This window comes from Rhopalosiphum padi, chromosome 3 (genome assembly GCF_020882245.1).
Source record: "Rhopalosiphum padi isolate XX-2018 chromosome 3, ASM2088224v1, whole genome shotgun sequence".
NCBI classification, from domain to species: Eukaryota; Metazoa; Arthropoda; class Insecta; order Hemiptera; family Aphididae; genus Rhopalosiphum; species Rhopalosiphum padi.
The window spans coordinates 40768268-40840356 of NC_083599.1; the positions used below are offsets into that span (position 1 = coordinate 40768268).

General features: G+C 27.0%; 5 protein-coding genes and 1 long non-coding RNA gene across 10 annotated transcripts; 1 reads left to right on the plus strand and 5 right to left on the minus strand.

The window, feature by feature from the left end:
* Window positions 1-3080: 3080 nt before the first annotated feature.
* LOC132927370 (uncharacterized) lies at window positions 3081-4821 on the minus strand. Its single transcript, XR_009661711.1, has 3 exons — window positions 4694-4821; window positions 4331-4614; window positions 3081-3222 (listed from the first exon to the last, which is right to left on the minus strand). It is a non-coding gene; the product is annotated as an uncharacterized LOC132927370 (long non-coding RNA).
* An 8749-nt stretch (window positions 4822-13570) lies between these two features.
* LOC132927757 (uncharacterized) lies at window positions 13571-28146 on the minus strand. 3 transcript variants are annotated; one of them, XM_060992349.1, is made up of 7 exons: window positions 27969-28146; window positions 17971-18131; window positions 17125-17235; window positions 16515-16592; window positions 16311-16428; window positions 15975-16102; window positions 13571-15901 (listed from the first exon to the last, which is right to left on the minus strand). In XM_060992349.1, exons 1-7 carry the CDS (start codon window positions 27969-27971, stop codon window positions 15799-15801), a joined length of 702 nt encoding a protein of 233 aa, XP_060848332.1. In that variant the 5' UTR covers window positions 27972-28146; the 3' UTR covers window positions 13571-15798. The 3 variants fall into 3 exon arrangements, with proteins under 3 accessions (XP_060848332.1, XP_060848330.1, XP_060848331.1); XM_060992347.1 differs by lacking the exon at window positions 27969-28146 and adding an exon at window positions 19653-20761; XM_060992348.1 differs by lacking the exon at window positions 27969-28146 and adding an exon at window positions 18496-18745.
* Window positions 20714-22043, plus strand: LOC132927758 (uncharacterized). The gene is made up of 2 exons (XM_060992350.1): window positions 20714-21492; window positions 21627-22043. The coding sequence occupies exon 1, from the start codon at window positions 20901-20903 to the stop codon at window positions 21471-21473; it is 573 nt and encodes a 190-aa protein (XP_060848333.1). The 5' UTR covers window positions 20714-20900; the 3' UTR covers window positions 21474-21492; window positions 21627-22043.
* A 1483-nt stretch (window positions 28147-29629) lies between the features above and the next one.
* LOC132927236 (farnesyl pyrophosphate synthase-like) lies at window positions 29630-34409 on the minus strand. The gene is made up of 8 exons (XM_060991731.1): window positions 34132-34409; window positions 33800-33974; window positions 33564-33704; window positions 30986-31189; window positions 30605-30769; window positions 30449-30526; window positions 30253-30387; window positions 29630-30165 (listed from the first exon to the last, which is right to left on the minus strand). The coding sequence occupies exons 1-8, from the start codon at window positions 34227-34229 to the stop codon at window positions 29965-29967; spliced, it is 1197 nt and encodes a 398-aa protein (XP_060847714.1). The 5' UTR covers window positions 34230-34409; the 3' UTR covers window positions 29630-29964.
* A 3198-nt stretch (window positions 34410-37607) lies between these two features.
* On the minus strand, window positions 37608-42128 carry LOC132927235 (hydroxymethylglutaryl-CoA synthase 1-like). 3 transcript variants are annotated; one of them, XM_060991728.1, is made up of 2 exons: window positions 41996-42128; window positions 37608-40076 (listed from the first exon to the last, which is right to left on the minus strand). In XM_060991728.1, the coding sequence occupies exon 2, from the start codon at window positions 40033-40035 to the stop codon at window positions 38677-38679; it is 1359 nt and encodes a 452-aa protein (XP_060847711.1). In that variant the 5' UTR covers window positions 40036-40076; window positions 41996-42128; the 3' UTR covers window positions 37608-38676. The 3 variants fall into 3 exon arrangements, with proteins under 3 accessions (XP_060847711.1, XP_060847713.1, XP_060847712.1); XM_060991730.1 differs by having other exon boundaries at window positions 42051-42095; XM_060991729.1 differs by having other exon boundaries at window positions 41992-42095.
* Window positions 42129-44162: 2034 nt separating this feature from the next.
* On the minus strand, window positions 44163-46338 carry LOC132925054 (uncharacterized). The gene is made up of 4 exons (XM_060989482.1): window positions 46303-46338; window positions 45922-46150; window positions 45739-45860; window positions 44163-44219 (listed from the first exon to the last, which is right to left on the minus strand). Exons 1-4 carry the CDS (start codon window positions 46336-46338, stop codon window positions 44163-44165), a joined length of 444 nt encoding a protein of 147 aa, XP_060845465.1.
* Window positions 46339-72089: the final 25751 nt, after the last annotated feature.

Below are 72089 nucleotides of genomic sequence, written 5' to 3' on the forward strand. Positions count from 1 at the left end.
TATTTTGTAGAAAATTTACTAGATGAACAAAAAAATCAAGATTCTCTACGCGAAACAAAAGAATTTTTACCATATGGTAAGAATATATTTAATTTTGTTTAGTTATTCACTATTTTATTATTTTTTTTCTATTACTAGGTGTTGGGCCAGTTATCGACTGTGAAATTGATGATGATAATGATGAACCTGATTATTCAAGTAAGAACAAAAACTGTAAAATTAGAAATATTTAATGTAGGTACCTAAACTAATTACTATTAATATAATTTTTTTTTTTTTTGTATAACATAGGTACTATAATAATTTAATTTAATTTTTAAAAATAAATTTAAAATCTTATTTTTCACTGAAACAATGTATTATTAAAAGGTCATTAAAATACCTAATTTATAAATTTAAAATTTAAAATTATTAACTATTATATTGGTAATCTATAATAATCCAATTATGCAATTTATGTCTATCTTTTCAATATTCAATCAATAGAAAAGTTATTTTATTTTTATTAAGATTTGCAACTAATGATGGATAGTAAAAAAATAAAATGTGAATTTTTAATTTTGTTATTTTTGTATGAATAAGTACTGAAATAAAAATATGATTATTTATAATTAATTTGTAATTGATACTTAAAACATAGGTAATAAGATATTTAGAATGTATCATACAAATTAAGTTAATATACATGTTGCAGATGACATTTTTGATTAATATTTTTTATTTTATTTTGTAGCATATGCACGCAGACCAAAAAATCTAAAACTTCGCCGACAAAAAAAAAAAAAAAAGAAGGTTTTTACCATATGGTAAGATTACATTTATAATTAATTTTTTTTTAATTTTTACTTTTATTATTATATTTTCTTTTTTTAGGTGTTGGTCCAGTTATTGATTGTGAAATTGATGATGATAGTGACGAACCCGATTATTTAAGTAAGAATAAAAATTGTAAAAAATATAAATATTTTATGTGAACAAATTAAGTTACTAATAAATTCTTTTTTCTTTTTATAATTTAAAGGTTATTCTGTAGTACCAAAGTCGAATCTTTTTGGAAATAGCTCTACATCAAAAGATGCAGTACCATAAAAACAATTTGTAAAACTATAACTTATTAATCAAACTTTATATTAATTAACCTATATAATTTTATTTTGTGAAATATGTGTAATAAGTTTTAAATACCATATATATTGTATGATAATTGTTAAGATAATTTTTATTTGTATTACTTATTATGTTAAAATTAAGTTGGGGTTAAGTAATTGTTTCAATATAATATAAATTATATAAACATTTAGTTTTAAGTTTTATTCTGCTTTCTATCAATTCTATCATAATAAATGAGCCATATGGTTTCCACCTTGAGCGATTGACAGGTACTTATTACTATACAGGCACGTATACAAAAAAAATTTTGGTGTGGGGGTGGGGTTACAAAATTTAGCAATACAAATTGTGCCGCAACATAATAAAACAATTTTTACCTTGTTACTCGAAAATATTTTGGGAGGAGGGGTTGAACCACAACCCCCCTGTATACGTGCCTGTTACAATATATTATATAGCCTTTATATCGCCTCGTATAAATGTATTCTCTGGTTTACCTTAATGATTAAAAAAAAAAAGCTAGTAGAATGGGCATCACTTGCCTGGTAAGCCGTTTAGGTATTAGTGGAACATCATGAAGTATAATAAATTGTTTTGATTGAATTTAACTATATATGTATCTTTACAGCCAAGTATAAAAACTTTTTTATGTATTATCATTTATAAAAAAGAAATACATCACTCACTAAGAGTTTAAAAATGTTCAAATATTCAAGTTTTTCTTGTTTATTGTTATCACTATTCACCGCATACTATTATTATTAATTGTACAGTTCGTCACAGTCGGTTTGGGCTGCAACACAATAGCGCTTGATTTACTTTTTTGCTTGCAAAAAATAACATGATTACACTCCATGAAATAGGTGTTGTTTTTAAAATAATTTTACAGGCTTGACAAGAAAAGTTAATAGTTAGTTTTGTTAATAATTATTTCATAATATGTCATTAATACTACCAAAGTTCTATGACACTATTTAAAAATATCAATTTATAAAAATCTACATCCTAAATATGTACTATAATATCAAATAACCGGTTATTAAATTATAGTTTATAGTGTTTATACGATATTGGTCTTGAAAATTGAATGTCTTTTATTATTATTAATATTATCTTTATTGACAGAAAAACTTAATTTACATAACAATATATATATAAAATTATGTAGTGACATAGATACAATAAAATTAGGTACAAATTATATAAAAATTCACAATCAATTTTATAACAAAGAACATAATTTGAGGTATATAATTGTACAGTCATAATAATTATTAACTAAAATTAATATCCATAGTGTTTCTATAGTCAACAGTATATTTGTAGGTGATGATTTCGAGTATGTTTTAGAAAACATTATTGATTAAAAAACTTTCTTGATTTCTAATGAATTTGGTATTAATTCAAATATGTAATTGTTTTAGTAAATAAGTATATTTATATTAATTAAATTTATATTATTAAATAGTATAATATAATTTATTGAGTTATTTAATAGTTTTAATACAAATGAATAATCATGTTGTGGACGATCAGTTTTAAATTTAAGTGCTAAAAAACGAAGAAAACGATTCTGAACAGCATCAAGATTATGAGTTACCCCTATGTTATTAGAAGATCAATTAAGGGATGCATATTCTAATTGAGATCTGACAAATGCAAAATAAATACTTTTAAGGGCAATTATTTTTTTAAATTTGTAAGTTTGTATAATGAAACCAAGATTTTGGAACGCTTTATTAGTTATTTTAACAATGTGTTTATTAAAACGTAGTTTAGAATCAAACATAGTTCCTAAGTCAGTAAAAGATTCCACTAATTCAATAGAAACATTGCTAAATGTATAATCAAAATAAACATAATATTTTGCATTTATTGATATTGAGGTTCAGACCATTTAAATAACACAAATCATTTAAATTATTAAATCATCTTGTAATTTAATACAATCATGAATAGAATCTATTTTTTTTTAAATATTTTAGCGTCATCAGCGAATAATAAAATATTTGAATGTTTTTATAATCGTATTTATATAATTTATAAATAATAGAAATAATGTGGGTGAAAGATGCTCACTTTGAGGAACGCCTGAGAGATCATGAATTGGTTCTGAAACAAATTGATTTAATTTAACTAGTTGGATTCAATTAGTTAAAAAAGAGGTAAGCCAGGTTAGTAATGGGTCATAGAATCCAATTTTTTTAAATTTCATAGTAAGAAGAGAATGATCTAAACTATCAAATGCTTTTTTGAAATCTGTGAAAACTGTATCCCTTTAGGATTTAGCTGAGAAAGAATCGATTATATTGTGTTTGAATATGGCTAAATTGGTAGTACATAGTAGAATGTCCCTAACAAAAACCATGTTGAGTGTCATACGAAAAACTATTTAATATAAGAATAATTTTTTATTTATTATTTTTGAAAATATTTTTGGAAGTAGGTATAGAGATTATTGAAATTAGACGGTATTTATCAACAAAAGAGGCCTTTGTCAAAAATAGGGGAAATAAAACCAGTTTTCCAAATTGTAGGAAATATACTACATAATTAAGTGATTGCTTAAAAAGAAAATGAATATGAGGTGCAAGGACAAAATGGTATTCATATCAAAATGTAACCGACAAATTGTCGGGGCCTATTGACAAATTTAATTTTAGATTATCTAATTCATAAAAAAACTTCAAGTGATATATCAAAGTTGTTAATACAGAAAGGTGTTTCAATAGTATGAATATTTGGTATATTTAACAAAGGTTTTCTGTAAACGTTTGAGAAAAATTTTCCAAAAAGATTAACTATATCTTACCATTGTCGGCAATAACTTTATTATAATATTAACATTGTTTGGAATTAAATTATGAGATTTTTTTTTTGCCTTTAAAGAATTTCCAAAAATATTTAGGATTATTTTTATTGAATTTTGAACTATGTTAATATAATTATTATAGGCTCTTAACCTAATTATTTTAGATTTGCTTCTTAAATTGGAAAATTATTAGAATTCTTAAAAGCTAAATGGTATAATTTTTTTCTTTAATGATACAATATTTTAATCCATGACTAAACCATGTGTTATAGGTACATATTATGAAAATAAAAATATTTGTTGTGTTAATATATTAATATTTTTAAATATATATATTATAAACATATAGTGTAGATATTTGAAAAATAACTTTATTATAAAATATACAAAGATCGTCAAAATACTCACACCTTATTTGTCTCTTCTAAACAGGATACGACATCAAAACGACTAAGTAGTAGTACTTGTTGGTGTTTTTCTTTTTCCTTGTGTAAACATCATGAATAAAATATATTTATGTTTTCCTATATCATATATCAGGTCTTAAGATGTCTACTACTTTGTGTACTACTTTAATCCCTCTGTATTTGGAGCACGATTATTATTTATTAGTTCTTTATAATCGTGATTTGGAGTAGTCTTATCAGTAGCACCACTAGTCGTCGATGCCATTATCATTTTGAACGCATTTCCTGAATAATGACGAAATAACAAATATATACATACCAACCAATTGTTGACCCTAGATTTGTACTTAGAAGTAGAACTTACTTGGACTTCTTTCCAGTCTTTCCACCTTTTTTCTTTCTACATTGATAGGGGGCAGGATGTACTCTGATACTCCTATTTTATATCTGATTTTTATTGACCTGACACAAAATTCACACACACACACACACACACACACCGGTGACGTGCTGATTATATATACACACAATCACTAAATACTATATCGTATCATTTACAATCAGTGCAATTGTAATTATTTAGTTGATAATTGTAATTATTAGTGCGATTGTATATCCTAATGAATAATAACGGCTTAGGGCCAGTTGTATCGTCTCCGATTAAACTCTGATTAGGCTTAATCACCGATAACAGATATTTTAACCGGGCTAATTTGGCCGATTAAACTGTGATTAACTTTAATCGGAGACGGTACCTTACTATGGTGTAAGTATAGGTGTCTTACCTTGAAAAATGTTTGTGGACGCGCTTATGTAGGCGAGCAAAGAACGAACTGCCCGCGCGTGTGTTAGTATTACATTCTTTTCTTCTAGAATATAAACCCCCAGACTACCAGGAGCGTATGGACTACTCGTTCGTTAGTGTTTCGATCTGTATAGTCGCCGTCGTAGGCGGCAATTCAGGTAGTTTATTCGTTTATCGGGCGTCACGATCATTGCATAGACTCCTGTTACATATGTTATATTATTTCGACTTTTACTCAACGCTTATGTTTTTGAAAAAATCGAAAAATCGATAAATGAATAAAAAAATACAAAATATTATTATCAAATTCAAATAATTAAATGAAAATGAAAATAATCATTTTATTTTTGTTATTTTTGACTCAAACAAAATCTAAGATAATAAGATTACCTTTTATCAGTGATAACTTATTAACGATATCTTAATTTTGTGGCATGGGCAGAGCCCAACTTAGAGAGGGGCTGCAGCCCCGGGCCCCGATATTATTTGGAGCCCCGGGCTCCTTTCGTATATAATTATTAAAGTGGCACCGTGAAATTGTATGATATTATTGCTTACGTAGGTAGTTTACATACATTTTGTTGGTCAGTTTCGCTTCATTAGTACAATCAGTACATTAGTTGTTGTAGACTGTCGTAGTGACGTTAAATTATTAAACTAGTTTTTAGTCGAGTTTGTGTTTTTTATTCGTTACTAGTGTAGCAGTGTGTGCTAAAAACCATTGATATTAGAAAATTTCTGAGAAAAAAGGATTCATCTCAGTGGTTTGTGGTTATATAAAACGAAAATTAAAGAAGGAGGCCGTAGACGCAGTAAGCAAGTTATCTAAATTAACTACTTTTTTAAAAACTATCAACAGTGCGAACGAAGTAACTAACATACTTGATTTTTCGGATCTAATTGAAAAGTTTAGTGAACTAAAATCTGGAAAAAACTGTTGTCTTCAATTCTAAATCATGCAAATTTTTTTATTATTTATATTGACTAGGTATGTTGAAAAACGCATTACCACTTTGACTTAATGTAAAATGTACATAATGTATATTAGTTAACATTTCTTTAAATTAAAAATTGTATCTACACGACTACACTTCTTTTATTTATATTTATAATTTAATTTTATCGTTTTATTTATATTAATCCGTAATAGTCATTAAATAATTACTTATAGACTTATGGTATAATTTATTTATAATCTAATAAAATAAATTATAAAAAATCCATTTACCAAAAAGACTGCACTTATAATTTAAGTTGATAATTTAGAATTTAGATAATAATTAATTTTGGGGCCCCAAAATTCCTAAGTTGGGCTCTGGGCATGGGCAAAGGGAATTCAATACCGTCCTCGAGTTTAAACAATTCTCTAAGTTCATGAATGTTTTTCATTTAAATGTATATAAAGTACTCGTTCATTATTTGTGTGACATAACTTTTTAACCTTATCAATTTTAAAGAGTGCTTTACCGCGCATGCAAGTAAACATTGGCGCCCAAACAGGTTAGCAAGTGGTGCAACTGCATGTGCACCCGTGGTGAGTTAGTGTGTGGGTGGGTATATGGGTGGGTGTGTGGGTGGGTGTATGGGTGGGTTGGTGCCTGGTGGGCATGCAGTTGGATAACTTGAATAAGTACCAAACATTATAGTCTAATATGGACTATGGTAAGACATCTTAATTATTATTTCTAGTTATTTTAAGAGTATAATTACAGTTACAGACAACAGTTCAAAAGAACGATTTTTTTAAATAAAAAAAATAGGTGGGTGAGTGTGTAACAACTAATTTTTATTAGTTGCGTCTAACTGCACGTAAAATAAATTAATTGTTTGTTTTTTGCACATCACCCGAGCCTCTAATCAATGGATTAGGATAAATATGTCCAATTTAATTTATGAAAACATTTGAATTTGTTCTAAAATGTATTTGAAATCGACTTACATTTGCAAAGGGTGATTGAAGGGCGATTGTAAACTCTCCCGGGTTTACTCCAGTACTACCTGACGGAAACACGTAAACCCCCGGGTCTACTCCTGTATTACCTGACGGAAACATGTACTCTCCCAAGTCTTTAGTACTAGGTACTTATTTAATTTAATAAAAATCATAAAATAAATTATGCCTTTAGCTGCTATGAGCTATAATATTATTATAGTGAAAATACAATAAAAAATAAAAATTCATAAAATAAATCAGCTAAGATACAAAATTGAAAATATATAATAAAATAAAAATGTTTAAATTTATTTATTTTTTTTTTAATAATAATAGAAGCACATAGATTTAAAAAACTTATGATATCTATTTCTAATCTACTATTTTTTGAGATATAGTTTTTTTCATTTTTGTTTGTGTTACAGTTTTTATTTATTTTGTTTAATTTATTGCAACTTTGAATTTTAATGTATATTTCAGTCTGGAAATGTTGACCCGGGAGAGCTTACATATTTCCTACAGGTAAAAATAATGTTGATCCAGGAGAATTTAAGAATTTACTTCGGGTAAACCCGAGGAGATGTTGGCCCGGGGAGACCCATTTACTAGTTTTAAAAATCGGGAGAGTTTACCACCGCCCTTTTTTAAATTATATTTTTTTTTTTTATATTACTTCAATATTATTATTTGTTAACATAAAACGAATTTGAAAAAAAATTAAAAAATTTGGACTCTATACAAACTTCTCTATTTAAACCATTAGCTTTTAAAATTTATATAATGGATACAAACAGATAATTAAGAAAAAATAAAAAGTAAATAGCTTATTGATTTATAAGGATCTTTGTAAAGCAGAATTTTTTTTTGATTGATGTAAAATATTATGTACATACTCATTAGGTATATGGTATAAGAAAAAACAATGATAAAAAGTTATGAAAAACGCACAAGATTGTTGACGAGTTATTCTTGTAGTAATTTAAAGCTATCAAAAATAATACATATATATTACGCTACAATATTTTTAAAAGCATTTGTAGTTAATATTTTGACAAAATTTAGCAATTTCATAAGAGTGCAAATTTTGTATCTAACAATTTAAAAAATGTTAAATTTTAAGAACTTTAATTTTTCATTTTTTAATACAAGGATTCCAATAAGTTGTTTCTATAGAAACAAAATCACAACAATACATAAAATACACAATATTTTTTTATAGTTATTTCAAGATCAAATTTTGCAAAATTGCATTATTAAACCAAAAATAACGATTATATAGTTGTTTTTCAAATTAAAAAAAAAAATATTATTCACAAGGACTAAAAAAAGCTTAACCACTTGGTATTTATGTTATTACTTATTAGCAGGGCTCGGGACTTATAGCATTTGCTTATTTTATGGATTGACTAAAAATGTAGCAGAGTGCTATAGAAGTGTATGTCATGTTAAAACACGTTCAACTATGAAATTTGAGTGCTTTTTTGCTTTTTTCAACAGTTTTTTTAAAATATGCTTATTTTCAGTTTTTCTACTTTTTATGTTTTTTCAGAAAATCTATAAATAATAACGGAAAATATCTTGAAAGTGAAGTTTGATTTTTTTTTATAATATAAAGATTTATTTTTTTTTTATTTTTTAGTTAGAAACTTTTCCTAGTCTTTAATTATATTATTTTTAGCACAGTTACAAATTATGTCTATAGTACTTTAGTACCTACTTTATCATGTAAAAAGTAAGTCTTTTTTTTATTAAATATTTTTGCTCAAATTTAAGTTTTTTAAATGCTTATTTGAGTGCTTATAATGATGTTTTAAAATGCTTTATTAAGTGCTTATTTTAAAGATTTTAAATGCTAAAAGTCCCGAATCCTGCTTATTAGTTATTGATATTTTCAATAGCATTTAAAAAACTATTATTTATACCACGAATCTCTTTCCATACCGTTTTCCAGCTAGTACGCAGCTAATATTTCGTATGAAACAATATCTTAATAATTATATTATAACAATGTATGCAGCAGTATTTTTTTTTTCAAAAAATAATTCACACTACCGTATTTAACCGTATTTCCTGATAGGGAATACTATTTTGTTTTTTTCATTAAAAGTATATAATAAAATATATTAAAACGACCCTAAAATATCCCAAAATACACATGAACGTTGCTCAAAATAATTAATATATAATTATTATATCTGCGTATGACGCTGCAACCTATACTGGCCGGGTGCTGTTGGCGGACACCGGTGTGTCCTATCGCACTCATACGTTAACAATTTTTTACGGCTAACGTAAAAAGGTGCCGGTCGACAACGAACGACTATACGAATTGCCTAACCGTTACTCCTTACTGACACGAGCAAGGCCCTTAGAAGGGAAACACCGTCTTATATTATATTACTCATGGAGTGCAATCGAGTGGCGTTTCTTTTTCGGGTAAAATGATAAAAGGGACGTAAATAGTCGTCGGGTTTTATTTTTTACTTTTGTAACAGTATGGGGTTAACAGGGTCCCATACGGTGGTTGTCGTCGTGGCGGCGGTGGCACGTCCACGCCGCCGCCGTGAACGAGAACAGCATCATTGCCGCCGAAAAATGAGCCTGCGCTCGTTTCGTTTTACGTGGAATCGTATCGATACTGTCTGCTAGGGCCCTGATACTATACGGACAGCTGTACTGTGGTATTTAACAAACTCGGTCGTCTGGAGGAAAAAATATATTATATATATTAAGGTGAGTAAGTGGAGAGGTACTGTTGCACTATAGTACAGTAAGTGTCGAATGGGCCACTGTGATGATAATCATTGTCATTATCAGATAATGTATTAAATTCGAATTCGATGATAATATATCATTGTATCTGTTATACGGGCGTATATCGATTCCGTCGGACACTGTTATTAGTGTTTATCCCTCTCCACTGTACGCGTATTTTAAAATACATAATATTATACAAGCGGCCAAGGGGATAAACGCTAAACAGTGTCTGGCGGAATCGATGTGTAGATATTATATAAACAGTAGCCGGCGGATTCAATACAAACCTTTTTCTCCTAAACAGGTAGTTTCGGCGGAATCAATAATTTCCCTTGTATACGACAAAACATTTTGAGTGAAGACAGTTTATCGACCTATGAAATCGTTATAAGTATATAATTCCGAGTTGGTCAAAGTAAAAATGTTGACAAGCCACATGAATAAATGCAATGATATTACGAATCAAAACGTTTACAAATACATTTCATATAATTTGATACATTCTTAAAAATGTATACAAAAGTAAAAAATAAATAATTCATAATAATAAGTACATTTTAATTTTATAAATAACACACGAGCCACAAGTTAACCACCCCTGCCCCCTGGTATATAACGTATGTCTCCAAATAATGTTTTGAATTATAACAAAATAATGAATATTGCTATTAATAGTTTAAATATGTAATTTCGTTAAAAATTTAACTGAATATGTCAATATCCTTCAAGTTATTGTTACTTGACATTATATTGTTTGTTCAAAGTGAAGATATGAATTATCTATTTAATGAATTGTTGAGCAGGTTTGCCGTGAATGTATACATATTAAACAATCTCAATTATCACTTATCAGTGATCTAACTTGCTGATCGCTGTAGCTTTTATTGTGTACTTGTATAGTTGTATAATTGAGAATTTTAGAGTCTAGAAATCGATGTTCGAGTTGTCTACAAATGTGTTATTGTGTTAAGTAATTTTCAATAATAAACAATTTCTAAGTAGTATATAAAAAAATAATAATAACTGTTTTGTTTACGACACTCGGTATTAATAATTTCAGGCGTTGGTCGTATATGTATATTTTTTTTTTAACTTCATTGCCCATTGATCACGTTTGATGGTAAGGAATACTCATAATCGTTTTAAAACCTATTAATCTAATACCTGTTTACAATAATTAATTATTAAAAATTAAGTACAAACATACTTTTTATGCGATTTGTGTACTTGTAATTTGTATTTATGATAACTTTTAAAATTCACAAACCTGGATATTTATCTTTTAGTAATGAAATATACATAATGCATATTATTATTTATTAGTTTATTACATTTAAAAATAAAATTATGATTATACAGTGGCGTTGCCAGGGGAAGGGCTGAAGGGGCTGTAGCTCCCCCTGAAATATCAAGAAAATTAAAAATATATTTTAATTTTTAATGGTTTATGAAAATAATCGCTACAAAAATCTTAAATTTTACTTTACAAAAATTGATCAGCCCTCCCCGAAATAAAATCCTGGCTACGCCACTGTGATTATAATTGTTAATTGTTATGTATAGCAAATTTATTTTTTATTAACTTGTGGTACGAGTGGGTGACAGTGGTTCAAATGGTTCAATTACTAAATTTCAATAATATTACAATAAGTGATTGTATAAGGTTTTACGGGAATTTGAGGGGAGGGGTTGAAAATATACCATTTAAAACTTCCTCCCCCTAAAAAACAACATTTAATTAATACCTATAGGTCATATACCAATAACTAATACCTAATACCTATACTTAACGACTATCTAACTGTTTAATTGCAATTTATAATAGGTAATTAAGTTTTAAGTATTTGTTTAAATTTACTACAATACCATAGGCGCAAATAGCGTTTGAGATTTGGGGGGGGGGCTGAAGCCCTAGCTACTGAATGAAGCATTTATGCAAGTAATCAACACCTAAAAAATGTTTTAATACAACATATAGGTATACCATAACTGCGTACTTAATTACAATAATAGACAGAAAATAAAACTTACTAAACATTTTTTCAAATGTAATATTTAATCTACTTATAATAGTTGTCAAATTATATTTATAATTTATAAATACTTAAAATACATACTTATATACATTATACACCATATAAATTTTAGGAAAACAATAGGAATTATTAAGACTGTAAGTATGACTTTAGACTTTAGAGCAACAACTTGTTGCCAGCAAGTAATAAATATAGTATATCAATATTCAATATGAGCTGCAAGGGGGGGGCTATGAAATGTTTGGGGGCTTATCCCCTAAAGCCTCCCTCTCTATTTGCGCCTATGTAATAATGTATTCCGACTTTGTTCATCGTTTCCACTAGATCGAGAACCAGATGGCTAGCACATTATTATATATAGGTATAAAATACTTATTAATTATTATATTAACCTAGACAAGTAAAACAACTTTTTTCTCTCCACTTATCAAGAGTCAAAAGTGAGCTTACCCATAGGCACAAATAGGGTGGGGCTTAGCCCCCCCAAAAAATAATGATTTAATTACGTTATACATTCGAAATCCAGTACAGATCTGAGATACAGCCCCCCCTACCAAATTTCAAACACTATTTGCGCCTATGGGCCTACCCGCCCTACCCCTACCTACTCATCAGCAATGGTAGAAGGGTACCCTAACAAGTGCAAGAACCTTGATTGTTAGCATAATATTAAATATGTAGGTTAGTGGTAATTTTTACAGATATCTATCATTATTTTAAGTAGATATTTGCTCACAGAATTAAATTAATTCCCAGTTTTCTACTCAATGATAGGAGAATATTTAATACCTGGTAATAGGATATTTTAAAATAAAATTGAACATAAGTATTAAGTATATTAAAAATATCTTTGTACAGTAGAGGTTTTGATATAAGATACACTAAGAAGTTTAGTATGTGTAGTTGTTAATAATAAATTATATGTGCAATGCGCACTCAACAATTTTTTATAATTTGTCTTTACTTAAAATTTGAATTAGGTCATTATGATTAATGTGTTTATTCATAAGTACTTATATACAAGGACACCCATAAGAAAGTTTTCAAGGGGAGGGGGGACAAATTTTTAATTTATGAATCCATTTATAAATAGGAATGGCTATGAGATAAGAAGTGGTTTACAATTTAACATTATACATATCGAACTGGAAAATTATGAAATAAAAATTATTTAACCAATTAACCAGGAAAGTAATTTTTTGAATTTGTATTTAATTAATAACATTAATTGGCCACTTAAAACAATGTTAATAATGTTAATATTTATTAGTATTTATGCTAGTTTTTGATGTTAACACCTAATCAAACACATTTATTTAGGATGGATCATCAAAAGTGATATTATTCAAATCAATTTTATTTTAATGATCTTATTCAATTTTTAATATTATTAATGTAAGTAAATGGGTAACAACCAAATGGGTTTGTAAAGGTATTTTTACAATTTTGAAAAATCTTAAATTCAATAAATATTCAATGATATTATTTACTTACGAATATATTATTCTTAGCAATATCAGATTTTTATTTACTAAAATTTCTTTCTTTATTTATTTTTTTCACATATACATTGATAAAAATAATTTAAACAAAAACAATCATACATATACTATATATTTATATAACCATTTAGGTTCATATAATAAATAATACAAAAAACAAAATTAAAATAAACATTTCTAATAAAGAAAAAAAAATTGCATTTATACTTGCAAAACACAAATATTTATTTTGTTATTATTAATATTAAGCGGAAACTAAATACACAATTTTAAAATACTTAAAAATTACAAAAGCAAAATAATTAAAATATAAATATAATATTTTTTCAAAATATACTTTTATTTTATTATATTATTTATGCAAAATTAACTTTTTATGAGCATTTTAAATAAAAAATATTGTTAACATTTCTTATCCCTATCAACTGCCAACAAACAAACTCAACAAGCCTTTTTTTTTAACAAATCTCATGATAGAGCACAGATTTCTATGTAATTGCATATTTTTTCCTTATCATATTTTTGTTTTTTTGTCATTTATCTTTAAGAATCACTCCTACAATAATTATATACTCCAGTCACTTTAGTGTAGTTTAATAAATCAATGATAGTAATATGATGCTACACCGTATCATCTATTCATTGAATAGGGAACTAGACATAAAAACAGAACGGCAAAAGTTGACTGTTTAGGCCATCAAGGTCTAGGTTTTCAGTATTTAATAAGATTTACACATTAATATGGTAAGTAATTTGAAATAAAAAAAATATGTATATACTCGAAATTACTCTAAATGTCACTACTCTACTTTAATTTTAAACCATTAAATCACTATTAATTATAACACAAAAACTAATAACATGTTACATTTATATTGTATACATACAATATACATTGCATATAATGGTTAAATAATATATTTTATAAACAGATTTTTAGAAATTCATGACTAGGGCTTGAAAATTAAAATAGACAAAATCAGCACAGAAAACATTTCAAATATATGAGAAAAAACTATTCACTATGCAATTTATATAATTTCAAAGCCCTATTTATGACTAACACGACAGCACATTTTAAATATGATCTTGAAACTTGAAAGCATTTAAAAATTATAATTTAGCGCAATCAAAAAATGTTAATACTTTGGGGATTTAAACCCCTCTGATTTCTACAAAATAGACCAATCATAATGGTACAGTGCACAGACTATTCTAGTCATTGGATACAACTTCTAAAAATATATTTGAACTCATCATGAAGTTTATTTGAAAAAATACTTTTCAAAGTTAGATTTTTAAATATTAAGATTTTTAAAATTTTAATAATATTGAATACTTTATACTTTTTTCGTGAAAAATTCAAATGTTTTCAGAAATTATACATGATAAATAAGTTAATAAGTTAGTTATTACAATTGGCAAAAGATTGATACTTTTAACAAAAAAATTAATATTCGTGTTGTGCGTTATTAACATATGCATGCATTTCCATATACAGGAGTGCTTTGCTATTTGTTTTAAATACACTAATAGTAAATTACTACACACAAATTTACATGTCTAGCATACATAAACTTTAAAAATTACCTGTAATTAGAAAAGGTTAGTATCAAAACTCCTTAATACTAAACAGAAAAAAATATGACATATATAAATATATAATTATACTATAATAGAGGTTCCCCATATTTATACATAAAATATATCTTTTTGCTTATTTTTTAAAATCCATAATTTTTGTACTGATAGCTTAAACTTGTTATAAGTAAGGAAAATATAAATAAGTACATATTAAGATAATATTATTACAGTGTTTCCCAAACTCTTGTTTGAGCTGGCCCGATAATTAGTATTTTTTCCCTTAGTAACCCACCAATATATTTTACATTTATCATTGTGTAAAAAAGGCAAAGTATAACACATTTGAATATCTACAAAGAATTTTATAATAAAATTTAATATAAGAATTTTATTAAATTCTGTAACCCGGTATTATATTTTCATGGTTTGATAGTGGGACCCACTATTTGGGAAACGCCAATTTATTATATTATTTGATTTGACAGGACAAATTGTAGTACCATTTATAATCGCATAGTAGTATTCTATTTTTCCTACAAAAAAAGTGATTTGTTCCACAGGATTTTAGCATGACATTATGATTTTCCCATTACTTTGCATATTTCAACGGTTTTTATTTACATGAACTCCAATTAAAATGATAATTATACCTTATTAATTACCAAATTACCAAATTGTATTAAAAATAATAATTATGGAGCATTTTTGGCTATTTTTAAAAGCATTATAATGTCATTAGTATATTGAGTTGTCAAAATTTAAAAATTTTTCAAAATGGGTTGTACCATGAAAAGATTGGGAACCTCTGATATGTTATATTATATTTGTATATTTTGTTACTAAATGGTTTAATTAGGAACTGCTGTCTGTAGATGACCCATAATAATTCCGTGCTCTGCTTAATCTGAATTTGTATGCTTTTTTATTGAGATTTTTCTTTTTTACATTACTTAAACTAAAATATAAATTAATAAAAATATTTTAATAAATTAAAATATGTTAATATGTATAATATAAGTAAGCAATACCCTTGCAATAATGTTTGCAATTTTTTTGGAGTGAGAAATGGAAAACTATGTTTTTTTGAAGTTAAATCGTTCTTAATATATTTTATGTACCTCTGTCTCATTGATTGCCATGAACGATATTTACATACCTGAAATATAGAAAGATATGACTTTTTACAAATTTTGTAGAATCGTCATTTTTGTTAGTGCGATTGTCACTATACTATTACAATTAAAAAAATTAATGGAATTAAATTAAATTAAGATTCACAAATGGAAAATTTGTGGAGTTGATTAAATAGTTTTTTGAATATATAACACTAAAGTAATAACTTTAAATACATTTTATCAACCTACGTTATCATATTCCATACGTCGCCACATTGATACCGCATTGACATTGAAAGCATATTTGTTTTTGATAATGTATTTAACAATACTAACATCTTCTTTATGAGAATAGGGTATTTTTGTGCTGCATAAAAATGAATTAACCATTATTAAAACATTTTTATAACGTAAATAGTTATGTTTGATGACAAATATATTATGCATATTTACACTCTTGAAGATGAATCACTTATTGAAGTAGTAGCCATATGGAAATTGATAGCAGACATATCAGAATCCTCATCAGAGCTAAAATAAAAAAAAATTTTAGTCAATAATTACAAGTAAAGATTAAAAAATAAAATAAAATGTATATTTTTGACAAATGTATTTAAATATATTTATATTTCAGTAAGTTTCATTTTATTGAGAAGTAATTTTATATGTACCTATCACAATAAAAATAGTGATAAAATGACAGTATTTGTCTGTCACAAGGTAAAAAAAAATTGTATTACTTCACTAAGTGTAATTTACATACTATTTAGTTTATAAAGTTTGCTTTTTGGCTTTTGTTATATAGATATCAAAATTAAAATCCATATTTTGTGAATTGTTATCAATATTGTATAATTAAGTAAAATTCAGAAAATATGGTTCCATTTCCCAAAATGGATAATAATTAATAATTCAACAGATGTATGATTTAGAATAAAACATAAATTATAATTATCATGTACTATTGTACTAACAATACAGTTTAAATACAAAAACAACAATTAATATCTCATAACTTAAGAATAAAGATTATTATAAAATTTAGTTTTAGTTTTATAATTACTTTTTTTGATTTTCTGGAACTGAGTTTAAATCATACCATGATTTATTTTGATGCAGCCAACAATCAAATATTTGATCTTTAGTATAATTTTCATTACTTGTGTTTTTAATTCTGTAACATAAAAATAAATATTAATATTTGATGATAATCATACATAGTATTGTACTAATCTATTTACAAAAATTATTATTTATCATTTTAATTATGTGCACATTCTACTATGAAGTCGTATATTACACACTTTTCATTGCACTTGCAATCAAGAACTCTGGAAAAGATATAACACTCATAACAATTATAAATCAAAAGGAACTGTGCATAAATGAATAAACAGAATTATTCTGAATAGCCATTTTAGATTATATTATTTTTCAAAAACCTACTATAAAAAAAAACAAATTATTCAATTTAAATATTTATAAATGTTATATTGAAAATAATTAGAAAAAGTATCTACTAATAGAATAATATAAAAAAATTAAGATTTTTTTGCATGATATACTAACCAGTTGATATTTTCAACAATGTAAAAAATGCATCCATTATTTTGGTAAAATTTTTGTTCAAAATGAATGAATTAATTATTTATCCATTCTATAGTGTTTTTATGAGAAACCAGTAAAACTTTAAAATTAGTAGTATTTTAAGGCTCTGTCCAGAAATTTAAACATTGTATCTAACTATTAAAATATATTTCAAGTTTAGATAATATGCTTGAGTATATTCCTATATTATTAGGAATATGCAATTAATGATGACACATTATTTTGATTATTCTTTTAATGAAAGTAAACTATGATTAATAAAAAAAAAAAAAAACAAAGTAAAAATAATAGCAATACTCACAAATATCTTGTTGGGTCAGGAAAGTCTTTGAATTTAAAACAATCTTCAATATATTTAATATCAAACGCTGGGATCTTTGGATGAAAATAAACAGTATTTCCTGGTACTGCGAATACCATTGAATGATCATTTGGTGTATCTAATACATTTGCAAAAGACTCCTGTTAAAATAAAAGTTAATAGAATAACATAAATATAAATTTTTAACATTAGTTTTTATAAATGTAACCTACTTAAAAAAATATTATTTGAGTAATGAGCAATATTAAGAGCTTGGTGCAGATTAAATTAGAGATTACACTATAATATTATTTAAAGAGCAAAAACTAAAAAGGTATTTTACCATTATTATGTTAATACCTAATTAAATCAATTTGTACAATAAAATGTATGCTTTTTTTCCTTGGATTCAGCAAAATATATATTTCATATAGAATCCAGGGCAAAATGTATAAGGTAGGTACACATAATTAGCAATGCAAAGTAAGAAATATTTAAATTTTAAAACTTGATATGTGCATTTACCTTATGATTATGACTAAAGACCGGATTCCCGTGCAATTGCATCTTTTTATCGTGTGTTCTTAATTCTATAGAAACAAGCTACAAATCCAAATCAAGAGATATAGATTAATTTAAAGAAAGATTTATGTTGCACAAAATTGCACGTTTTGGATTTTTTTTATAAAAATGTACTTTTGTATGCAAAAATATTTTTTGTATTATTTTTATTTTTGATATATTATGTTGTGATTTGAAGTATTGGACTTTTATATCTAATATTGAATATCGATATAATACGATGTACTCGTAATTAAGATAATAACTACTACGATAGTCAATAGATTATCGATTACATACACACATACAGTACTACAGTCTATCCGCAGCAGCCGTAGTCAACTCATATTTGATTATGATGCCCAATCTGTTAAAATATTAAAATCCATTTTAAATAGTATATCTATTATATTTGATTTATCATTTATTCGATCATATTTGTCCCAGTTGCCAAATTCAATTACAAAATTTGAAAAACAAAATTCTACTATAAATTATCAAATAGATGTACCTAGTTGAAACAGTGAGAGATGGACTTAAGACAATTGAGTATGAAAAGGGAGAAATAATCTATGAAAAATTTAAATCAGTATTTGATAAAAATCCCGGATACAATATTTTAAAACTATACAACGATTCAATAAATGGAAATGACGTAGATTTAAAAGAAAAATCATAAGCTGCTACAAACAATGCTCGATAACAAGTATCGACGTAAAACATATATTAAGTGACAAAAGACATAATTTTACCGAAAAAAAACTTAGAAATGTACATGATTATAAATTTTAATCAAATATTGTAAAGTCAGTTTATATATATATTGTCATTTGTCAGTTTATTATTATTTTATTTAAATTTTTTTTAATTTTATATTTTTATATGATAGTTAATGCCAATATTAATAAATAATATTATAAAAAAAAAAATTAAAAAAAAAATATGAAGTACTCAAGTACCTATAATAAAATTTTGTTTTTGCACGATTTTGCACATTTTAACATTTTTATTGCACGTTTTTTAGGTTAGCTGCACAAAAATCCGATCTTTAATCATGACATTGAAACAACCAGCATTGTTCATTACTCCGTAACATATATTTATAAATACAACATACTTACTGTTAAAAGGTTCAAGTAAAATTTTTCTTTTGTATCGCTGTCGAGCACAATATCCAAACTTTTTTGATCGATATTTTGAAAATAAAATAAATCTTCAGCCAAATCTAAATCCATTTTGGACGATCGTACTTACTACTTAATGCTTTCGTCTCATACTAACTAAAAACTACACTGTAGTAAGTTTGTAAAAAATCCGTACTTCGTCATTATTTTTTACCATGATAAAAAACAAGATGTTATGGCAATATAATGATACGCATAAAACTGTAAGTCCGTAAGTAACCAGTTTTTCGCTTATCATGAGTTAAGTCATATAATATTGTTTGAGGAGGCAACAGGTTAACTGAGTACAATGATATGCGCAAGACCACGATGGGACGATGGAATTTATTTTTTAAATTTATTGCCATCAAACATTGTATTTACAACCGCGGTTATAACCATTTATCTAACCTAACTTTGATAGTTGTTCCCGCCAAAAATACTGAAATTTCCATCCACAAAAATTAAAGATATCATCGGCCATTGCCCATCATGGAAAAAAATTATTTCTTAGATCGTGATTCGTGCCATTCGTGGTACTAATAAAAAAAAAATGGGTAATGGTTTAAGAGGACATCATCGCACCCACATGTGTTGTGGTTCCGTTTTACACACGCACGGCATAGTAAATTTTCGTTCACAAGTTTCAATAGTACGCTTTTAGTTTTGATATTAGACCTTTTTATCAAACTTATAGATAAAACATCATCTGTGTTATTTCTTTAGGTTTTTACGGTATTTTAATTTTTAAGTGAATTTATTATGAGCATTTTCAAATATTTATATTTTTCATACTTATAACCGCTATATACCGTCTTTTTTTCTTATCAGTATCAGTTATCAGTTATTTACATGATTTGTGATTAACGGTCATGATTGTTTCAAACTTCAAACTGCACGTCTGCACTGAACTACTGCAACTAGTGCGTGTTACCGCAGACTCGCGTCATTCGCATAGATATGACAACAGTGTATAACAAAAACATCGAATCTTTTTTATTTTTTCGAAATTTGCTTTGTCACGTATTAAAAAAAAATTTAATTTTGATTTTCGATTTATTTTTGTTATTTATACGTATGGTTTTATATTAGTATTATTTTTACGTATGTCGTATAGATATTATTTGTCTGACACTGACGTATACATTATAATTTTGTGAACACTTCATTATAATTTCAAAGCTTTAAAATAACTGGAGGTAGAAAATGAGTGACTTTGAAGATAATCCAGTGAACATCGGAGGTCCAGATGTCATAAAGAAAAGAAAACTTCACCGACAACAAAAATTTCGACAAGAATGGTGTTCTTTACCAGAGCTGAAAAACTGGTTAATGCCGGATAAAGATCCGTTTAAAGCAGCTTGTAAACAATGTAAGACTATCATGGTTGCTGAACTGACTAACTTGAAATCACACGCTAAAAGTATCAAACACAGACAAATGGAAACTGCTGGTACAATAAGTCAACGACCAATGACATCATTTAAACGGACTAATACAAACACACAACTTAAATCTAATATTCAACAAGCTGAAATTAAATTGTCTGCATTCATAGCTGAGCATAATATTCCTTTATGTGCTGCTGACCATTTACCTGATTTATTAAAAAAATGTTTTCCTGATTCAAAAATTCTTCAAGGTATAAATATGAAATTAACTAAAACAAGTGCAATAGTTAAAAATGTAATTGGTGTGACAGCAAAAGAAGAGCTATCAGACATGTTAAGGGCATCCAAATTTAACATAACAGATGAGTCTACAGATATTCCATCTTAACATCATATGTTGTTGTGAGGTAAATGTGTTATAAAATACAAATTTAAATAATGTAAACAATAATAAATTATCGTAGCATTTATTTAGAATAATGTTTTTAGTTCATAATTGTTTTATTAAATACCTAAATAAATATATTTCTTTATGTTTTAGATGCAGAAAGGTTTTACAAACTGCATCTTGCGAAAAAAAAATATATAACATGAATGATGAACTATTATCAAAACTATCAATTTTAAAACCACAAAATGTGCTTTCATTAGCATACCTAGAAACATATCTGACATTACTTCCACTGATTAAAGTTGTACCTAGATTCAACAAATTGATGACCAGTGGAGAAATTACCAATAGCATTAGCAAAACATCCAGATGAAGATTTCATTAATTTACCAGTGGATACATTTTGGCAAATAAAATTATTTTAATTTTCATAATATTTTTAGTTAAAACATTTTGTGCAGTATAAATATATATTAATATATATAGTAATATGTATTGTTTAAAATATTATCTTTGTCAAAGTTGAGATTTTAAAATTTAATATATTAATCGGAAACTTAATTAACTATTAGCTACTTAAATAGAAATCCAATTTGTAAATGTTTACAAAGTTCAAAAACATTCTAAAGCTCATTTTATTTAAATGTTATTTATAGGTATGTAAAATTAAAAAAATTAAAATATGAAACTAAACTGTCTTGTTCATAATTAAACAGTTCAATTATTATAACATTATTATTAATCAATACAATATTATTTCTTCTTAAATGTGTATAATATTATATGCATAGCAATAATAGTAGTAGTTTTTGAATTAGTACAAAATATATCATTTTTTTTTTTTCAAATGACTTAACAAGTTTTGTACATTTTCACTTAATATATGAGTTTACCTCAAGCGAATGTGGTCTGCAAAAAAGTATTTTCTATTGTAAATAGAGTTAAAACAAAGTTCCAGAATAAAAATAAAAAAAAACAACGGCCAATTACCGTTGTATTAAGTTTGAACCAACAAAAAAAAATGTTTGACAAAATGACACATAGTGTGTTATTTCCAAAAAATGTTAATGACGTAGAAAAAAAAACAATTTTCAATATCGTAGAGTTAAGATTCGTTATTCAGAGAAAATTATTTTAAAAACGGTGTATATGACATTGGTGTTTTTACAACAGATATATTAATAACATGTATTATAGCAAAATATAAATATGTGCAGTTGATCAATTGTTGTAGAGTGGCATCATTCCTAATTTATATAAAAGCTAAAAATACAATGTAGATTTTAAATTATTAAGAGTTAAATCTTATTTTAATTTGACTAAATTCAGCATCAATACTGCTAAAGCAGCAGATTTAACATTATTAGAACAAATATTACAGTCCGGATTAATTTCTTGTGAATGATTTTCGAAAGAATGAACTATAATACATATAAACATGGACAAACAGTAGCGTATTTAGGGGGTTTAGGGGTTCAACCCCTACCCCCTGAAATGTATGGTTGGTACGGGCATTGATTTTGATTGTATAATTAATTGGAATTTAAGAATGGAAATTTTTTAAACCCCCCCTCCCCTGAAATTAATTTCTATATACGCCACTGTGGACAAATGGCAAAATTTAACAATATATGATATATAATGTATATCTTATGTATTAGATTAAATAAGTTTAAAGTTATAATAATTTACATTTATGATTATTTTTATTCAGCTTAATTTCATTGATTTATTTATATAAAAAAAGATATTCATCTTAATTTATTGATTACTATAAATAGAAAAATTAAATTTAATAATATCATACTTAGAGAATGCAACAAATCAGCAATTAATGTTATAACAATAAAATATATTAGTATAGGACGTATAGATACTAAGGTACTTACATAAGAAATTATTAGTAATAGATTGAGGTTCTTAATATTTTGAATATTAGTTCTGATTACGTACATAATATAATATTTTACATAAGGACATAATGATTATAAGATAAACTACCAATATATAAAATAAATTTAGATTATAAATTTATAAAGATCTTGTACTAAGCATTTTATTTATAATACAAAGTAATTTAACAATTAAAATAGATAAAATAAATTATAATATTTACACAATTGTATATTATTTATCAATGCATAACAATTACTATTTTCTTTTTTATAATATTCAGTTTATCTTCACTACTAGAACCAGCATTAAAAAAAAATAACCAATATCAGATCCTGCAACTTGATGTTTTTATGTAAAAATAAGTAATAATATCAGTGGCGCAACCAGGGGAGTAAAGGGTTGTAACCTCTCCCGAAATTTCTCCGAAGCCTAGTATAATAACCAATCTTATATATATATATTGTAATAATGCACCTCCCACCTTGCGCCACTGAATAATATATTGTATTATCTAATGTGATAAATGATAATTGTAATTATAATATTATATACATGAAGATTAGAGATCTAGAGCTTAGAGATCTCTAATCTTCATGACTATATATATTCTACTATACATGCAGTTTTTAAATAAAAATTAATATTATATTTATATTCCAATAGGCTGAAATGGCCATGTTATGATTTTTAACTTGCTGTCATCAATATCAACAATTTCCTTCGTCATACTATTTTATAATTTTTGTTCTCTGTAGAAGATGTAAAAAAATAAAAATCTCTACTTTCCAGACAACTGCTTTATAGGTATCTCAAGTTCTTAACTAATCAGAATGGTTATTTTAATAAAAAATGAATACTTAAATAATACAAGTATATTAAAAATTGTTTATCGCATGTGTTGCCTCTATCTTACATAGATACAATATAGAAATTAAATCCTCTTAACCCAAATTATATTCATTGAATTAAAAAATATTTAAATTATTAAATATTCATATATTATGTAGTGCCGATGCGTATGTATAGTTTCAACTAAACATTACAAATATTAGACGTGTGTAATTCTATTCAACATAACTATGTTACTACAAATATATTTAAAACTACACATGTTCACATTGTACAGTACAGATATCTATCATGTGGCCATTTTTTCATAACATATATTTAGAGTTTAAGAGATGTAGTTTTTGAGCAGTATCTAATTGTAGATTATTTCATTAATATAAAATAGATGTTAACATGAAAAGTCACATTTGAGATTTCCAAATAACCATTTCTGAGATCTGTTATTTCTTGTTGATCAAATTGATGTTTTAATCAAAAAGTTAAATAGAAAATAAAAACAATACCTATTTTATTGTAATGTAGGTAAGTGGTGCTACAACTTGCAAGTCTTTTGTCCTTAGTAATGACTTTAGTATTAATATATTATGCAAACTTATAGTTCTATTATATAGTACCGTAATACTGTTCAATCAATATGCATGGGCATAAAAGATAAAACAGTGGACGAAAATAGTCATATTTGGAGAATTCAAGAACCACATTCCCACATTCTACAACACTAGTATAGCCCTCTAAAACTATTATTTTAAATATTTATCGCCACCGCTACCAACTTTAGCGCCCACCACAACAGTTATCAATTTATCATATATTATATCATCACCTTAATCATATTGATAATGTATTTAGTAGGTAATATACTTGCATTACTTTATTACATATTTTATTGAATCAACTGATTTATTAACTTAAGTATACAAAATTTAAAAAATAACAGAAAAATATAAATTAAACACACAAATTTTAACAATAAATCATATAGTTTTTTCCGTTTAACTGAAAAGTCAACAGAAAAAAACCGACTTAAGACTGGGATATATCACCTCTACCCTTCAAGCACACCCAAGTAATGTTTGTAGCAGAATGATTTTTCTCTTCAGAACGATCAGAATTCAGAATATATTATGAATCAGAAACATATTTTGTGATCGTTATGGATGTCAAACAAGCAACCGCTAAGAACTGCAATCATCACCAACACTGGTACCGACATCACCAAACGATGTCAAACTGAATTGAGTAGTAACGAGCCCGGACGACCCTTATACCATGAAACTCCCAGCTTATCGATTCACCGATTTTAGGTCGAATTTATGACATGTAAATTCCACAAGTGCATTTTTTGACTTGCTAAAATAAATATAAACGCCATCGATATAAAAAAAATTAAATCCAAATTTGTATGCAGCACATATTATAACATATATTACAAATAATATACATACAATATAGGGATTATAAACAATAAAAATTAAAGTTGCTATTGGTAATTACTAATAACTAGGGCCCGGATTTCAATGCAAAGTGCATATTTTTTTTATTGATCTTACACAATGCTTTCTAAGTACAAAATTTGTTTCATGTAACGAGGGTTTCAAAGCTACAAACTGTATTTTGCATTTTTTCATTTTTAGCATTATTGGGTCATTTTGGTTATTTAGTTTTTAATGCATATTTGTTCAATAAAATCTTTGGAGTTTGAATATATTAATATTAAACAATATATTATTGTTCAATGCAATGCTCAAAATTTAGTAAGTACAATAGGCTCTTAGAATTTTAATTTTATATAAATTTTAATCTATATTTTGGTATGTTTAGAATGAATAATATTTTCCTAAAACGGCCAAAACGTAAGCGTGTCAGCATCAAGTCATCATATCAAATTTTCAGTTTTCTTTTTTTAATAAAAAAATATATGGCATTTTAAGGTCACTCTTTCATTTTTAAGGTCATTTTTGGCTATTTTTTAGAGCATATTTGTATGGTTTTAAGTGCATTTAAATCCGGGCCCTACTAATAACACTAAGTAATAGGCAAAAACATTATACGAGTACGACGTTATCAATGATTCATAAATCAAAATAAAAACATTCGACATTGAATATAGAAATCGACTGCCACATTGCGTCTTGATGGGTCAAACTAATGATGATACACATTAATATTTATATACTTTTATATTATTTTATACTATTTCATCGGTCATTGGATCACTTTTAGAGAAACCTTGCCCCCCTCAAAAGGCGCCACTGATACACTATATTATAGTGACTATAATAATATATACATAAATGGCTGTAGCTCATAAATACAAAATATGACTCGAACGCAACCCAAAAGCACAAAAATAATCACATGTATCAAAAATATACCGTTGAATTCGAATACTCGATCACTGTTGTTATTGAAGTATAAAAAAGGAATACGCAATATAATGAATTAATGAACATCAAATTTTAAACTGAAACTTATAGTGTAACAAGTACAATATTGTAATAAAATTTATTTTTGCGCTTTTATCCAACCATTAAAGTCTATTGGAAAAAATTGACGTTTAATTGCGCTTTTAAGTTTCATTAACTTAAACATCTTAAATAAACATACAATAACCATTGTCCATTATCACTTCTATATTATTATAGTATACATACACGATACACATACTGACATACATTCATATCATCAGATTCACAAGACGTCTCTTACGTTATGTCCTACATGATGCGACAAATTTCAATCTGTTAAGTTTTTCGCCGCATCGAGCGAACCCCACTACGGCAGAACAGCATAGCAGAATAGAAATCTCGACGCATTAACGTAGGACAAGGCGTTAGCGTGGTGTAATAAAAAGGTTTAATTTGAAGAAAAAATAATTGAATTCCGAATAAGGGGAGCGGAAGTGACGAATTTCTGTTTATATTCAGCACACGCGCAACATAGGAGAATGTACGTATTATATTTCCAACGTATTGATTGATATTATAATGAAGCGATAAGAAAACAGTTATTTTTAACTGGTTGTCAAGTCTACTTGAGATCGATTCCTACATTTTCTATACTAACCCCCAAAATCCTAAAAACGTTATATTAAAAAAAATTAATTAAACCATTGACGACTTTAATTTTTGGAAAAAATAAAATTAAAAATATGGGTCAGTCGAACTCGTGTAGACTTGACGACCAATAAAAATCACAGAATTTCTTTTCCAAAATTCTTATTGCTTCATTATATTAATCGGTACGTTGGAAATAGAATACGTCTATAATTCAATGTTGCGCGTATGTTGGACAAAAACAGAAAATCACCGCTCCCAATCCCGTCAACGGAACACCACACCCGCATATTATAATGTCTCCGTCTTACATCCATACATCGCAAATAATTTTCGTACAACAAAATCAATTTTATGTTGTTAGCTATTAGAGCAAATTTACCTATTAACAAACTTAAATATCATTATCTAGGCCATCGCAGAGACTTTAATTAATATTAAGATTCAAACCAAGTTATGAGCATTTTAAAATAATAATATCGATAAAAGTTTAATAATGAGATAATGCCTACATAATATTTGTACGTTTAAGTTTGATAATTGGTAATTTTACTTTTACTCCAAACATAAAATAGTTTCTGTTGACGAACAACGTCCATGTTGTGCGTATAAAACGGTGACACAATATACGGGTGTAGCGTCCTCTCAAGTAAAACAAATTATGCAGAAAATCATACATATTATTACATACCATTGAGTAGTATTCTAGTATAATGCCATAATGTCGTCCGCACACCGTGGGCCGTGGTAAAACGATGCAACATGGTACGCGAACAATAATATTAGTAATATTAGCAACGACTAATAAGAACTATAATAAGAACGAACGTAATTACGTAACACTAATTACGGGCAACGGTGCAACGCATACTGCGGTCTGCGGACTGCGATTGTGTCGCCAGTGCCGGCACTCGGCAGTCATCACTCGTCAGACGGCAATCGCGTCGAATGTTGATAAGGAACTTATAAATAGAAAATCCCGAGAGACGTAATCGTTTTTAGAAAACAACATTGGTATAGGAATACCACAACGTTCATAATATCGTTCAATCAAATACGTTGTTACAATAGACATATAAATTAATAAATAAATAAATTTATATTATGTCTATTGTTGTCACGTCTTCGAAGAAATGTAGTAACAAAAACTTTGAACTACCAAGTACTAGTGTACAGTGTACTACAGTCTACAGTCTACACTGTCTCCACTTTGACGGGCATAGTTTAAAGTTTTTTTTCTAGAGATGCCCGCCACTGATATACCTGTAACCTGTACTCGTATATCAGATATAACAATATTTTAATTTTATAAATTAATGTAGACACGATTGACACGGATTTTTAATTGGATTTTTTTTTGGTTTGCGATTAAGATAGGACTATGGCCTAAAGGCTAATGACCTTGATAGTCAGTGGCGTATACAAGGGTGGCTGACGTGGGGGTTAGATCCCCCATTGGCTTTTTTATTATTTTTTTGTTTTTTCTTACATTATGCAATATGCACTATAATGTAATATTTTGTGATATTATTATCTATCGAGCTATTAAATGTTGACAATTTTGTCAAGACTAAATACCATTAGAATTTTATTTTATTTGTAGTAAAGTAATGTTTATTTAGTCGAAATGGTCAATGACGACTATGCTTATACTTTATTATAGCTTATCTTATATTCTTATTATTTATAGAGACAATACTTTATATATAATAATATGTATGTAGGCTCGACTAAAAGGGATGTGCTTCCACTGTGAGCCTGTGTTTAAAATATTATCAGATATTATCGTTCTTATTAAATTATGAGAAATGACTAATGAGATCATTATCGCTACGGATTTAGTTCACCGCATATACATAGTACGTACCTACCATTTATTTATCTGAAATCTAAAAAAAGACACTCACGGGATTGTTGAAAATGTATTTGTTACAGGAACGGCTAAATGGCCTAACACTTATGCCAGTTTAATGTTTATAGAAATATTTAATTAATTCAAATTATATTCATTGTTCCTCATTTGTTCCTATATTTTACTACCAAAGTAAAAACTTTTGGGAGGGTGGGGGATTTTTCAATTTTCCCCTCCCATTTAGCTTCTTTATTTTTGATTCCCCCTTTCAGAAATCATGTCTACGCCACTGTATATCGTATAGGAGACAATTCGTATATTTTGTATATTTTATATTGACGTATTCTCCGATCACCGGTGTCCGATGTGGCGTTACACTAATATATTCTAGTTATTCCATATTGTTAACAGATAGTAAGATAATTAGGAATTAGGATATTGCATTGTCATAATGATTATTATCAATTTTCAAACAATAAAACAATAGTTTAACCACTAAGAAATAAATATAGAAATATAGTATAATGTAATTAATGTATACCTACACAGGTTATAGGTACAATACAATAAAATAAACTCATAGTATTATTTATAAATAGTAGGTAAAAAATGTGCCTTAAATAATCCAATAATAAAAAAATGATTATACATTGTAATGATACATTCGACGCACACGCACTGTGTAAGTTTCGAGCATATTGATTTTTTAAAACTGTAGAAAACTAATTAACTAAATCTAAAAAAAAATAATAATTATTAATTATTATATAATATAATGTAGATACGTCATAAATGCGTATAAATGCCGATAAATGCAATTGGTGTAGATTTAAAATTATAAGGTTCTCTTGTAAATCTTTTTCAAGAATTTTAAAAACATGTCTTGTGACAAGCCTTGTGATAAATGTTGAATACGAGTATTTATTAATTTATAACTTTCTTCTTCGTAGAGTTGATACTCATTTGGCAATTTCAACTGTTCATACAAATCTTTGATGATTGCAACATTGGCAGGATCGTCAATACCGTAATTATCCTAAAATAATAATCAATTATAGTTAAACGTCCAAATAATATATAAATCTATGATATACTTAAGTATAGAAACATAATATTATGTTACCTCCATAATTTTCTTTTGTTCAGAATTGACTTTTTGTAAAGCCGTGACAGCCAACCACGAACATTTTCCATCTTCTATGTCCGTACCAATTTTTCCTGTGACCTCCGGATCTCCATAACAGTCTAAAAAGTCATCCTAAAAAATAAATAATGTTTACTTTACTTATTTTAATTGATTTTTAATTAACAATATATACTTGAACTTGAAAGAATTGACCCATTTCAAGCAATATGGCTTTTGCTTGTCTAAAAATGTCTTGGTCATTGATGTTTGTCTGTAATATTAATTATTATTACATAATATACTATAAACTTATTGATCAAATCACAAACGTATCGTGCTTAGTGCTTACCATGCGCATGGCAAGACACACAGGAAGAAAAAACGAATAATACGCAGTCTTATATTTCACAATAGCTGTATAATTGTCCATGGTGTATTTTTCAAGTTTTTTAGACTTGAAGCTCTTCGCAGTTAACATATCGAGACACTGGCCCATCGCAGATTTCATTGTAACCTATAATTATTTTTAATACTATTAATAGGTACTATATTTTAATTACAACTTGAAAAAATTAAATATTGATTTTTAATTTTGATTCTATGATAAAAATAGTAAGCTTTATAAATAAGTTTTATCCAGGGCCCTTTAATATCTTAAAGTCGACCCTAAAATGTGTATATTGAACGTCATTAAAATTAATACAAATCCATTTTTATTATTATTACATACGTCATAGAACAGTTCTAGAATGTGTTTATAATAAGGCTTATCCTTGAAGTATTTTTTAAGTAATTGGTAAATGGCTTGTTCGAGAAGAATGCCATCGTTCACTGCTATTAGTCCATTATCGTTATGTCGATACCAACACGCACGTCCTCGTCTAGTAATAGCATTATCCATTATGTCATCCAACACTAATTGATAGGCTTGCAACTAAAATAAAAACATATAGAATATATTTATGTATTTATTGATTTCCCATATAGATTGCATTGCTCACATCAAATTACTAATTAAGGTAATATTATCTAATTAATAATAAAAAAAACAAATTTAAAAATCTCTATTAAATTTAAATAGATACTCTAATGATTGTCTTATTATTTTTCACAACATTACTAAACAATAACAAATTAAGATTATATTCACAATAATTTATGAAAGTAGGTTCATATACTTTAAATTTCCTAACATAATCTTATTAAATAATAAATAGTGTAATTAATTATGTATTCTAATATTTTTAAATTAAATACAGAAATAATTAATATAGGTAAGTAAATACACGAATATATTTATAGATATTTTAAAATTGAATAACTATTGCATTAAGTACAAATGACTAATTATATTTTGAAATATAAAATATTTACTTTGTTATATTATAATATGAACTAAATTTTACTCACACAATTAAAAAAAATATTCATATTATTATTTTTCAATTAAATTTAACTCAATTTAAAAATAAATTGATATCCAAATTTAAACGAACCGACGAAGTTATAAATATTAATATTATTAATAATGAAAAAGCAAATGACGGTTAATACATGAAATTTTCACCAAATATTTGTGTAATCATTTTCTATACATAATAACATTTTCAAAATATTTCTACTCTTTTGAGCTATTCATAAGTATTTAAAATTTAACTATTATTTGCTGTCAACATTTTTTAAAATTCAATAAAAGATCGCATATAAGTTTTTTTAATTTTATTATATCTGTAAAAAAAAAATATTAAAAATAATTGATGTAAACTTTAAATTTTGACAAAATTATATATTTTATTTATTTTATTTTGCTATAACTTATAATTTATAAACATTATTCGTGTTAACTTTCACGTATATTATAAATTCTAATAATATACGCAAGATAATTTTTTTCAAAATAAGTATGGATTGATTAAAATATATTACTCATATTTTTATACTATATGAACACATTTGCACTATTTTATGATGAGGTGGTCGTGGTATTGATTAATTGACCCAAAAATTAATAACAATAATATAATATTATGGTAATATGGTATAAACGTATAAACATCTTAATACCTTATCCATAGGTATAAATATATATTATTAATTATTATATAATAACTAAATATTAATAATATAATAAATGTTTTCGACAATGATCAAATCGACCTGCTGTTATGGCGTTATGTATTAATGGTAAAATAAATTAGTTTTATTTAATATGAATATTAAAAAATATATCATAATAACTGATATTTAGTTATTTATTTATTTATATGGCGTACAATATACTTAGTGTGACAGATCAACTTTCCTCAGAATAGTTTTTCGTATGAAAATATAATTTTATTAAATTCAAATTTAACGCATCCATTACAGTGGCACCAGCTGCAGCGGAGAGGTACCCACTTGTCCGCCTATTATTTGTTTTGTTTTTCCCGATTATTAATAAGAAAAGTTTTTTTTTACTTCTGAATCCCAAAAATACTAACTAGATTCAATTTTTTACTAGACACTATCCTCGAAGTTAGACATCGAACTATTTTTACCACCCTAAAAGTTAATTACAGAAATAAAAATTTTATTTACATTTTATTGTAAAATCAATACATTTATATCGCACTGCTCAGAATCTAAAACAAGGTAAAAGCAGCAAAATATATTAAATGTAAAAAAAAAGGTGAACAAGTGGGTATCGCTTTGCTATAATTGTAAATATTATAATTATTATAACCAAATAAATGTATTTAAAAACTATAAATAAGAATAATCTTATTCTTCTCAATATAATCATAATAAAAGAGGTTAGAAAATATTTACTATCGGAGAAAATATGTCAAGTCAAATTAGTGTTGTAAAATAAAATGTGGTTAATAAATGTATTCTATTCTATCAATTCTTTCGTAAACTCAATCATTTTTATTTGAAATAATATTACAATTTAACATAGAAACATGAATTACTGAAATAACATGTAATGAATTTTTAATCAAACTTAAATAATATGAAGGTATTATAGAAATAAATACTTATTTCAGGGAAGTTATTTTTCGACATCTTAAAAATTAAGATCCACCAGATCTCATTTATACACACATTTTAAATTATTTAAATATTTTGATTGTCACATTATTAAATTTGTTTAGTTTTAAATTAATTTTTAATATTTAGTCAACATTATAAATTGTATCTAATTTAATCAACTTCAACAGAGATGAATTTATATAATAATTAATAATTCATTAATTCTACAGTAGATATATGGTATATAGGTATAAGTAATATTTTTTTTTCCACATTTACAATCCAAAACTACTTACAATTTCGACACACCATCCTAGTATATAGGATAATTTAAGATTTTCATCAGTCTGATCGGACGGCGAAGACAACATCTTGAATGACAGTACCAACGTCAATCCTCGGTTATTCTTACCGCCGGGTACGTTGTAATGCAACAGCTATAATAAAATATAACGTAATAATATATATACATATTACACAATAAATACATACATATAATATGTAACTATAAAACAAAATCATCGGCACATACTTTTTCGAGCCACTTATTAACGTCGGGAACGTCCAAGTTAAGGCCGTTGTCCGTCAGATCCTTGACAATGTCTGGGAATACTGCCATGAAATCTCCAAGCTCGTCCTTGCTGATCGATGTACCAATTAAAACTGGACTCACCGGCGGTGAGTGAACCACGCTCATAGTCATAGATCTGAAAAATGGGACAAATCGTTTTAAAAATATATTTTTATTATTATGTATATTATAATATATTATGTTATACTACGAATAATCATTACGATTTTTGTATATATATATATAAAATATAGCAATATATAATTATGTACCGAGGCAGCTTTCAGACTTACCGAAAGTGATTATCTCGATTCGCTGTAGCCGTGCGGAATAGCAAAAAAGCGGTCGGCCGGTTCAGGGTTCTCGTGAACGTACTCAGTAATTTGTTCATATTTTATAACGAAGTAAATGGTACACCTATGTGGAACGTTATTCGTCTATAAATACGAGCGATTTATATCGAATGTCGATATGATACAGCGCGGAGTCACTTTTCGTATCTTGCAGTACGGTACGAGACGAGTGACAACCAGATTACGACTGTACCGTCTACCGTCTATACCCCGTTCAACCGGTTCAAGTTTCAGGAATGCAGACTCCAGACGGCCGCGGCAGAACTGGTTGCCTGGTTAAATATGTCATTTAACCACTCGTGTTTTCGAATTTCTGGGGGGGGGATGTGCGTGCGGCTGCAGGGCAACCAATACGCGGCGCGACTATTGCGTTACGACTCATGATCATAATATTATAATAAAGTGATGTAGAAATATTATAGACCGGCAATTTATGGAAAAAATAAAAATGTTCATGCGTATTGTTCATATTATGTTTCAATACATTATTCAATTTAACTTATTATAAACTATATTCTAATTATACGTATTCCGTGCGCAAAAATATAAGATAATAATAAGAAGACTTTTTGACGACTTCGAAATTATACGGTCCGAGAAGCAAACTGCGCTGAGGCAACATAATATTATGTTATTTGCACCGCCACAGTCGTGTGTGCGAGTAAAGTCCTACTACTGTAAGTTGTAGAGTTCGGCAGGGATGTGTGTGTGACGTGTGTGTGTGTGTGTGTGTAGGCGCTTGTGTGACGGTCGTCCGCATAGAAGCGAACGGCTATCACACGATCTTCAGTGGATTATTGCTGTACGTCTGTTCTCGTGTAGTCATGTGATATTGATAACCGTTTGACGTCCCATTTTTACAAATTTGTAGCGCCGGAATATGACATTATGATGGTCATCATGAGATTTTACGGCTTTACAGCGCCAGGGTATCATTATGACATAATGGTAATAATAAGGTTTAAACCAAAATGAGAATTCATAACAGCAAACGTATGCCGCGGCCGTCTGTCTAAATTCAATTTTGATCGATGTTCGAGGGTTAAGTATCATAGGTTTAAGAGCGTATCACTCAAATAATATGTATGATACACGGAATATTTCTGGTAAGAAAAAATGATATTCATTGGGATTATACAATTATAAGTATTATTATTTACTACCTTCCGCGGAGTTTGAGATTCAGAATAAAATTCTATGATAATTAGTGAAGCTTGGTTTCAATATTTCCTAGCAACGGTTATTAGCATCGCGAATATGATTTTTTACGTAAAGAATATTGCATACCTATACTTATTAAATTAAATATTTTAGTTAACTGTTAAATATTATAAAATATGACACCACATTGAATCACGTGGTTATTGTAAATGTAAATCACTCTCGATTATGTATTTCAATAACAGGGTCGTAAGGTGACTTCTATACAAATGAGGCGAACAAAGTATACACATTGTTGTAACTGTATATTTTAGTATTGTGTTTATGTGTACCTACGTCATGAATTTCTCGTAATAAATGAGCATATTTCTTACATTGTATTGTACTATAGAAGATTTACCTTTCATATTTATAGATTTGTGTTTTAGTTATAGTAAAATAATATTTATTGTTACCGTTAGTATTATTTTACTTTGTGTTGTTTATTTTATCTTTTTTCAATCTACATTATAATTCTCATTCAACATGACTAGTATAGTATATTATTATTATACAAATATATTAATCACGTCATTTTGGTTTTTCAGTTGTTGGTTCTAAAATGTTTTTAAATCTTTTCCAAAAATAGTTTATCGTCATTCGTCATGTAGTAGGCAAAGGCAAGTGAAAAAAAATTAAAATACAAAATAATATTATAGACAATAAATGTTTTGACTTTATTTTTTTTTTTAAATATTTGAATGGGAAATTACTAATTCGGTTATTTATTTTTAACAAAATTTAACAATTAGGACTTATAGTCCATGTAATCATGTTACGTGATAGTAATTTATTATTCTAAATTATTGTTCTTATAATAAGATACAATATAAAAATATATAATATATATGTTAACATTTTCTCTTGGTAGTTATTACTTATATGGTTCAATTGTTAAGTCACAGCAAAAATGTATTTATAAAAAGTTAAAAAAAATCTAAATTCTAAATACCAAATACTGCAGACTTGGTATACCAGATTTAAAACATTTTCGTTTTATTTTTAGCTAGCCAAATAAAGCATTTTACATAAAAAATATGAATGCACAGTTTTCTCTTAATCATCATATTATTGTTATTTAATTATTTTTAATGAAGTTTTTTTTAGTTTTAGACCATTTCTTACAAAATCATGTAGATACATGTGCGATGTACATTGTACATATTTATTGTATAATATGATACAATTTTCAAAATATTTTGATTCTTATTTAGCTATATTATAAAATATATTACCTATATTTTTTTTTGTTTTTTATAACAGTATATTAAAATAATAATAACAATATAAATAAATACCTAGCCAAATAAACTATTACTTATTAGTAATATAGAGGGATGTATATACAGGTACTACTTGCGTTCCAGAAAAGTATATTTTGTAGATAGTAAAATACAATAGGAATAATTCGCGTCTAATTTTGGGAACGCAACTAGATTATGTTATTTTTCCCACTTGCTATAATAGTTATAACCAAGTTGAGTCCATAGATATTATATGTTACAATAATATTGTTTTATACTGTAAATTGTAAGTTATATCTATCCAAATATTGAAATACACATCAATTTATAAACGTATTAAAATCATTTAAAATTAATATTTATGTGTATGTATTTATTTGTAAGTGTATGAATAGTATAAAATATAAATACTAACAAAAAAGATTATAGAACAAAAAAATACCAAAACATTGATTATTTAAATAAAGAAATTAAAAAAAATATAGAAAAACAAATTCTGATTAAATATATTTAAAAAACGTTTCACTCATATTTCAATAACATTAATTTAACTAAAAATTCAAAATTATTTTCTGTATCGTAACTTTTAAAATTTTTTATGGATATAAAATATTTTTTGAACATTTTTAGTTTACTCTTTTTATTTTATATGTAAAACATGAATTTTATTTCCAATTTTCGTATAATAGGCATAATATGGTTTTAATATTCGTGATTATAAATAAGCTATGATCTCTATTGAATTCTTTTTTAGTAGAAAGCAACTCGCCTCTTGATAATGATCTCGGACGCAAGTAGTATTATACAACGATATAGCGTGTGAAGTGTGATAGACCCGGTCAGTCGTATTTCATAGGTATGCAATGATTTATCATTGAATTCAAATTTAACACATTTTTTCAGTGACTTGTCCACTTTTTTATGGAATTAAAGTTAAAATCGACCATGACGAATATAATTTTAAAATACAAATTTCTGCTCGCTTATATATACGAATATATTTATTTAACATTTTAATGAAATATAAATGTATTTTATTTTTAAAACCTGTGAATAATCTTTTAAATAAGACATAGTTAACAATATTAAATTTGTCTTGTATCTATAGTTAAAAAAAAATACATTAACAACGACTATTATAATGATAAAATTATTGTTAACAAAACCCTCACACCAAAAATATAATATAAGTGAAAAATACCATATTATTTTGAAAAAATTATAAAAAACTATAGTACTTACAGTATATGTATAAAAAAAAATATAAAACCAATACATCATCAAAATGTATACAAAGATTAAAATTAACAATATGTTTATATATGTATTTTAAAAAGTAGGTACCAACACCAATCATTATTTGCTTAATTTACTGTAGAGTATAACTCGATTTACATAATATTTATATCGACTATCGTCAATTATTTATGATACATTTTCACTGCAGGAATATATAATATGTATTAGGTATATTACATTATTATTCAGAGAAATTCACTAAGCATGCTCAATGCTTACCAATTTTTTCTTCAATAATGCTTAAATATAAAATAATACTTAAAGATCGTATTTTCTAACTGTTGAGATTGTTTGTACCTATTACCGGAGATGTGCCCTGTCATCTGTCGAGATCTGACTTCTGTTTTTCAAACAAGAATCTACTTTTTCAATAACAATAAACTATAAAATAGTTAAAAGTGAAACAAAGTATTGAATTTAAATGGTAAATATATAGCTGTAGAACTATACTAAAACAAACTAAGGCACAATTTTTTTGAAAATGTTACAAATTTGAACAAGAACTTTTTGAGTCATTTAACATAGGTTCGTGATAATGAGTTTGGAAGATAATTGACGACATTTATATAATTTAAAAAAATGGAAATATTTTGATTTTTGAGAATCGACTCGTTTGAATCCGAATTTGGTACATCAGTAAATAATTTTCATGAAAATAAAGGTGGATGTATAATTATGCGAAAAAACTAAAGTGTTGATCGCCACGGGATGCTCTAAACGACGACGACGCCAATCGTCATTATTATTCTTTTCTCTCGTAGTACCGCCTGCGCATTTCGTCGATGCGGGACAGGTACCACGTGCCGGGGAACAGCCGGTCCCTGTCGCCGGTCGGCACGTACGGCGCTCGGTGCAGGCACTTCTGCCGGACGTCCAGCACGTCCGCGAACTGTTCGGGCGTAAGGCGCGTCCGCTGGCCCAGACGGTCGAAGCCCTTCTTCAGGTTGCCGATCAGAACGGACAGACCGTTGTTGTCGACCACCCTGACGGAGTACATGGACGACGCCAGACCGGACCCGTAGGAGAACACGCCGATCTTCTTGCCGGCCAGCCGTTCGGGCGGCACCGACATCAGGTACGACGCCAGTCCGCCGTACACGGACGCCGTGTACGTGTTGCCGACCCGCGACGCCAGCGCCAGCGACGGTTCGGTCTTGTCCGCGAAAACGGCGGCGCTGCGCTCCACGAACGTCTTCTCAACGTCCCGGTCGAGGAGTGCGGCCGGCCGCAGCCGCAGGCGCTCCCGCAGTTCCGGCGCCGGCCAGCCGCTCTCGTCGCCGCGGCGGTGGACGAAATCGTTGGCGCACAACCGGGCCAGCGATTTCCGCACCAGTTTGCAGTACGGCGCGTGGAACACGAACGAATCGAACCGGTCGAGGCCGCCGCGGACGTCATCGCCGCCGTCGCGGCACTTGCTCAGGTACGACTCGTAGCACCGGTCCAGCGCGTTCAGGTAACACTCGACGGACAGCTTGCCGTCCACCACCGGGTACTCGGAGCACATGTCGGGCTTGTAGAAATCGTACGCGTGGTTCATGTACGTGCCCCGCAGGCCCCGGTCGACCACCAGCGCGGCGTCCGGGCCGATCAACATGGCCACGGCGCCGGCGCCGCCCGTCGGACGCGCGCCGCCCTCCGCGTACACCGCGATGTCGGCGGCCACCACCACGGCCAGCCTGCCGTCCCACGCGCTCGACTCCGTCCACGCCAGGGCGTTGAACAGGGCCGCGGTGCCGCCGTAACAGGCGTTGGTCGTGTCGATTCCCTCCACCTGGAAATTGCCGGTGGCCTCGAACAGCTTCATCAAAACGGTTTTCGCGCTTTTCGACTTGTCCACTATGGTCTCGGTGCCCACCTCCAGCCGGCCTATGTCCGAATAGCTGAGCCCGTTGTTCTCCACCAGCTGGCTGACCGCCGTCAGGCACAGCGAGTTCACGTCTTCGAGGTCCGTGCAGAATCCCATTTGCTTTTGGCCCAGACCGACGGTGTATTTTCCTTCGGACACTCGGTCGTATCGTTCCAAATCGGTTTGATCGACGTACAACGACGGTATGACGACGTGGATAGCGCGTATCCCGACATCTTTTGGCCAACGGTCCATCGCGGTGAAAAAGTAAAACCGCTTAGAATATCGCGATTTACCTGCCGATTAAAACAAAACAAGAATAAACTTTAACGAGGCCAATCTGCACTACGAACACTGCAGTTCGCGCTTATTTAACAAAAAATAAAACCGCTTTAAGGAGATTTTAATATAATACATACACAATTATTATAGGTACACGTATTTCAAAACCATTGCGTACAATATAATGAACAATGATAGATTTCAATTTGTAAGTAAAAAAAGCAAACATCTTGCTATTATTAATATTTAAAATATTCTAAACGTAAGTACACACAACACACACACACACACACACACACAATATAGCTATAGAAAGTAGAAATGTGTTTCTTTTCTCATGTAAAATATAGTTTATAATAATTTTGAATGGATATAACATTTACAACCATAGTCCATAATAACCAAGGTGTATGTATTATAGATTCAGAATAGATAATATATTTCAATTGTTGAAATATACGATCACAATACATTAAACCTTAGATAATATTATTCACTATTCTCGATTTTAAACTTATACAAAACTTAACTTTTTAAATAAATACGTATATAAAATATAAATATATATACGTATTTAAATAATATATTATTTAATGAATGTTACTTTACTTAATTTTATTTTAACTTATATTTATGTAAACGCAAAAAGAATATATTATTTAAAAATGAACAGAAAATAATTATAAAAAGTGTTTGATAAATATTGAAAAAAATAAATATGTATGTAGACATTTTTAAATACTTTTATCAGTATTTAGACAATTAATATAAACATTAAATAAAACAATAACAAAAATATATCGAGTAATTTTAGAAAGTTATAACGTCAATAAGTGTACAAGGTGGTACTCAATCAAAAAAATAATGAATACCAGAATACCTAATAATTATCTAACACATTTTTTAGTAAAAAAAAATATAAGAATAAGTATTAAAAATGACCATACATAAGTCGTATTCAGGAATTCAGCTTTATAAAAATAGAAATATTATAATATGCACAATTACGATTTTTAATAATAACTGCAATATATTTTTTTGTTTAAAAAGTCAAGTTAGTTCATGATTAAAATTAAGATTTAAAAAATAAATTTTGTATTTTATACATAGTATACCTGTCAATAGTGTCAATATTAAATTAATATATAAAATTATAAAGTGTGATATACATTTATATAATGTAGATAAATGTATTAAAAACATAAACAATTTTGTGTTTATGAAAAAAATTGAAAGTATAATATTTATATTACGTCATGCCCGTCATGAATTGTTTTAGAGGCCTTTGGATAACTTCTAACAAAATTATCTCGAACTCTTAATTCTTCCTTTACTTTATCAAAAGTTGTCTATAGTTAAAATTACGATTAAAATATAATTTTTAAATTTTAAATTAATACGTGTATTGAATATATTAAATTAGTTAATATTTTCAATACTTTTTAAAATGAAGTTATTAATTATATAATTAAGTTTATTCATTTATTCTATTATAGTTCAAACGTTCAAAGTTTCAGTATAAATTATCAATATTTTTTTAAAGATCCTATAAAATTCTTTTAAAGGAATATATTATATATATTTTATTAATTGTAGTTATGAGGTATTTATTAAACTTAAGTATGTACCTAAACGACTAAGCGTCCTAAACATATTAAGGCCGGTTTTTTAATCACCCAGCTATTCGTTACTAGTTAATAAAGTTAATAATATTTAATTACTTTATCTTATTTATTTTAATCAATTATTTCCTAGTTATCAAACTTGGAAAAGATATTGAATATATTTATTTTTTACTTAAAATTATCAATATTACTATAGCTTCTTATTAACCGTTTTATTACTTTACAAACATTTAAAAAAATATACTTAATGTAATACATCATATGGTTATTTTTAATAATTATTCAATTTATAATACAAATATACCTACTTGATTATTTAGCTCTTTATTCGCTAAGTAAATTGTAAAAGAATTGAAAACTCACTAAAAAAAAATCGGATATGTTCACAGTTTGAACTTCAAATGTAAAGTGCACCACGAAAAAATGAATTGTGAATAGAAGAAGCCGGTAAATAAAAATAAAAATAATAAATTCTATGATCATGTACATATTTTAGTAGATACCTGCACAACAACAATTAAGCTGCGGCTACACTGAAGTAAATTTATATTATGCGATACATCAAAATAAAATACACGTACAATTATATTATACACGGTATATATACCGGGTACAAAATCATTTTTTTTTTTGATAAGTTTAGGTAAGGTACTTAGATTATCATTTCAAATTTTATAATAATTTAGAATATCAGTAATATCACCATAATATAATTGTTTCATATATTCAAAATGTGTATTCGTTTTACACATTTTTAATTACATAGTAAAACGAAATTATGTTTTGATCATCGAGTGTACCAATTATTATTTTTACAAAATATTGACGTGTTATGAGTTTATAATTTTGTATCTATCTATACCAAGCTAGGTTTTGTACATGTGATTGAATTTTAATAAAATCATTAATTTGATAATATGTACTGCAGATTTTCTATTACCGAATGTTCGGTCTTCTTTTCATATTATGTCATTGATTATTGTTCTTCATCTTGTGCCATCTATTAATATGTTACTTTTTATTAATTTATGTAAGTATAAAAATTTGCAATATATATTTTTATGTGCCAAGTTAGTGATATTATAAATAATTATCTTAATATTATGATTACCAATTTTAAATGATATTAATAATCATTATTAACGTACGAATATAATAAGTCAATATACTGATGTACGTATTATGTATCGCAGGTGTGATTTGGTTCATAGTATAAATAATAAATATTTTAAATATATTAAACATTCTATTGTAAATTGTAAATAATAATAAACGTAAATACGTAATGTTATGTGAGTGTAGGACGTAGGTTTTAGTATAAGTTTAAATTATTAATATATTTTGAATTAGGTTCATAAAAATAACTAAAATCGCTAATCAGTGGCGGATCTAAAAAAATGGCCCGGTCGGACATTTAAAATCAGGACCCGCGCCTCTACTTAATTAATTATTTAATTACCACCTCCCCCCAAAAAATAACCTTTTTCCCGAATACCTTTTACCTGAATCGAGATTAAAAACGATAAATTAAGATGCATAATATTTATATTTATATTATAAAAAATAAAAATTAGTAAATAAAATTAATAATAACATAATAAATGCTGTAGTGTTATCATTAAATATTTTAAAATCGATAAATTATAATGCATACATGGCCACTTAGCTCCAAGTTATAAAAAAATTTTTATTTCGCGAACAATAACCGTTGGGATAAAGTCGTTCGGGAAAAAAGGTTTAGGGTTTTCGGATTTTCGGATAAAATACCAATCGAGAAAAGTTCTTTTGGAAATTTCGATTCAGGAAAAACGGTGGGTACCATAATAAAACAAAAGTTTAGTGTTATTCCACAAATATTTTTCACGAGCGTCTAAAGTAAGTCATTTTAAAATTTTAGATTCTAAATAGATTGATATTTGATGCATTCGTTGATTTTACAATGATGTTTTTTTTAGTTGTGCGTCTGTATACATGATAAGTATCTAGTTAATTAAATACCTAATTACTTATATTACATATTGTATTCTTAGACAATAAATATAATAGAATATTTGTATATGATATGTGTGTGATCTTCAATAAAAGCCTAAACCAAGTCTTAAAAAAACAATAATATTGTAAATTATTATTGAAAAAAATATTTCTTGAAATGCTCCTGTATCATATAATATTGTTTTTTAGCCAATATTTGCATTTTCAAGGAAAGTGCACTAGGTTTAAAGTTTACACAACACACTATTTTATTCTATTTTAAAAATTGTACTTATATTTATAAATTTAAAAAAAAATAAGGGCATGTATTAGTGTTTTTAAGCACATAAGTGCCTGTATATTTCAATAATTTTTAGTGCATAAACCTTCTGGCCTTGCGAATTAAAATTTATTAAAATAAAACAATCATTATTACAACCATGCATATAACACTTATGTATATTGTATAGATAAGTACGAAATATTTTGATTATCGTTTTTTGTTCAGTCTGTGCTTTGGAATCCTAATAAATCTGAGAACATTTCTTCAAAAGTGTATGTCTGTAATTTAAATATAAATCAATTTAGTTATTCAATAGATTAAAAGTTTTATAGTAAATTATAAATTTTTAATGAATTTAGCATAAAGTTTAATATTAGGTAGGCAATTATGAAAAATTGGAAATATATACTGTAATATATATTTTCCTTTATTTATGTAAATTGTATTTTAATTTTTAATATATATACGAACATTATTGACTTAAATTCATTAAAATATATGGCTCAATAATAATATTATATAAATCAATAGTTTTTAAATTTTTAGTACTATACAAAATAAATATAAAATGTATCTTTGAAAGTCAAAGAAAAAAAAAATAATTAACAATTAATCATTAGTCAGACCACTATTAGTATGTGGCTCTGTACAAATCTGGTACAGGTATATATATAATAAACATACAAAGAGTACCTAATTAAGTTGTAGAGCAAATAGCTTGAAATATTTAATGGCCCTCGAAGCAGACACATATCTAGAACCTCGTCTTGGGAGGAGCGTTTAATTTTTTTAGGAATAGTAATATATTAATATTAATATTTATATTAATCCTCCATAATACATTTGTGCCGGTGTACTCTTATATAAAAAGAGTGGCTAATTATATATAATTAATAATTAGGGATGAGAAGTTATAGGACTTGCATATTTTAGTATATGTCTCCTATTTTTATAGCTATATATGAGCTATAAATCCGTTTCATAACCTAGCGTGTTCATTTTTGTTGTTTTTTTTTGCATATTTTTGCATATTTGGGTACATTTTTTAAGAATAGCATAGGTATTAAACGTTTTTTCGAGCACAAAAATGCATATTTAGTTAATATTATCGAAGATTATATACTTAAATAAAAATATAAAAATATCCTCTCGGACAATCGTCGTCGATTACACGTTTACAGTCTTAAAAAAGCTCTAGTTGTCCAATTCAAAAAATTTACCGGTATGAAAAATAAATAAAAATTAAATGTGAGTGTCACAATATTTAAAAAAACTTATAATTTTTTTTAGATATACACACGTTGAAACAAGAAATTGTCGCTTAGATATTGACATTTTGACGTTGTTAATAAATTGTATTATATTATATTATATTTTTTATTTTCATTTATTTAATTTTTTTTTTAATTTTTATTTATTATTAAAAACTGTAAGTATATTTTCGATTTTTTTGGCATATTTTCATTTTTTGTGTATATTTTTTGTTTTTTTTGTGCATATTTTGACAATTTTTCCTCCTATAACTTCTCATCCCTAAACTTATAAGTTATAAGTTATAAGATATATTCTAAGATTGACCTCCCCCCCTCAAATACGTGCCTTCCTCAAAGGAATGGCTGTGCCAGAGAATATGATCAATATGAGGTACCTAAAAAATAAATGATAATAAGCTATAATTAAATATAGCATATTGGCATGAAGAGTATGAATCAAGGTACCCAAATAGTAATAGGTACCTTTAGTAATTTAAATATTGACATTTTTAAAATGCGTTTTATAAATATACGTTGTACGTACGAACGGTAAAATCAAGTGAATCAAGTCGTTGTTATGATCTAAACCTGACGATATGATGTCTTTTGTTGTTTTTAGCAATGTGTTCAAAATAATTTCTAATTCACGAGGATTGATTTTTTCACCTATATTATGACAATAACGTATTTAGAAGTGCAAAACATTTACTAATGATCGTTATTTTACCTTTATTTTTCATCATGTGTACAAACGACTCCCTGGTCAGTATATTGTTTTCTCCGTAAGCGTTTATAAATTGGTCATTTTGTATTAATTCGTTGAACGCCACATGAAGTTCTTCACATTTAATTCTTAACTGTGGCTTATAATTCAAATACAAAATAACAAACTCTTCGAATGACATTGTGGTAGAATCGTTTGTTCTAGTGAACAATTCGTATAGCATATTTGACAACTGAAAATAACCAACATATTTGTGTCAAACGATTATATAATTTAAGCTATCGTTCAACAAAAAACAATCGATAAAACTATAAAAGTCAATATACTATAATGTGGACATTTTATAATCAATAATATAGGAGCTGCGACCGTGATGAAATTTACTTCTGTTTCAGATGGAAAATATCCCATTGCTCTCATGAGAAAAGACACATTGTAAACGTCCACATAATCGCTGATAATTGTGGTTTCTGGATTTCGACTACTTGCTAATTGAACACAAGAAAAATATTCTTTTAACTCTGTAAATTCCTGTCCATTTTCGCCGCCTTCTAGAAGAGAAGTGTATGCTTTTAAACCAACGCCGCCGTGTTTCTCTAATGTATCTAAATAGCTTAACGAAAAAAAAAATTAAACATGTTTTAGAATTCACACAAAAATATGTGAAAAGGGGTTAATCAAGTTTAACTTGCATATATAGGTATCAGTCTTATGTAGGTATTTGTACAATACATATACGGCTATAAGTTTGAAAGCAACGGGGGTAAATAATCGCATAAACATTTGAAAAATGATTTTAAGAATGGACATTGAGTATAGGTTGTCATTTAGGTTATGATTATCATGCTTTATTTAAATTTCTTCTATCTTTATTTTGTACATTGTTGAGCAGTTATGAAAACTATTAAAATTATGTTTTCAAACTACATACCTATAACCGAGTACACCAAATTACCTATTCGAGGCAATTATAAAGTCATAGAAAAAAGGAAAGTATTATTGTAAAACAAATTTCTCTCAAATGCAAAATGTGTATAACAATACATGTAATGAGTACTAATGACTAAATAATATATAAAAAAATGTATATTTTTATTCATAGTTATTAAATGTATTTCGCATACATATTCAATTAATTTTGTATTTTTACTTATATAATTGTTATTTAATAGGATTTATTTTATTACCTCATATTCACAGACCAAATTATCATCGAAGGGCTATTTTCGTTGATTACAAAAATATAATTACCATCTATTGAAGTATCAACATTGATAATCTAAAAAAAAAAAAATTTCGTTGCACATAATACATAATACGTTTTATAACATATTAATGTTTAAAATTATTAATTAGTTTACATATTTACAGTTTATTTTAATCATATAATAACTAATTCAAAAAACATACAGCCTGCAGCTAGTAGCTACAATGCAACCAAATACCAATATAATTTATTAATATTACACTACCTACATCAGTGTTTTCCAACCTGAGGAGCGTGTACATATTGCTGGGAGGTGCAAGCTGTCGTCATTACAAAGTAAAATTTGTATTTTTTTAATTCTATACTAAATATATTCAATTTTTTCAATTTATATAAGAAAGGCGTGAGCTTTTTGAAAATCTCAAAAGGGGTTGTAGACCTTATAATAGAATAGAAGAGGTTGGAAAGGGCGATGCCAGTTTTCACAAAAAGTGGACGTTTCCCTTTTCCACCAAAACAATTGTATACTACGCTTATATTAAAGCTATAACACGTTTTACTTTAACATACACAGTTGTAATGCACAATTTAAACTGTGTATAACCTTTTAACTTGTTCATAAAATATACGATAAACGTACAATATACATTGATTATATATTTATATGTGTGTATAGTGTATATATTATAATATATATATGTGTATACATTTTACATTAATCCAAAAAACTCACGAAAAGTATATTCTACAATTTAAATTTAAAATAAAAAATGTCAACCAATTATATATAATATGAGTACAATATATATAGTTAAAGTATACCATAACATATCATTTTTTCAAACCAGCATTAGTATACAAATTATTTGGTAAAAATGTGGTAAGTTAGGTGGATCTCATTTGGCGGAAACCGATATTGGTGGAAAAGGGAAAGGTACACTTTTGGTGGAAACACCCGTTGGGAAACACTGACTTAAATGGTTTGCATCACATGGACACTCGCTCCATTTACGAAATCTATAATATGTACTGTTTTTATAGTTTCAAAATGCATGTAGAAATAAATTAATATAATTATGATAGGACAACTGACTTTTGTTCCGGAACAGAACATTGCCGCGTTTTTATACGGGTTTCCATCGATGGGCTGCCGTAAAATTCCAATATCTGTGTCAGTGCAAAAAAGTATATTATGGTTGAACTTGGGAAACTCCTGGAAATATAATTTTTTTTTAACATCGGTGTATATCCGAAATTATCAACATTCAATCCTTTGATAATAAGTAACCATATCAAATAGTTTGCAGTGATGGAATAGGTATATTATTAAAATATTAACATTCGCTCGATCAGGTAGACTTTCGAAAGGTTTTTGATTGGGACCATTATAAATAATTTTGTTTATATGCATATTTCTGAGCTCTTTCTTATTATACTTATTATAGTTGGACTTATACATGCATAATATTTTAAACGCGTGAGTGCGCCCCACTTATGGCGAATTTATGAGCAAATTTTAATTTGTGGTCTCAAAATACTGAGATCAGATAATTTTATAAAGCACTTGGTGCAATTGAAGTGACGATTAAACAAATGAAATACGTCGTGTAACATGGGATACAATATTTATAATAATTTTTAAAAAATACCAGGAATGACTCGATAAGTGATGATTGCTATTGATTCCGAAAAATGTTGAGAAATAAAATAAACATTAAAAAATGATAAACTTGATTTTTTTTTTGTGTGTTCGACACTGCTACCTATATAGATACCATATTATATGCTCATTTAAATGTTGTTAATTATTAAGTATGATATTTACTTTCATTACTCGAATCGGCTTTTTGAGATTGACTCCTAGAGTGGTACGTATGCATCGATTGCCGTCCCATAAGGATATACGTAACTATAAAAAAAACGTAGGAACATAAATGAAAAAAAGTAATTTATAACAAATAACAGTCAATAGGTTAAACGCTATGTAAGTATATACATCATTGCCGCTAATAATAAAATTTAATTCGTCCTCTCTGTAGATGGTCGATTCCATCATACATTGAGGTTCGTTGTATGATTCTGTTCTCATCATTTTTATCAGTTTGGGGGGCTCGCTATCTTTTCTGTAAAAATGCCAAAACGATCACATCTGAGAATTGATATGGTAATAACGTGATATTGTGATGACAATCATATTATATATCATCAATATTACAATTGAGCTGTTAGATAAGCTCGTTTTAAACGCCCAATTATTACAATAATTATGTAATATGTTATATTATAACAATTACGTTTTATCGAAATCTAATGCGATGATTCTGTGATCCGCCCCGAGACTGTAAATCAATAGACTATTATCGTGCTCGGTTACTAAAATATTTCGAATGATTCCCTCGTGAACTTCGTAACACCCGTAGTATTCAACTATGAATTCGTCCGAAACTTTCTGTTCTTTAATGCCATACAGATATATACCACGCAAATTGTCCTGCAGCATTAAAATAATATGTTTTAAAGTTTTAATATGTTTGAAAATTAAAAAATATAATACCTGAACAAGGCAGTGTAAAGATGTACATATTAAACTAGTATTTCTCATCCCAGTTAGGAGACACCAACTAATTATTATAAGGATTACCATTTACCAGCGACTAGTATAAACTATTATGATTTAAATCAATAAAAATATGAAATAAGTAGAAATCTCAATAATAAATAAAATATATCACGTATTCACGTTAACTCTATATCGTGCGCAGTACTCGAAGTGGGGGGGGGATACGGAGCGATGACATATTTTTACTTTTTTAAACTTACATTTTTCATCCTTCCACTTATTTTGTCTAGAATAATGCATCCCTCCTAAGATTTGTTTTTTAAAATAAAGTACATATAAACATTTTTATATTTTTTAAATTATTTCATTTAAAATTTAAATTATAGTATTGTACTGAGACTATATTTTTATATAAGAGAACTTTTTTAATTTTTACAGTGAAAATAATTGTTTTATAACATTTTGGCTCGGCTTATTGTGTTGTTTATTATAGGCCGTTTCGCAAACATATTATCTATTAGCCTTGTTTAAAGTCAATAATATAATATAATTAATAAATATATTCTAACTAAAGCCGATTGGCATTTAAAATATAAAAGTATATGATTTTTACAAATAAAACATCACATAACAATAACAAAATTAATTATATTAAGTAAGGACCCTACGTCCTATTTTATGCTAACATCTCTTAACTTAATTTTAGCGATGTTTATATCATGATTCATGGGTGTGTCTTAAATTGCTAAATTTATGAAAAAAAAAATATTAAACAATGTGTGACAAATGTTATGAGGAAATGAGGAAATCTAAGTTGTTGGGCTTTCTTCCGCTTATTTTGATTTTTGAGCTTTTTCGAGCACTGATATGATGGTGAATAAATTCTACAATTATACAATAATCAGTGTAACAAATTAATTCTACTTTACCAAGGATAGACAGAATCATTTCAGATATCAACAACAACAAGGCTATTAAGAATCTTAATTAAAAATAGTTATTTGAAGATGTGCTTACTGCTTACATATTATATTTATAATAAAGCAAATTAACGGAGTTTAACAACCAAAGCCGGATGTAGCATATTTTTTACTCGTGGCAAAGTATAAAATTAGCTCGCTCTCATAATTCAGCCCCCCTCTATTATGTCACTGTTATTAGGTAATTTGGCGCCCCTGATCAAGACTTTCGGGGTTAGTACCCCAGTCCTTCTCCCCCCTATAACCAGCCCTGTTAATAGCTAAAAATATTTAAATAGATTAGCTTAATGTTTTAATACATAATATTGTACATAGGTACATAATAAATTTAATTTATTTCTATTTCAATTATTTTTATGTATTTTTAAAAATGCGAAGGTAAAAAGATAAAAAAAATTGTTGATATAAAAATTAAAACCAATATATATTAAACAAATCAGTTACTTTAGATTGTTTCGTATTTTGACACAAAGTAATTTCGTATGTCAATGCATTTTCTAATTTTACAAATTTACGAAAGAAATGATTAAAATCAAAAGTTAAAATGCCATAAAAGTGTCCGTTATTCTGAGTGTCCGGTATTTGGAGATTTTCCTATAGAAAAGTAGTGAAAATTTCCTCGTTCCCCAAGAAAATGTCCGTTATTTAGAGGTGTCCGTTAAGAGAGGTTTTACTGTTCTATATTAAGTATCGTATTATTAGTATTTATTTTTAGTGATAATTTAATAAGTACACGTATATAAAATATACCATAAATTTATACGTCACCAGTAGCCACAATAGAAAGATCGTGAAACACGGTAATAGATAGAGGTAGGCACTAGTAATAATACGACATACAAAACGTCCAAAATACCATCTATATATAAATATGACCAAAAAATATCCAAACATAATAAATAAAATTAATCTGAAGAAATTTTACATACTTTCACATAATTATATTCTATATACTATGTATATAAGATGTACCGAATATATATATTTACATGCCTACTATCTACATTATAACTGCCCTACTACATCCACCCATACTATATATGACGTATGGATTTTAAAAATAATAATAAACCATAAGACATATCTCAAAATGGTTAATATTTGATTGATGTTTGTAACTATAATATTTATTAAACTCTCGTGTTTACACTTGTAAATAAGTTCATGAAAATTATAATAATATGCACAATGCACATATATAAATAGGTATACATAAAATTTTATTAATATTTTAAATATTATTGTGATGGATACTTTTTCTTAAACTATAATTAACTTATACTTATACTTTGTTATGCTATGTAATTACTAGTTTGTACAGTGTACATTGTATTTTAGATAAAATTTTACATTAGTAAAACTTACAGTGTAAACAACATGCGTTGAAGACTCGTTAAACGTTATGTGTTTAACAGCTGAGTTGTGCCACTTGAATGATGTGTTTTCCATTGTATTCGTTAAGCTATTAGTATCTATAAACTGAAACAATCCATCTGCACGACCGTAACAAAGATATTTTCCTAAAAGAAGAGAGCATCTCATTCGTATAATAAAACTATATAATAATAATTACATTACAGTAATTTTTTAGTTTGTTTCATTCAAATAATACATGCCATTTGAGGAATATTTTATACAGGTGACCTGTTGGTCTTCTTTAGTCTCCTGATTTCCAACTACGCTATTGATAATTGTCTTCTTTCGATAGTTAAACGTAACAAGTCCTCCAATTGCATTGCCCATTATTATTTCATTTCTATTATAAAACGAATAATACTATTTCTATTACAGCATTGTGAGTACAGTTATACATTTTAAAAATTATAATAAATACACATCAAAAACCCCTTACCGGTTTGGGTGTGTTTCCAATGCGGTAATGAATTCTACTTCACACTGTTCAAACATATAATCAAAACTTTTGTTGAAAATATCGATGTAATAAATTCTGCAGTTACTCGTGCCTAATGTAGACACATTAATAAATGAGCAATTTAATGAGTAATGATTTCTTCCGATTGATTTACGCAGAGCGTATAGTTAAACATCAATTATAAGTACTTATACAAAATGGACTGCATTTAAAATCTTGGCCAGTGGTGAAATCGACACCGACTTCCGGGATATTGTCACACGACGACATAGAGTCGTCGTCAGGCCAGGTTATGGTTTTCGTTACTTTTTTTGAATTTTCATACGTACTTGAATTTCCTTTCGCTAGGGTAAAGTATTACTATATTATACCTAGGAATATAACTTCAGAAACATAATATAATATGTCATAAAATCAGTTCATTTTTGTACAAACCATTTTCTACACAAATTTGATTGTCAAACATTGATATGGAAAAAATGGGATCGCCTACAAACATGTTCAAGTGGTATTGTACCCTCAATGATTTATCGTAAAAATATATATCACCGTTTGTATTGCCTGTTATTATATGGCTGGAAAAAAGTACATTAAAAAAAGTTATAAAAACTTCATAATTGTGGTAAATACTTTTGGATACAAATTATAGTAGTAATCGAATGCTCGTCTAGTTTGACGTGTTTTAAATATAGCTTGTTGTTCGTTATCGGTTCATTTGTAATTTCCAATACATCATAATTGGTATCATCCCATATAGTTACCCAACCTAGTAACGATTGGATAAAAAAAAGACGTACTTCAATATTTTAAGATAACTAACCACTCAAATCAAAAAACATTTATCAGTGTCATAGGTACCTCCAGTAGACCCCGACACAACTTGACGGTTGTTTGTTAAATATGTTGACTGTGTATAATTATATTTTTTCTGCATTGGATCTTGGACCGGAACAGTGATTATTATTTTATTTGTATAGTGCATATTTGATTGTGGATTATTTTTTTTTTTAATATTTATATCAATTTTCTCCAGAGTCATAAAAAATACAAGCTTTTCGGTAGTCAGACAGTAGAAGTTGGTATTATCGTAGCAGCATGATAGATGCAAGATCGTATCAATATTGTTGTCGAGTGTTGTTGAACCTATTTACCAATTAATATGTTTCAACGAAGATGATACAATGTTAATTTAAATGATGCGTGCCCCAAAGTAGATAAGTAATATACACATTGCTGTTACATACAAATCGATTCTTCGTTGCCCGATGTCCATTCCCACATGCTAATCGTCTGTTCACCGTTAGTATCTGCAACCGATACTGTAATCACATATTGTGAATCGACGCTGAACTTTACAATGGAGATTCCAATTTTAAATGGTGATAATACCGAAAAAATTGGAGTCCTAAAAAAAGAGAGAAAAGTAGGAAACCACCCTGCTATACATACAGTATAAGTATCAAATGTACCTCGCTATTGAGGATTGATTGAAACACAAAAAATTACAATGCATGTTATATATTGTGTTAAATTTAAATTCAATGATAAATTATTGCAGACGAAAAGTGATTCTGAGCAAAGACACTATATGTCAGCTTACATTACTAAGTACCTACCTATATTTTATAATTTAATAAATTAATCTAACTATTTTATTTATTTTACTGAAAACATTACGTTTGGAAATGTCATTGTATGTATAAAATATAATGTACACATTAATATTTTCAAGGACAATCGAATAATATTTTTAAATTACAATAAAATAACTGATATTGTTATTCTTCGTTAAAATCACAATTTTAAAATGTTTAAGCACGCAGTTGTTCCAAGTGTTCCAATAGCAAAAAGACTCGCCAATTTATTAAGTTCGGTCCCCTAAAGTTTAGTAAATTCATTAATAGTATTAATTGAAAATGAAATACCTATTGGAATAAATTCCATTTATTAGAACTATTACTTTTTTAACTATCTTATAATAATATAATGTAATTTCTATGTAGGTATTTAAATTGATATCTAATGACACGTACACTTATTTTTTATTTATCTATAATTATTAAAATACCTTGCATTCAATGAAATAATGAAATACCCAGTATAAAAAAAAATGCTAATTTTAACATTTGGTGAAAATTTCAAATACCTATACAATTACAGTTATTCATTTTTGAATTACAAAAAAATAAAAAACTGTTTAATGATAAATTGTTATTTTAAGTGAATATCCAATTTTAACAAAATTTTAACTAAAAAAATGAAAAACGTTAAATCACATTTTAAAACATTAGGTACCTATGAATATTAAAAATTGTATTGATTTTCAACTACAAAATAATTTGTTTATTTTTGCGATTATGATGAACTTTGTGAAAATTCTAACTTTAAACAACGATTACACAAAAAATATTATGACCGTGTTTTATAATAATTTATATTTTATAATCAATATAATATGAACAAATTAAGAGATATATTGCATGATATTTTCGAGATTTTTGATCAAGTGAAATTTGTTTATTAAATTGAAAAAAGGTAAATTTCGTCAAAAGGAGTCGAAATATTTTGAAAATCTTATTTATGTAAACAATTAGTGAACATTTTAGGATTATTTTTTTTTTGAGTTACACAAAAGAAAACTTTTTTCTTGTACTAATTTTGCATAAGAATCTTTGTATTCTTTAATTTATTTTTGTTCTTCCGGTTATTTTGAAATATATATTAAGAAAAAGTATTATAGTATTATAAAAGCAAATAAATAATAAAATATTTTTATTTTTGACCTACCAAAACCCAAATTATTGACTAAATCCAATTTGCTACTAGAATCTAAAATTGAAGATTGAAGATTTTTTACTCCATATGTGATGACAGATAGAAAAACATACATATAGATATACTTATTGCTCCATTCAGAATCTAAAAAAAGATGAACCGCTATTACGTAGTTATAGTTGAATTTTGATTATTTGAACTAATTGAGATCGCATCTTGTTCGGATGGATACTGGCAATTTTTTTTTAAATTTTAAATGTAATATAAATGTATTATATATTGTACCTTCTCATAATTATAACATATTACATGTATTAAAAACTATTATATATTACATATTTTATTTATGATTATATTATTTTGACAAATATATCACATTATTCCTATTATATGCAATGTACTAATTATGAATTACAACAAAAATTATAAAATCGATATATCGGCCAATGCGTTTGGATAAAAGAGATAATCGATAATCGAGGTTCTACTGTATTATTATTTATGTAACCAGATGAGTACCTAAGAATTAAGATACAAATCACAATGCAACATTATATTATTAACGCTAAATAGTAATATATTATGTACCAGTCCCTTTATTCATAAAATAGTAACAATAACTATATTATAATATTAATATTAAATTTCAATAAATATTTACAGTAATTTCTCGACAAATTATTTCAATTGTCTTAAATAATTACAGGTTATATACCTAAGTGAAGCATTCCAAACTATTATCATTGAATCGTTGCCTTTGTCAACTGTAACGAACCAACAACCGTCCGGATTGACATCAAAACTACTAATATAATTGCGCTGAAATCCATTGAATACAAATGCATAATAATAAATAGATTCTAAGTATAAAACACGTTTACTAGCTATTATATGTGTACATATTATTATTTATTGTACATACGTTGTATAATATAACTTGTATTAAATAATATAATTTATTCAAAATTAGAATATTATTATACCTAAATTTATATACACCTATTTCAAAAGCATACTTATACTAATATTCATAGCTTAAAATATTTAGAAAAGCTAAAATCTCTAATATTTGGTGTTTAAGGATGTCGAAGTTGATGAGTTTTTTGTACAAAAACTTGTTTTACAGGAAAAACGTAAACCCCGTGAAAAAGTCAGATTTTTATTTTATAGATTAAGGCACTTTAATTTAAAAACTCTATTTTCAGTTCTTGTAATAAACGTCTATATTACTTTATACATTTTTAGTATTTTGGAATATTTTCTGACGTTATTATACGAGGCATGATTGTTTTTTCCTATAGCCATTTTTGATAGTTTAAATGATTTGATTTTATTCTTCCGTATCATACAAACAATAATGTCGTATGAATCAATCACGTAACGTATATAACTAGAAATCGACTTAATTTTTGCCCCTTAGTAAATTTCTAGCTCTAACATCCATAAATCCATAATAGAAACAATTAAATGGGGGAATATAGGCATGGTTGATTATACAATATTTTGCCTTTCATAATTGGATATGTAAAATGTAAATTTTTTTATTGATTATTCGTTAAAGTGGCAGACAGAATTCATTAATTTAGTGTAGGTATATTATAAATTATAATATTATATTTACATGGCCGGTAAACAGTATCATATTTTTTTCTTTATTCATGGTATTGTATTCATATTGTATACCAAACTGGTCACTAACAAAAAATATCCGCAGTGATTTAGTTTCGTTAAAATCTTTGTTTAAGATACTTTTTAATCCGATTTTACAGTTCCATCCAAAAGTCCATAAAGGTCTCTATTTAAAATAAAATGAACAAATATTTATACTTAGTTAATGATGACTGTATAGTGTATAATTTGTTTAATACATTAATTCATTAATTAGGTATATTCATAATCATTAATCATAAATCTTAAAGGGCCCATAGCAGTTGTCAAGCGTTAACTCTAACAGTCAAAACTCAAAGAAACACGTACTTAATCAGTAGTAACTATAATATATTATTTGCATTCACCAAAACTTTAAATGCTTACTATATAAGAATAAACCATTTATTTATATTTATTATTCTCATGGAAAATATGATTTGTCATAACTTCGTGAGTGTTAATAATATTAATTTTTTTAAATATAATGTTAATTTAATATATTAAATAAAACGTTGTTTTTTTCCAAAACCTCATAAATTAATTGGAACAATGAGTTTCATCTGTAAATTATCCTGTATATAATTATTATAATTTTCTTAAAATCAAATAACGGTACGACTTAAATAAACGATACCAATTGTAATTATTATGTTTACTTACTAATGGAGTATTAATGCTATTTTTGAAAATAATGTCAGCACTTTTTTTAGGATTTTTAAGAATTTGAAATCGTGTTTGATTATTATTAGTCATTCCGTTTCTTCTTTTGTTACATTAATCTTGTTGACAAAATTATAAATACATAAAACTACACATTAATAAATTACCCTATTAATAAAAATATGTTTTTTTTTTTATTGGAACATTATGACGTTCCTAGGAAACATTATAATTTATATTTTAATAATTGGCTGTAGCACGGCCGGTAGCATAAAAAATTGATTAATCTAATTATTAATTTAATAAATAACTAAAATTTAATGGACATATCATGGACCCCTAAACTATTTTAAAGGGACCATTTTAGCTTACTATTAATTCATTTATAAGTTATAAAGGAAGTTGAGCGGAATAGTAGACCAACATTTTGCGAGATGCCGAGATATCATCGTACCACTTCGTTCCGCTTACCTAAACTTTAAATACTTATAATTTAAAATATTCTAATCTAAAATGTTTTATTTTAAAAGAATAATTAAAAAAAAAAGGAAAAATGAGAATTTTTATATAATATACACGTTTTTGATGAGAATATACGTCACATCGCTTGTTTTTACCAATTTTAAATAAGGTTTGATTCCTAAAGTGTATTCGAATAAATACGTGTTTAACAGTAGCAAGATGCAATGGAAGTGAAATACGGCAAATGTCAGCGGCATTGAAAAAAATTAAGATTATTTCTTAAGTATATTTAAATTTTAAAATTAAAACTTGAAAATTTAACTATATATTCAACATAATATTACGTAAAAGTTTCTATAAAAATAATGATAAAAACTAATAAGTTAAATAAAAAAGTAATTTATATACGCAATGCATAATATTTTGATTATTTATCAAATGTAATTAAATGCAACACACTTAATAAATAAGTAATACAATATATTTTTATTTTCTAAATCACTAGAATCGTTTCACTGGTTTCAGTACCTACATTTTAATAAAGTGGATTTATTTTTTAGAGAGTTTTGAATACTTATTTGAATAATAAACGCTATTTATGTTAGTAAAAATATCTGTCTGGATATTTTTAATTAAAATTTTAAAAATTCAATAACGTCATATATTTCACCTAAATGCAAGTTTGATTTGTTGGTAAAATTTTATATTTAGTTCGATACATTTTTGAAAGAGCTGAAATATCTTTTGTGTAATGTTTATACCAACATTGAAATTATAATATTAAATTAATATAGGTACTTGAGTACTTCAGATAAGTATTTTTTTTTAGACATTAAATTATATCTTCAATTGCTTTCCATCGCAGTTTTTTCGATGGATTGTATTGCATGTTTCGTGATTCTGGTCTTCATTTATGCATTTTAAATTCTAGCAGAAATGAGAAATTGCTTGTTTGACAAAATCAATGAATAATGTTGGCTATCCAGACTTGGCCCAGGTTTAAAGTTTAAAAAATATTCTAATTGGGTAAAAGTTGTCTCATTGTTTCCTATGACCTGCTAATAACTATAAAACGTTTTGTAATGATATGCTCACACATCATAATTTATTGTATATTTTATTATCTTTTTAAATAAATAACGGTAAAGTTGTCGCACGCAGATAGTCGTCAATAAAAACCAATAATCCCTATTGATCACTGATGAAAGAAACGATTTACATTGTTTGGTCACGTGGGAACTCACACTTTATTGCGACAGTATGGCGCAAAGCGTGTGATCTTTTACGTGTGCCACCAGAGACAAGGGATGGTCCAATGGGGCTCTCCGCCGTCAGGGAGAGAGCCGATTTCTCGAAGGACGCGGAGGCCTTTGTTGGAGCCGCCTGCGACGCTAGCAGGCTTGACCACGTCGTCTTCTCTCATCAGTGCGTACGCACCATTAGAATTAGTAACATCTCTCTAGAGTGCATGAGCACCAAATACTTTAATAATACACCCACCACACCGGAGACAGACTGCGAGCGACAACTGGACCATTTTCACTACTACGAAATACTTCAGTGTTGTTTTTTATTTAGATCCGTGTGATCAACCCATTCTAATTTTGTTAAGACAATTGCTGGTTAACGAGTTCAACAGCGAATAAGGTAAGGTGCATGAGCATTATTTTATTTGCGTTGATTTGTGTAAATCTGCTTTTCTACACTTAATCACTATACAGTGTATTTGATTGTATTCTCGAATCACGATCTCGAGAGCCCTCCGACCATCAGGAGGAAGGTAATAACGTAATTTTAAATAATTCTAATATTTACATCTAATTGGTCACCATAACTCCCCAGCACTTATAAGTGTAGGAGAAAGGTTCCATAGATCTGACATTTATTAAAGGCTTGTGTCCTTTATACTTGTCACTTGAAAATTAATATAATCTCACTATAGGCTTCTTAACTTATTTTTAATTTCTCTTATTTTTGCGTTATTACAGTTTAGAATTGCTTTGTTAATAATTTCTTCTCTATAGATACCATACTCTCAAGTGTGACATTTTTTTCACTTTATTTTAGTTCATTAAATTACCTATTTGAGGACTAAGGTTATTTATAAAGATCAATTTTGCGTAATGCATACATTTTTTAATTGATTAAATGTTCAGGCGTACTGTAAAACTAATTGATTTAAAATTAATATCATAAGTATTCAAATGATACTTGTAATATTATTTTGATTTATTTATTAATATATTTCAAAAAACACTTTTTGTAGTCAAAGATTATGCTTGTCTAATTGTTTGATTTAGACATTCAGAAGCTGAATTTTTATATTACCTCAATTATCCGGAATTTGAACTTCTTTGTAGATAATTCAACAACTTAGACATTTACCAATAGAACTATAAAAAGTCTATATTTATAATTGATATTAATGTTACCAAATTTTCAGATTTAAACTTTTAACAACTATATTAAATTATATAAATATATACTTTTTTCTCTGTCAGTTATTACTTTTAAGAAAAATTATACTTTGATTTTCAACTTTGAGGGGTAATTTTTTTAATCGGGAAAAAAAAGACAAAATAAAGGAAAACCCGACATTTTTACGCTTAACCATTCGTTGACAAAATGTATTTATTTATTTTGTTGATTCAAAAACGAATAACTGTAGATACTTGAAATTGTTCTGTAGATGATTAACATATTTTAGCTCTTTTTAAGTTATTGATATAGACGATTGAATTTTTCTTAAATTTTTTTATTCTTTAAATGACGGTATAAAATTGATGAAGATTATGAATGAAAATGCTTGAAAATTTAATACAAGAATCATAATACGTGGATCATATCTCAAAGCTCGATAATTGATATTTTATCTCTATAAGGAAACCCTATGAATCATAAATATTTTTTTGGATGAGAAATACATGGTTTCGTGTAAGTGACCATGGTAACAAAAACATATAGAGCGTTATGAAAATCGACCTCATGATTAATCAATTAGAAAAAAAAGTTATATATCCATCCCAGAAACTAATATTTACGTTAAAAATATGAAAAACGTATAGTAACAATTTTTAATCCTTAATTTCAATAATCTCAAAAAGTAGATACTTGAATTTTCTACCAAATGTTTATATTATCATACATGGTATAATTTTAAAAATATTTTGAAGCTTTTTGAGCTACAATAGGCACGAGAAATTTTAAATTATTTTTAGTTTTTGTTTATAAGCATACAATTATGCTTGTATAAATGTTTGGCATAAATACCACTTCATTACGTTTATTTCTTATTGAATTAAATTATATTAAATAACATTTTTATCATATTTTCCAATATTTAAAAAGAACTGGTATTTCCTATTTTTGACTAATATTAATTAAGTTTTTCTGCTTATAATATAGTTATGAATTTATGATACTTATTAATTTATTACTCCAGATCGTTTACTAACAATCGTTAGTGATTCGTTCGTTTGACCTGTTTGCAGTTTGCTGCATATTTTATATTATAATAATTAATAACTATAGGTTTGCATAATATTATAATTGAACGTTGAAAATCATTAGACAGTATAGTTACCTATTACAAAAATATCAAATATGTCTGAAGTTTTAAAAAACGTACTAATATTAGCATGCCGAAGCAAGTTTAAAACAAATTGATTATATATTTTAGATTCTGAACGAAGTATATTGATCCTACAATGACGTGTGTTTTTTTTTTATTTTAATTTTTTTTTGTGTCTGACATCACGTTTTGAAGTAGTATAATAATGCTTTGATTTTTGACTTCAGCCCCTCTTTGAAAATTAAAATTCATCCAGTTGATACTTTGGGGGGTCAAAAGTAAAAAATTTCCAGTAATCATTAAAAGCGTCAGGAAAAACCCTGAAAAAGTAGCGGAAAAACGGGAATTTTTATGCATAACCAATTTTCGACAAATCGATTTTTTGATTTTGCTGTAACTCGAAAACGAATCATTGTAAATACTTGAAATTTTCACCAAATGTTTATATTAGTGTTATCTATTTACGATTAAATTTTTAAACTATTTATAAACCATTGAAAATTTTGATTTTTCTAAATTTTTTTTCTTGAAATGCCGATAAAAAAAATTTGGCTTTCCAAAAAATCTTTAAAATTTAATTTAATACAATTTTTATTATAATTTGTACTTATCGTAGTTATTCACAATTATTGTTATAAGCATTTAAGTTCAAATGTTTTAAATATATCAAAATTGTGAAAATTTGCAAGGGGTATTGAAGTTGAAAATTCATAAAATTGTTGTGATTTATACCTAAGGTTAAAAAACCCAATACAAGGTTATCCATGAGTTTTCCTTCAAGTAACTGTAAAAAAAAATTGCAGCGTCAATAGAGAAAAAAAAATTATGAGCGTATGAAATTAAATTTTTTTTTGAAATCAAGTAAAATAACGATATATTACAATTTAAATATAAGTAATAATAATATAATATATCCTACTAATTATCATTGACTGACAAATCATCTCCGTTCAGAATCGTTTTTTTGTATACAATGATACCTGCCATTGCATTCCAATTTAACACATCCGTTATAGTGACCTGTTACATACTCTCCATCTCTACTATACAGCAGAGCGACACCCACTTGCCCACCTTTTTATATTTTAAAGTTCGTACATATAAAAAGAATCAATTTGAACGCTCTCAACCAGCTCTTGTGTATACATTTCCGTTCAGGTTGTTTTTAGGTCGATTTATAAATATTGTAGAGCCGTCGTGGGTCGCCGGGCAGATGTGAAACATAAACAATTCTCTTTTTGTAATAATGTTGAAAATTATTATTTTTTTTTTTTAAATTATTATTATTATTATTAATTTTTTGCCGAGCTTCGGCGAATTGAGCCGACGAGCCACGCCACATTCGGTCTCACTACCGTACCGCGCCATTAGATGTTTCACATCATTACATCAATAACTGTATTATATATTCAAGATAGTAAAAAGTAGTCCAGACAGCTATATTCTTATTATATCGTTTATATTAGAAATGAGGTCTATGATTATAATTGATAAGCAATATAACATAATTTATGATTGGTTTAAAAAATCTTTATGTTGCGTCATCAATGGTAAGGCAAGACTTAAGCACTTGAAGGCTGATTTTCTGCACCAGATGCAATTTGATTATAGAATTTTTGGATAATATATAACTCAATAAATACTGTAAAAATTTAATATTCAAATTATTTAATTGTATGATATTTGAAATTTAAAAACATACATATAATTATAACGACTGAAGGGGCAGCAACAGCATAGTAATGTAATTCTTTTAAATTTTTATTAAATATTATTGTGATAATAACTGATGCAATAATATAAAGCAGAGTAAGGCTATGGTATGCCAACCATTGTTTAATCGCTCTTCCATCACTAGGCTAAAAAAGAAAATTTTTTATTAATATCCAACAGTTATACAAATATAAATCTCATTATACGTAAATATAATTTAGTCTTACTACCAGCGGCGGATCCAGAACTTTTGTAAGGGGTGGAGGGACACATTATCTATATTTTCAGTAAATTAATTATACATTTTATTATATTAATTAATATAAAATATATGAATAAAATTTCAACACCAACTGTCCGGCTGTTATATATTTATTTATTTAGTTTTTAAAATCATATGTTATATTATTTATAAATAAAAAAATTACTAATTCAATATTTTTTGCTAGTTTATTGACCGGGGGGGGGGGAGTGGCACACGTGCTCCTGTTGCCTCCCCCCTTACTGGACCCGCCACTGTTCATATTACTAATTATAAGGTATAGATAGTTAATATTTTGTTTAATATCATGTGTATTAAAAAATAATTATGTACCAATAATCAATATACATATAATAATATAGAAATAGAATACAAAACTTAAATAACAAAAGAAATAATGATTTTTTTTTAAATTTCTTTTGACAATTATGTAGCTCTCAAATTACTCTCATTGTTGAGTTTAAAAATTAAAAAATTAGTTTTGAATTCCAAGTTACGTTCATAACATCTATGAATATAGCAAAGCTAAAAAAAATTAATTTTTTTTAGAAATTTAAACATATTTTGCAGATATGCATACATTTTATAAAATATTGTATAAAAATAAATGTCAATAGTTTTTTTTTCAACTTTCGACATTATTATTTTTTATAATTCAATTATTTACTGTGGTTCGATTCGATAGTCTATAGTTACAACATGATAACATGCATATGATCCAGATCTGCAAGTGAAAGTAACTGATGACAACATCTTTTATTGATTGGTTTCCTTTTTTCGTTTCTGCATAGATCTCTAAAAAAACAAAGTTATACTTTTAAACTAAATTTAAATCAATATTCGTAGGATTGTTAAAATAAAATTATTGTTTTAGAAAAGGAAAGCACAAGACATATATTTGTATATTTAATTATTGTACAATTAATTATGACTGTTCATGTTTAAATTATATTTTCTACTTACTTTCATTATAAAAATAAAATTTAATATTTGTAAATGCTGATAACAAGTTAAATTAAACAATTATGTATAAAAATAAATATTAAAAATTATTAAAAAAAAAAGTGATCTCGTACCCATACTAGATTGATATGTAATTATAAAAATATGTAAAAAATATATTTTACAATCGTTAATCATAATTTATTAAGATACAATATAAAAAAAAATATAGAAAGACAATATCTTCTCTCAATTCAACGATCTTTTTTAAAAAAAAATTTCAATAACACAAAAAGTATTATTGCATAAAACAACATATAATTTTACAATATGCAACTATAATAAAAACCAAACTTTTATGTGTAGAAAAAATTTATTAGAGAAGATTTTGTGCAAAATAACTGTGTAAACCAGAGGTTCCCAAACTGTGGGTCGCGCTATTTTTTTAAATAATACAAAAATATAATCATCTATTACTTTTCGTTGATGTTCAAAGTTCAAATTCAGTTTTATCGTCAATCCTTATCTGTGAGTGTGACAATTACGAGTTTACCAGCGGCCGTGTCAAATCGACACAATCAGATTAATAATCGCTTGACGTTCAAAACTTTTGATTATTTTCAGTAACACGCGGCACATCGAATACGATACACGTACGCAGTTTTATATTAAATAGTACTTTTTGTTTTAAATAAATTCATTTTTTTGTACTTTTGTACAACTATGGACAATTGGTTAAACAAAAAGTCAATGAGTCAAAGTCAAGAAAAAATGGAGAAAATATCTGTGTCAACAGTCAAAAAAAGAAAATTAAATTACGATGAGCCTTCAACAAGTTCTTTGGAATTAAAACAAAAAAAAACTTGCAGAAAATATTGTCCGGAATATTTGCAAATTGGATTTACGTGGAACGGAGACGAAGAAAATCCACGACCACAATGTGTTATTTGTGGATGTATACTTGCAAATGAGAGTATGCTAATACTTATAGCATAGTAAGTATACTATACTTATTATACTTTTTTTTTAGTAACTACATAAATTGTATACTTATTAAATTACTAATATATTATACTTATTATACTTTTTTTTCGTAATTACATAAAATTTAATAAAATAGTTTAATTTTCTGTTGTATGGTAAAAAAAAAAAAAAAGGTCATTCATTGATATTGTGGGTCGCCATATTTTAAAAAAATTTCAAAATGGTGCGTACAATAAAAAGTTTGGGAACCTCTGGTGTAAACATATACACATATATGTTTTCAAAATTGTATCGAGTAGTATGTATAAACCGTGATAACCAGATCTATAACTCAATCTATTTTTATGAACTCACTAATAAAATGAATAGTTTATACGTACCATCTTTACTAGTGGCTGTTCCTACTATAGCTAGTAAATTTAACACTAATCCAATAATACATATTATCTGAAAAAAGAATATTTATTATTTGTACATGTAAATGAAACAGTAATAATAATTAATATCGTCGAGCATCCAAGTTCCAATTGTACCTATCTCGTCATTGAACAGATATTTTATTTAATGGAAATTATATACACGATTTTAAAGATAAATCATTGTATGAAAAAAAAAATGTTAACTTAATCTTCGTTGTGACATTATCATGGTCATGTCTTTTGAATAACAAAGAAATTTAAAAAATATATATAATTAGTGTTAAAATTTTATTTACGCATTCGTCACAATAAATAATAACGTCACCCTTTTTTTCCTTGTAAATCATTACATGAGGGCTGGACTGTTTTTACATTGCTTAGCCCCCATGCAGCACTGTTTATTGAATAATGATACCCCTGCATTGATAAATGATAACTTCATTAAGTGTATGATAATAATGCATCTTACAAATTCCAGATAAACGGTCTCAACCAAAAGATTATTCATATCAAAACGATTTTAAGTTAAGGAAATCGAGTAGATCAATATCTAATTCGATGTATGTTTATGTTAAGGTTAAGCGTATACAATTTTCAAGGTATTTTTGATTAAGAAACAAAACTGTTTCCAAAGTAAATATGTTAAAACTTTTATATTTTAAATAAATACAATAATTAGCTAAAAAAGTTGAAAAATATAATAAATAATCTAATATTTAAAATATTAGATTATTTCTAGGAAATAATAACTTCCATACAACGAAGTCGCATGGGATACAAAAAAAAATTAGTAATAAGTATAGAGGAATTCGTTTAATTGTAGAATTACATATTTTTTTTTTTTATATAATTACATACATCATATTCTATATTGTATATAAAAAAAAATTATTATAAAATAAACCTCAAATACATATATTATAAATCTTATTATCCTATTATTGTTGAATATTAAAATTTAATCAAATTAATTAAAAAAATTGTCAATTTTTGACTTACTTTAATTATGTTATTATACTTACACAATTTATAACACCGATCACTCTATAGTGTGTCTTCACAGTAATCATTGAGTTATCGTTCGTCCGTTCTGACTGCATGTTTAATAATGGATATTAATCAACGAAGGTTTATATATTGTTGAACGCTGACAATGGATATCGTATACTGTACACTGCAGTTATTTCTTATTAGGTACACTGAGTAAAAATATGTCTATACTTTATTAAAATCGTATTGAGTCGGACATCTGCATGTAAGTATAAAACTAAAATGATTCTATATTAAAACAAACATACACGTCGCATAGTTACAATTTTGAAACTACGATAAATGTTAGTTATTATGTTCAGCCAACAGCCATATTGTTATTTTATTAGTGGCCAATTAGTCGTCAATGTTAGAAAATAAGCTCTAGGAATAATAATTGACGATCAATAATCAATGTTTATAAATATTAGATACTTATATTAATAATTTCAAATTCATATATATATATACTAAACATAACTGTGTTTTGCACAAGAATGTATGTCGTATGGTATTTCTTGTACTTGGCACTTCCAATCCACCCGCTTCCCTACATTTCAGACAGTAATAAAGACAGTGCATTTCTATCTAAAGCATGTTATTAGTTCTAAACTACAAACCAACGGTGAATTTCAAACACTGATTATACTATTCGGGATAGTCGAATTGCACTTATTACCTACAAAGAAATGGTCGAACTGTACTCGTGTAAAAAGCAGGTATAGTGGTCGAAATACACTCGTTCAAAATAAGAATTATGTACCATTAATCTTTGCTTTGCTTCAAAATAAAACTATATAGAAACGTTAACAAATATGTTTAAAATAATTACTGAAAAGTGCAATGAATTTGGTTTAATATTTAAATGTACAGGCGAATCTTACACAGATGATTTTATGTCAACTATCCCAGAAAATCATGCTGTTCAAGAATTTAGTGACTATTTAGTTAAAAATGAATTATGTTTCTAACGAAGGACTTTTGCCGTCTCAAATTTGAGCTTCGGATACGATTTTTAGTCAAAGAACTACTAATGCATGCGAGTCCTTCCACGCAAAGTTCAATAAATCATTTTCATTTCCACATCTAAATCTATTTGTATTTATTGATGTTTTAACACAATTACAATTAGGTACTTATATTTTAATTCAGAATACTGACACAAGACCTTCAACCTCACGGTATCAGAAAAAAAAAATGATATTGAAAAGTATATTATGCTCAAAAGCGTATTACCAGGCTAAAATATTTTAGATTGCTGTTTGTTCTTACTACAAAAAATTATCAGAATGAAAAAAAAATTATAATAATGACAATAATTATAGTTGACGATTTAAAAAAAAAATTAAAAATTAAAAAAAGAAATGCATAATATTATATTAACATAATGGTTTATTAGTATATTAAAGATTAAAATCATTGTCAGTTCTAAGCCTGTAAGTGGGAAGGGAAATTAGTTTTTTCTAAACTTTAATCCCTTAAAATGTACCTATGATATTTTTGTTAAAATACCTTTTTTAAACCCAAGTGCAATTCGATCATACCCCTACTATTAGTGACTACCTCGCTACTCGTGTGAAATGCCTAGTGATTGGACCTTTTCAAAATATCACATTTACTATTAACACAGTTTACAAGTTTACAATAATACACACGAGCAACTTTCCACGCGTAAAAACAATGGTGAGACTAATATACATATTGAATTCGTCAAAGGCTAATTCCTATAATTCTACCAATAAACTAAATTTCGCACTAAGCGCAGTTATAAACAAAAATACCTATATAAATAATAATACATTTTCTAATGATAGATACATTTAAATGGATAGCTTATTACTTATAGTTATTTCAGAATTTTAGGGGAATGTATATTATATAAAGTTTAATTACGCTTCATCACGTTTATACTTAACGCTTATTGTTTACATTAATTTATTTGTTTCAAAAATAATTTGAAATACTTCAAAATTCCTCACTTTGTACAAAATCTATAGAAAAGTCTAATGATTAAAAATAAAATGCTCATAATAATTTTAATATCATTATATAAATTCTATAATATACTATAATTTATTTAAATTTGTAAATCGTCAAATTAAAATTGATTAATTAAATCTCATCCTGCTTATAATAATTACCTAAATAGTACACAGTCTGATTTAATATCAAACCTTTAAAAGTTTCTTGTCTTTTGTACGTCCTAGAAAATAAGAAAATTCTATTCAAAAACAATGTCTGCACTTAACGATTTGTCTGCTAATAATGGCCAAGATATTGCTAATCTTTTTGGTACTTATTTCAACTCCATTTATTGTTATTCTAATATTTCTCAATTATATAATTTTCGATACAGAATACTGTTGATCTACATAATAGTAAATTAAATATAGATTTAGTCGGTTATTTTTTTAAGAGTCTAAGTGCACTTAAGTCTAAATATACCTCTGGCCCTGATTTTTTAACCTTTATTTCTTCACCCGATATTTGTAATCTATAACTATATTCAAATTATTTTTAAATCTGGTGATAGGTCAAATATTATTTATTATAGGCCAATCTCAATTTTATCCAATAATAATAATAATTTTGTAAAAATATCTTTTAAATGCCTATTTTAGATGATGTATGTAGTTTTTTAAGGGCATTAAATTGGTAATAATTTCATATTTTTCTTTAGAACTAAGCATTAGTTATCATTATTAACACAATTTTTACAAAAATATTATCTTCGCAATATTTCTGAAATTTTAAATAAATAGTAAATAATAATTGATAAGATTAACCAACGAAATACCTAAAAAAACAATGAAATCTGCACATTTTAAATGGGTGAACTCAAAAATGTTTAAATATGCACAGATTTAGATATCTAGGCACTAGAAAGCCAAAAACTAAAAAATATCAAAATCTGATTTAACCACTATTGACCTAAACACTGAAAAGCTTATTTATTAAATTATATGAGTTTAAAATGATTGATATAAGCAGCACATAATCCTTATGAACTTGGGAAACATTGACTTTAAGTGACTATATTAATAATAGCAATACTCCAGTCTGTTAAATATAGCTTAATATAGAAACACTTATAAATATAATAGTAACTATGTGACGAAAATGTTTGTTTTAATATAAAATAATTTTGTTTTGAATTTGTATATAGACATAATATGAATTACGTTATTGCTAAATATTAGACATATTTTCACTCAAAGTAATGGGTACCTAACTACTGTTAAAAGTGATAAGATTTACGTTCTATATATCTATATTTAAGTTCAAAAATAAATAAATTTACTTAATAAAATACACATTATTAAACATGCAGCAGACAAGGCAGATAGACGAATCACTGACAACTGTGTGGAAAGGATGTAGAGTAATCGGTCTCATAAATATTGTAAGTTGTAAGTAGAAAAACATAAGCAAAGTTAATCAAAAATGGAAAATCTCAGTTCTTTTCAACTATTGGAAAAACTAACAAAAATCTATTAAAATTTAAGTATTTATTTATCACGCAAGTTATACGAATATAATAAATTTGAAATTTTGCTAAAATTTAGTAAAGAATAATGACAAATAATGACTTAAAATTTACGCCACACATTTACACATAAGCGTTGAATACTAGAAAATATAGTTTTAAAAATATTCCACTTTTTAAGCTATATTTTAGATTCTGAACGGAGTGATGAATGTAATGATTTTACAATGATTACAATGGTTTTTTTTATTTTTGTGTCTGTCATCACGTTTTGGAGTAGTAATAGTGCTTTGATTTTTAACTTAAGCCCCTCTTTGAAAATAAAAATGAATCTAGTTGGTAATTTGAGGGAGGGAGGGTCAAAAGTAAAAAGTGTCTAGTAGTTTTCTAAAGCGTCAGAAAAAAACCCTAAAAAAATAACGGAAAAACGGGAATTTTTATGCATAACCAGTTTTTGACAAAATCGATTTTTTTATTTTGCAGTAACTCAAAAACGAATCATTGTAAATACTTAAAATTTTCACCAGATGTTTATATTCACATTATTTATTTATTATTAACTTTTAAAAATATTTTGACTTGCTATTTGCAGACAATTGAAATTTTCGATTTTTCTAAAAATTTTTTCTTGAAATGTCTATAAAAAAAATTTGATTTTCCAAAAAATCTTTAAAATTTAATACAAGGTTTATTATAAGTTGCACTTATCGTAGTAAAAAAAAAAAAAAATCAAAAATCGTTTATCACAATTTTTGTTTATAAGCATTTAAAGTTTAAATTTTTACGAAATATGTTAAAATCGCAAAAGTTTGCAAGGAATTTTGAAGAATTCATAGCATTTTTGTGATTTATACCTAAGGTCAAAAAACTCAATACAAGGTTCTTCATAACTTTTTCTTCAAATAACTGTAAAAAAATTTCTAGCGTCAATATAGAAAAATGTTTATGGGCGTATGAAATTTTATTTTTTACGAAATCGCATAAAATAAAAATATATTACAATTTAAACATAGGTAATAATAATATAATATATCCTAGACTGACAAATTATCCCCGTTCAGAATCGTTTTTTCGAATACAATGATACTTTCAATTGCATTCAAATTTAACACATCCATTATAGTGACCTACTCTCTATCACTATACTATACAGCAGAGCAATACACACTTGCCCACCTTATTTTATACATTATTTTTAAATATTAATTTTTGAATTTTTTATAATTCAATATACTATTGCTTGTAGTTCAATTTCATTCACAACATTATTATAGGTTGTTTATATTTATTTCAAACCAATGATTTATTTTTGAATTACGCGTTTGTTAAATTTATAGGTATGATCGATGACGAGGTACAGCCGAAATTTACTACAAAACTGCCAGTTTTTCAATGATTTTTATGGTCACTATTATATTTACGTGTGATCATTTTTTTTCAGATTTATTTACCTATTGAAATAATTGGACTTCTCGTACATGCGTTGTATATGGGATTTAATTTTAAAGGTAAGTATAAAAAAAAGATATCAAAGGCGAGAGACTTATGTTTTTTATATTGTGTTATAATTTATATAGTTATATATAGGTACCATCTC

Excerpts from the sequence above, each read along its gene's own strand:
- LOC132927758 (XM_060992350.1), top strand. The coding sequence starts at position 20,901 with ATGAGTGACTTTGAAGATAATCCAGTGAACATCGGAGGTCCAGATGTC.
- LOC132925054 (XM_060989482.1), bottom strand. The coding sequence starts at position 46,338 with ATGAGAGCAATGGGATATTTTCCATCTGAAACAGAA. Across the intron at positions 45,861-45,921 it reads ACACATGATGAAAAATAAAG|GTGAAAAAATCAATCCTCGT; the intron begins GTAAAATAACGA and ends GTCATAATATAG. Across the intron at positions 44,220-45,738 it reads TTCACTTGATTTTACCGTTC|ACATACACTTTTGAAGAAAT; the intron begins GTACGTACAACG and ends TTTAAATTACAG.
- LOC132927236 (XM_060991731.1), bottom strand. The coding sequence starts at position 34,229 with ATGAACAAATTACTGAGTACGTTCACGAGAACCCTGAACCGGCCGACC. Across the intron at positions 33,975-34,131 it reads AATCGAGATAATCACTTTCG|ATCTATGACTATGAGCGTGG; the intron begins GTAAGTCTGAAA and ends CCCATTTTTCAG. Across the intron at positions 33,705-33,799 it reads TTAATAAGTGGCTCGAAAAA|CTGTTGCATTACAACGTACC; the intron begins GTATGTGCCGAT and ends ATTTTATTATAG.
- LOC132927757 (XM_060992347.1), bottom strand. The coding sequence starts at position 19,766 with ATGGATTTAGATTTGGCTGAAGATTTATTTTATTTTCAAAATATCGAT. Across the intron at positions 17,236-17,970 it reads CCTGACCCAACAAGATATTT|AATTAAAAACACAAGTAATG; the intron begins GTGAGTATTGCT and ends TTTATGTTACAG. Across the intron at positions 15,902-15,974 it reads TTGCAAACATTATTGCAAGG|TTTAAGTAATGTAAAAAAGA; the intron begins GTATTGCTTACT and ends TTTATATTTTAG.
- LOC132927235 (XM_060991728.1), bottom strand. The coding sequence starts at position 40,035 with ATGGACCGTTGGCCAAAAGATGTCGGGATACGCGCTATCCACGTCGTC.